This window comes from Balaenoptera musculus, chromosome 3 (genome assembly GCF_009873245.2).
Source record: "Balaenoptera musculus isolate JJ_BM4_2016_0621 chromosome 3, mBalMus1.pri.v3, whole genome shotgun sequence".
Classification (NCBI taxonomy): domain Eukaryota; kingdom Metazoa; phylum Chordata; class Mammalia; order Artiodactyla; family Balaenopteridae; genus Balaenoptera; species Balaenoptera musculus.
In genome coordinates this window covers 153,227,388-153,299,476 of record NC_045787.1, presented here as the reverse complement: position 1 = coordinate 153,299,476, position 72,089 = coordinate 153,227,388, and the positions used below count along the sequence as shown (strand labels likewise).

Below are 72,089 nucleotides of genomic sequence, written 5' to 3'. Positions count from 1 at the left end.
CTGAAGCCCGCATGCCTAGAGCCTGTGCTCCACAACAAGAGAAGCCACTTCAATGAGAAGCCAGCACACCACAACAAAGAGTAGCCCCCGCTCTCCACAACTAGAGAAAGCCCGCGCACAGCAACGAAGACCCAATGCAGCCAAAAAATAAATAAATTAATTAAAAAACAAAACAAAACAAAAACAACAACAACAGCAAAAAAAAACTAATGAAGATATTTTATTCTACTCGAAATGCTAGATTGTGTGTGATCCCCTTCATGGATGATATTTTCAAGCTTGTCTTCATAGTAAGCAGGTTATTTTATCATTTTTTCTTGAAAATGTGGTCTTTTTTTTCATGTGAATACTTCAAGGGAAGTCATCACTAGCTTTTGTTTAGTATAAAAAAGGAAAAAAGAAAGCTACAAAAAATAACCTTGGACTTTTAAAGGAAACCTAAGTCTGTCACTAGGAGCCTGCTTGAAGAATTCATATTTTTATAAAGGAAATAGAGTTCAGATTTCTCTACATAGCAGTTTTTAAAGAAGCAATGCTAGTGGAGGGGTTGAGGGGCTTATTTCCCAGGCTCAAAGTGATTTTGGGAAGGTGTAGCAGGTTATTTTTTAATTTGTGTCTGATAATTTCAGTATCTGGAGTCTTTGCTCCAGATAGTTTTCTGCTGGTTGTTTATCATGGTGCTTTATTTCCCTCTTTGATTGATTACTTTTTGAAGCTATGCTATTCCTTGTCTTTGAATAATTATATTGGAGGAATTCTGAAGCCTAGTTGAAGGTACATTCTTCCAGAGAAGATTTGCATTTGCCTGTGTGAAACACCTCATGATCTGGGATATTTTAGAACACTCAAGGGAGGTAATGGCTCTCTTCACTAATTTCTTGGATTGGATCCATTGTTTCTTGGATCCCATGTATCCTTCTCCCTTGGTTTACCCCATAGGTTTTGTTTGTTTGTTTGTTTTTTATACATTTATTTATTTATTTTTGGCTACGTTGGGTCTTTGTTGCCACGTGCGGACTTTCTCTAGTTGGGGTGAGCAGGGGCTACTCTTTGTTGCAGTGCACAGGCTTCTCATTGTGGTGGCTTCTCTTGTTGCAGAGCATGGGCTCTAGGTGCGAGGGCTTCAGTAGTTGTGGCATGTGGGCTCAGTAATTGTGTCTCACGGGCTCTAGAGTGCAGGCTCAGTAGTTGTGGTGCATGGGCTTAATTGCTCTGTGGCATGTGGGATCTTCCCGGATCAGGGCTCGAACCCGTGTCCCCTGCATTGGCAGGTGGATTTTTAACCACTGCACCACGAGGTAAGTAACTACTACGTAGTTTTTGTTGGAGGATATCCTCCAAAAGCATTCTAAGGAAGCATGAGAGATGAACATCATGTCCTTGCATGTCTGAATATGTCTTCATTCTGCCTTTGTTTCAGATTGGTAGTTGATTGATTATCGAATTCTAAGGGTGGGTGAGGGGCAGATGAATTTTTCTGTAATTAGGTTTGTAAATAATACCCTTGTTTCTAGTCCCATGCCTCACCCCTGTACCCTGCCATGCCCTGCCCCTGTATCTAAGACCTCAGTCTTTCCCAGTCAATGTCTCTAAGAAAAAAACTATCTTCTTCTCTCATCCCTGGTGGGTAGGTGTCTGTTGATGGCTCTCTGCATCTGGTGTGAGTGTAGAGGTGTATTGTGTCATAGATGGACTTTCAAAATAACTTCTTGTTTTCTCTGCCCCTGCCCAGGCACACTCCCCCTCTTTTCTTTACCTACTACTTCTAAGCATTCAGTCTTTATGGGAGACTCTTGTGCAAATTAGCCCTCTCTGCTTTCCATTTTCCATAGTACTGTTGCCTACTTTGTCCCTTTTTATACTCTCTTTGTTCATCTGAATTTATATAATTTTTATATTTGTCATTTGAGTGGGGCCTTAAGTAGGTGAGAAGATAGGTGTGTGTTTAATTGGCCACTTAAACCAAAAGGCTATATATCAGTTTATTGAGGTGAAGACAAAAGAAAAGTAGGCCTTTGGCATAGCTTGGTGTTATGCTATTTAGAACTGAAATTTGTTCTGTATGCACATATCCACTCTCATTCTTTTCATGACATTATATTAAAAGTTGAAATGGGCATTAATATCCAGGGATCAACATTGAAACCTAACAGTATAGCAAATCAGAAGCTTTCCATAGGTCAATACATTACATGGAAATTATCTTTTAGGCAAAGAATGTCTAAAGTTGGAGTAGAATAGTTGTAAGTAGAGTCTGGCTTTCATGTAAACAAGGATATTCAGTAACCTGTTTCTGGAAAATATGTGTTTCCAGAAAACTAAGGTACATCATTTGGGAGAAATTGTGTAATAAGTTTTGAACATAAGGTGAAGTTAAATTTCGATCAATTCTAACGGGGCCAACCTTGATTAGTTAATCATATTGCCTCTGATGTTACTGTATTATTATGAAGCATTTGTATGAAAGAAATTCTGAGACGAATAAATACTGAATGAAAATTACTGGGCCTTAGTGTCAGCAGAAGTAAGTCCTCCACCTTAATGTTATTGTTCACACAGTTCTGTTATTTGTCCTAATACTAAGTTTTACACACTTTGTTTTTTAGAGATGAGAATTGTTAAAAAATTAAGGGTTTAAATTTAATATATTTGCAAGTATTTTTCCCCTGAGATTTGATTATGAATGTTCAGAATCACGGGAGTTAAAAAAGATGAATGAGCCATGAACTATTAGAAGTCATTTGGTTTGATGGTCACAAGCAGCCACAATGCATGAGGTGCCATGAGGAGATAAGAACAAATTGTTGTTGGAATTCACAGAAATGACAGAAGTCTTGGCAAAGCCTTCATGAAACTTGGTTACATATAGTAAGATCTTTAAAACTGAAATCAAGTGGTAAGCAATGTGGAAGAAGCTATGCGTGGGTACTTTTGAAAGAGTCATGCTGTTTTTGTAGGGGTGATGCACTCAGAGACACAGACTTGCCTTTCATTTCTGGCATTTCCTAGGTGTGTTACTTGGGGCAAATCTTATATCTTCTAGTATTTAGTTTCTTTACTGATTAAAAAAAAGGAGCAGACCAGAGAATTTTAAATATCCTATCCACTTATATTATTTCTGCCATTCTTTGTCAATGAGGATGTAGTCTGAGAATGGATCTTAAAGGGCTTTTGTTACCAATGTTATGTGTTTGATCTTATTAAGTAGGCAGTGGGGATGGACTGGGATGATAAGAAAAGAGAAGGTCATGATTACACATTTTCATTAGGAAAGTGATTTGTTAGCAAGGATGGTTATCAGGATTACCTGTGGAGGTGTTAAAAAATGCAGCTATTTATATCTTTGGCCCTACTCCAACAGATTCTGTGGTAGGAAAATATTGTGGATACCTGAAGTTAGGGGGAGACTGGATCTTGAGAGTCCAGTTATGCAGCTGTTACAATAATTTGTGTGAGTTAAATGATAATATCAGTAAAGAAAGTGTCTATGGCTATTATTTGAGAAGTAAGTTGTGATCCTCATCTTCATCCTCATCTTTTAGGTTTTCTTTAAGCATCAACTTTTCTTACCCTTTCTAGTTGATTTTATTCATACCATCATAGAGTCATAGATATGTTCACATCATAGGTAATATTCACTAAGCACGTACTATCAGTCAGGCTCTGTACACTTTACCTACATTATGCCAAGAAATTTATACAAAACCCCCAGGTTTGTGGGGGCAGATGATTATCTATCAGCTAGATATGATTATCGTACTCACTTTATAGATGAGGCATCTGTGAGTTGTCCAAAGTCACAGTGTTAGAGTAACAGAAGTGTTTAAACGTGAAGTCTTTTTGAGTCTAGAAACCAAACCCTTAAACACTAAGCTGCACTGCCATGAATTGGAGACTTTGTCATTCTGGCTGCCAGAGTCCTCCACTCACCTCTTCTCTCTCTTCCTTTTTATACCCTTCCCAAAATATAAGGCGACATCAAAAGGTGTTTCTAAGAATGCTAGTGCGTACATGATTGAGAACAGTGTTATTTCAATGAAGGAATGTGTCCACCACACTAGTCTGCATGTAATATACTCTGAAAAGACACATGCACAGAAGATGTTTCTCTCTCTCTTTTTTAAAAAAATATCTTTATTGGAGTATAATTGCTTTACAATGGTGTGTTAGTTTCTGTTTTATAACAAAGTGAATCAGCTGTACATATACATATATCCCCATATCTCTTCCCTCTTGCATCTCCCTCCCTCTCATCCTCCCTATCCCACCCCTCTAGGTGGTCACAAAGCACCGAGCTGATCTCCCTGTGCTTTGCGGCTGCTTCCCACTGGCTATCGGTTTTACCTTTGGTAGTGTATACATGTCCATGCCACTCTCTCACTTTGTCCCAGCTTACCTTCTCCCTCCCCGTGTCCTCAAGTCCATTCTCTAGTAGGTCTGGGTCTTTATTCCCTTCCTGCCCCTACATCTTCATGACCTTTTTTTTTTTTTTTTTAGATTCCATATATATGTGTTAGCATACAGTGTTTTTTTTCTCTTTCTGACTTACTTCACTCTGTATGACAGTCTCTAGGTCCATCCACGTCTCAACAAATGACCCAATTTCGTTCCTTTTTATGGCTGAGTAATATTCCATTGTATATATGTACCACTTCTTCTTTATCCATTCATCTGTCGATGGGCATTTAGGTTGCTTCCATGACCTGGCTATTGTAAATAGTGCTGAAATGACATTGGGGTGCATGTGTCTTTTTTATTATGGTTTTCTCTGGGTATATGCCCAGTAGTGGGATTGCTGGATCAAATGGTAATTCTATTTTTCGTTTTTTAAGGAACCTCCATACTGTTCTCCATAGTGGCTGTATCAGTTTACATTCCCACCAACAGTGCAAGAGGGTTCCCTTTTCTCCACACCCTCCCCAGCATTTATTGTTTGTAGATTTTTTGATGATGGCCATTCTGATTGGTGTGAGATGATATCTCATTGTAGTTTTGATTTGCATTTCTCTAATGTTTAATGATGTTGAGCATTCTTTCATGTGTTTGTTGGCAAGCTGTATATCTTCTTTGGAGAAATGTCTCTTTAGGTCTTCTGCCCATTTTTGGATTGGGTTGTTTGTTTTTTTGATATTGAGCTGCATGAGCTGCATGACCTGCCTGTAAATTTTGGAGATTAGTCCTTTGTCAGTTGCTTCATTGGCAAATATTTTCTCCCATTCTGAGGGTTGTGTTTTCATCTTGTTTATGGTTTCCTTTGCTGTGCAAAAGCTTTGAAGTTTCATTGGGTCCCATTTGTTTATTTTTTATATTATTTCCATTTCTCTAGGAGGTGGGTCAAAAAGGATCTTGCTGTGATTTATGTCATAGAGCGTTCTGCCTATGTTTACCTCTAAGAGTCTTATAGTGCCTTGCCTTACATTTAGGTCTTTAATCCATTTTGCGTTTATTTTTGTGTATGGTGTTAGGGAGTGTTCTAATTTCATTCTTTTACATGTAGCTGTCCAGTTTTCCCAGTACCACTTATTGAACAGGCTGTCTTTTCTCCATTGTATATTCCTGCCACCTTTATCAAAAATAAGGTGACCATATGTGCATGGGTTTATCTCTGGGCTTTCTACCCTGTTCCATTGATCTATATTTCTGCTTTTCTGCCAGTACCATACTGTCTTGATTTCATAGCTTTGTAGTATAGTCTGAAGTCAGGGAGTCTGAGTCCCCCAGCTCCGGTTTTTTCCCTCAAGACTGCTTTGGTTATTCGGGGTCTTTTGTGTCTCCATACAAATTTTAAGATTTTTTTTGTTCTAGTTGCATAAAAAATGCCATTGGTAATTTGATAGGGATTGCATTGAATCTGTAGATTGCTTTGGGTAATATAGTCATTTTCACAATATTGATTCTTCCAATCCAAGAACGTGGTATATCTCTCCATCTGTTGGTAATCTTTAATTTCTTTCATCAGTGTCTTATAGTTTTCTGCATACAGGTCTTTTATCTCCCTAGGTAGGTTTATTCCTAGGTATTTTATTATTTTTGTTGCAATGGTAAATGAGAGTGTTTCCATAATTTCTCTTTCAGATTTTTCATCATTAGTGTGTAGGAATGCAAGAGATTTCTGTGCATTGATTTTATATCCTGAAACTTTACCAAATTCATTGATTAGCTCTAGTAGTTTTCTGGTGGCATCTTTAGGATTCTCTATGTATAGTATCATGTCATCTGCAAACAGTGACAGCTTTACTTCTTCTCTTCCAATTTGTATTCCTTTTATTTCTTTTTCTTCTCTGATTGCCGTGGCTAGGACTTCCAAAACTATGTTGAATAATAGTGGTGAGAGTGGACATCCTTGTCTTGTTCCTGATCTTAGAGGAAATGCTTTCAGTTTTTCACCATTGAGAACAATATTTGCTGTGCATTTGTCGTATATGACCTTCATTATGTTGAGGTAGGTTCCCTCTATGCCCACTTTCTGGAGAGTTTTTATCATAAATGGGTGTTGAATTTTGTCAAAAGCTTTTCCTGCATCTATTAAGATGATCATATGGTTTTCTTCTTCAATTTGTTAATATGGTGTATCACACTGATTGATTTGCGTATATTGAAGAATCCATGCATCCCTGGGATAAATCTCACTCGACTATGGTGTATGATCCTTTTAATGTGTTGTTGGATTCTGTTTGCTAGTATTTCGTTGAGGATTTTTGCATCTATATTCATCAGTGATATTGGTCTGTAAGTTTCTTTTTTTGTAGTATCTTAGTCTGGTTTTGGTATCAGGGTGATGGTGGCTTCATAAAATGAGTTTGGGAGTGTTCCTTCCTCTGCAATTTTTTGGAAGAGTTTGAGAAGGATGGGTGTTAGCTCGTCTCTAAATGTTTGATAGAATTCACCTGTGAAGCCATCTGGTCCTGGACTTTTGTTTGTTGGAAGATTTTTAATCACAGTTTCAATTTCATTACTTGTGATTGGTCTGTTCAAATTTTCTGTTTCTTCCTTGTTCAGTCTGGGAAGGTTATACCTTTCTAAGAATTTGTCCATTTCTTCCAGGTTGTCCATTTTATTGGCATAGAGTTGCTTGTAGTAGTCTCTTAGGATGCTTTGTATTTCTGCGGTGTCTGTTGTAACTTCTCCTTTTTCATTTCTAATTTTATTGATTTGAGTCCTCTCCCTCTTTTTCTTGATGAGTCTGGCTAATGGTTTATCAATTTTGTTTATCTTCTCAATGAACCAGCTTTTAGTTTTATTGATCCTTGCTATTGTTTTCTTTGTTTCTATTTCATTTGTTTCTGTTCTGATCTTTATGATTTCTTTCCTTCTGCTATCTTTGGGTTTCGTTTGTTCTTCTTTCTCTAGTTGCTTTAGGTGTAAGGTTAGATTGTTTATTTGAGATTTTTCTTGTTTCCTGAGGTAGGCTTGTATAGCTATAAACTTCCCTCTTAGAACTGCTTTTGCTGCATCCCATAGGTTATGGATCATGGTGTTTTCATTGTCATGTGTCTCTAGGTGTTTTTTGATTTCCTCTTTGATTTCATCAGTGATCTCTTGGTTATTTAGTAATGTATTGTTTAGCCTCCATATGTTTGTGTTTTTTACGGTTTATTCTCTGTAATTGATTTCTAATCTCATAGTGTTGTGGTCAGAAAAGATGCTTGATATGATTTCAATTTTCTTAAATTTACTGAAGCTTGATTTGTGACCCAAGATGTGATCAATCCTGGAGAATGTTCCATGTGCACTTGAGAAGAAAGTGTAATCTGCTGTTTTTGGATGGAATGTCCTATAAATATCAATTAAATCTATCTGGTCTATTGTGTAATTTAAAGCTTGTGTTTCCTTATTAATTTTCTGTTTGGATGATATGTCCATTGGTGTAAGTGAGGTGTTAATGTCCCCAACTATATTTGTGTTACTGTTGATTTCTCTTTTATAGCTGTTAGCAGTTGCCTTATGTATTGAGGTGCTCCTATGTTGGGTGCATATATATTTATAATTGTTATATCTTTCTTGGATTGATCCCTTGATCATTATGTAGTGTCCTCCTTTGTCTCTTGTAACATTCTTTATTTTAAAGTCTATTTTGTCTGATATGAGTATAGCTACTCCAGCTTTCTTTTGATTTCCATTTGCATGGAATATCTTTTTCCATCCCCTCACTTTCAGTCTGTATGTGTCCCTAGGTCTGAAGTGGGTCTCTTATAGACAGCATATATATGGGTCTTGTGTTTGTATCCATTCTGCAAGCCTGTGTCTTTTGGTTGGAGCATTTAATCCATTCACGTTTAAGGTAATTATCAATATGTATGTTCCTATTACCATTTTCTTAATTGTTATGGGTTTGTTTTTGTAGGTCCTTTTCTTCTCTTGTGTTTCCTGCTTAGAGAAGTTCCTTTAGCATTTGTTGTAGAGCTGGTTTGGTGGTGCTAAATTCTCTTAGCTTTTGCTTGTCTGTAAAGCTTTTGATTTCTCTGTCAAATCTGAATGAGATCCTTGCCAGGTAGAGTAATCTTGGTTGTAGGTTCTTCCCTTTCATCACTTTAAATATATCATACCACTCCCTTATGGCTTGCAGGGTTTCTGCTGAGAAATCAGCTGTTAACCTTATGGGAGTTCCCTTGTGTGTTATTTGTCATTTTTCCCTTGTTGCTTTCAATAATTTTTCTTTGTGTTTATTTTTTGCCAGTTTGATTACTATGTGTCTTGGCGTGTTTCTCTTGGGTTTATCCTGTATGGGACTCACTGTGCTTCCTGGACTTGGGTGGCTATTTCCTTTCCCATGTTAGGGACGTTTTTGACTATATTCTCTTCAAATATTTCCTCTGGTCCCATCTCTCTCTCTTCTCCTTCTGGGACCCCTATAATGTGAATGTTGTTGCGTTTAATGTTGTCCCAGAGGTCTCTTAGGCGGTCTTCATTTCTTTTCATTCTTTCTTCTTTATTCTGTTCCACAACAGTGAATTCCACCATTCTGTCTTCCAGGTCACTTATCCATTCTTCTGCCTCAGTTATTCTGCTATTGATTCCTTCTAGTGTAGTTTTCACTTCAGTTATTGTATTGCTCATCTCTGTTTGTTTGTTCTTTAATTCTTCTAGGTCTTTGTTAAACATTTCTTGCAGCTTCTCGATCTTTGCCTCCATTCTTTTTCTGAGGTCCTGGATCATCTTCACTATCATTATTTTGAATTCTTTTTCTGGAAGTTTGCCTATCTCCACTTCATTTAGTTGTTTTTCTGGGGTTTCATCTTGTTCCTTCATCTGGTACATAGCCATCTGCCTTTTCATCTTGTCTATCTTTCTGTGAATGTGGTTTTTGTTCCACAGGCTGCAGGATTGTAGTTCTTCTTGATTCTGCTGTCTGCCCTCTGGTGGATGAGGCTATCTAAGAGGCTTGTGAAAGTTTCCTGATGGGAGGGACTGGTGGTGGGTAGAGCTGGGTGTTGCTTTGATGAGCAGAGCTCAGTAAAACTTTAATCTGCTTGTCTGCTGATGTGTGGGGCTGGGTTCCCTCCCTGTTAGTTGTTTGGCCTGAGGTGACCCAACATTGGAGCCTACCCAGCTCTTTGGTGGGGCTAATGGCGGACTCTTGGAGGGCTCATGCCAAGGAGCACTTCCCAGAACTTCTGCCAGTCTCCTTGTCCTCATGATGAGCCACAGCGCAGCCCCCCCCCCCCCCCCGCCTCTGCAGGAGACCCTACAACAGTAGCAGTTAGGTCTGCTTCAGTCTCCTATGGAGTCACTGCTTCTTCCCCCTGGGTCCCAATGTGCACACTACTTTGTGTGTGCCCTCCAAGTGTGGAGTCTCTGTTTCCCCCAGTCCTGTCAAAATCCTGCAATCAAATCCTGCTAGCCTTCAAAGTCTGATTCTCTAGGAATTCCTCCTCCCGTTGCTGGACCCCCAGGTTGGGAAGCCTGTCGTGGGGCTCAGAACCTTCACTCCAGTGGGTGGACTTCTGTGGTATAAGTGTTCTCCAGTCTGTGAGTCACCCACCCAGCAGTTATGGGAATTGATTTTATTGTGATTGTGCCCCTCCTACCATCTCATTGTGGATTCTCCTTTGTCTTTGGATGTGGGGTATCTTTTTTGGTGAGTTCCAGTGTTTTTCTGTCGATGATTGTTCTGCAGTCATTTGTGATTCCAGTGCTCTCACAAGAGGGAGTAAGCACACATCCTTCTACTCCGCCATCTTGAACCAATCTGGGAGCCATTTCTTAAAATATATGTCTTGACATTATGCATACACACACACACACACACACACACACACACACACACACACATACCCATCCTATTGGGTATAAGTTAGACAGATAGATAGAAAGATGATAAGATATATAGATAGATAGATCTATCCATCTATTTGTTAGCCTTTCTATATCTATACATACTATATATTCTCTATATCTCTATCTCTTTATCTAATCTACCTATGAGCGTTCTCCAGAGAAACCAATATGTTCTATTGGTTCTGCTTCTCTGGAGAACTCTGACTGATATACCTCACCTACCTTTCTCACATTGTTTCCTCCACTCGCCCTGCTGCAATCACACCAGCCTCTTGACTGGGTCTTCAGACACACATGCATACCCTTGCCCTAGGGCTTCTGCACTGGCTGCTCCATCCACTAGACCCTTCTTACCCCAGATAATTCCATGGCTCACTCCCCACTTCCTTCAAGTTCCACCTTCTCAAGGAAGCTTACACTAACCACTTTATTTAAATTGCAGCCCATCCCCTCTAGTCTTTCCCTTTCTCCCTACCCTTCTATATTTCCTTTTTTCCACAGCACTTTACCACCTCCTAACATATTTCATAATTTATTTGTCTTATATATTGTTTATTGTTTGTCTCCACAACTAGGATGTAAGTTCCATGAAGGAGACAATCCTTGTCTATTTTATAGACTGATGTATCCCAGGTGCTTAGCATAGAGGAAACATCCAATGTTAATTGTTGGAGCAACAATGAATGAGCAGTCTGTCGAGATCAGTGAATCAGAGAGCCAGTGGGTCTGAGATGGGGTGTTGGGACTTGTCAGCTGAGGACTTCACTTAATGAATGGGGTCTGCATGGACAGTGATTGGTAGGACTAGGAGGGTCAGTAGTAGGTAAATGGGGTCAATGATTTGGGCATCTCTGTGGAGATCATTAAGGAGACTGGCTTTGGGAGAGGCTAATTATCTTGCCCAAAGTCACCCATCTAGTAAGTGGCAGAGCTGGAATTGATCGCAAGATGTCTTAACTTCAGTGCTGTACAAGTCAAGATGTGAAAGCTGACTGAAGGAAGTATACAGTGGCAGGGGCAAGACAAGGTCTGTGGATTCTGGAAATTTTCCATGTGTAGCAAATCAGAATGGGGAAAAAACTAGAAAGTTGATACTACAGGTAAATTCAGTACTCAAGAGCTCTGGTAGAATAACCTAATGATGCTTAATCTGTCAGATTATATCAGTGAACAGTGCATGAGACCATGATTCTCTAGACTAATGCACCCTTCCTGCGATTTCTGCCTCTGAGTCTGCAGGTAAATATGAGAATGAATCACAGCCTGATGCAGGTGTTGGGAGAGGGAAGAACCCACAGCAATGTTCCTATAAATGTGGGGAGCTGGTGCCCTGGCATGATGATTTTGATACTGGTGTGTAGGATGAAAAGGGGGAAAAAACAGAAAGCACAAAGACTAGTTAAAGTCTTGTGATAGTAATCCATGAATGAAGTGATGAGGCTAAAAACGTCCAAACCCAGTCCCATCACCATTAGTGCCTCTCTACACCTTTCTTTGCCTTTTCCATCCAATCCTCCCACTCAGTCTTCCCCTTTCAGACCTGCAGCCCATCTTGATTCCAACTTTTTGCTCCACAGATTAAAATGCCATCTCTGAAACTCCCAACCTACTTGTCATAGCTTTCAGTACTCTGCTGTTTCCACACTTGAGCAGATTTCCCCCCTCAAAGCCCAAGAGGTGGGAAATGTTTACGCTTAGGAATTTTTCATATTTAGCGGCAAAGACGTCAATATAACAGAGTATTCCTGAAGAGGTTTCCTTCTATAAAATGATGGTGAAAAGATTCACTTGGAATTATCATTTTATTCCATTTTAGAGGGAGTCCTGCAAATCAATAACTATATACAAAGGAACAGAAAACCCAAGTCAAACGTTTGGGAAAAGTTACATTTATTTACGGAGAGATTACTGAATAAAGTGAGAGACAATGAATGTAATGAATTTGGGAGAAATTTCCAAAGATCACAAAATGTAATAAATGTGACAAAGTTGTAATAAATGTTATAAATGTGTCCAAAAAAAACACACTAGTGAAAATGCATAAGAATATAAGTAATATAAAAAAATCCCTCCTGCACAAGTCTCAACACATTGAACATGGTGAATAAACGCTTATAACAAAATGTAATCTTACTCTGCTTTAGAGAACTCATACTGGAGAGAAATACTGTGATTGTAATGTGGAAAACCTCCAACCAGAACCCGGTTTTCACTGGAATATATAATCCATACTGATGAGAAATCATTCAAGGACAATGAATGTGAGAAAGCCTATAGGTATAGCCTGGCTCTTATTCAACAGAAAATGAAACACACAGGCAGAATGCCTTATAAATTCCACAAATTTGGGGGAAAAACTTTTTTCAGGGGTTCAAATTGATTGATTGGACATTGGAGAAGGCAAACTATGCATGCAAAGAGCATGGAAAAACCTTCAAGGATTTGTCAACCCCCACTGAACATCAAAGAAATGATCCAAGGTAGAGATCTTATGTACACACTGAATGTGGAAAAGCCCTCTTCCAGGAGTCAGAACTTTGTACACATTAGAGAATTCAGAAAGGAGAGAAATCTCACAAATGTACTAAATATGACAATGCCTTTAGCAATAGAGGATGCCCCCACTGCACACAAAATGGTGCATGCATTTTCTACAAGTGACCTGAATGTGAGAAGACCCAGAAGAAGATGACAGAACTCACTGTGCATCAAAGAATCCACATCAGAGAGACCAGTCTGAATGAATGTGTGAGTGTATGAAAGTCTTCAGCAGGAAGCCAGGGCTCTAAGTCTGAAACTTCACATGGGGAGAAAACCTCTAAATGTGGAAAAGCTTTTACTAAGAAATCATCCAAAATCTAAGTCACAGAGTTCAGAGTGGGGAAAACCACAAAATGTAAAAACTGTGGAAAAGTTTTCAACTAGAAGTCAAGACTCACTGTACATCAGAGAATTCATACTGAGAGAAACACCAAGAAAATAATAAATACAGGAAAACCTTCATTTGGAGATCAGAGCTCATTGCTCTCTAAGAGTTAATATAGGAGAAAAACCCTATCAAAGCACTAATGTGGAAAAGCCATCAGCAAGAAAACATACCTCATTGTACATCAGGAAACCCACACAGGAGAGAAGCTGTATGAAATAATGAATTTTGGTAAGCATCCAGCAATATATGAAACGTCATAATTCACACTGTGGCGATTTCCTAGGAATGCAACAAATGTGAGAAAGGAGAATCTGTACACCAAAAATGTTATTCTGAGGAGAAGCCCTATTAAAGAATGCAGAAACACCTAGTCCCAAGGTCAAAATTCTTATGCAGAGACTCTGTCTAGGGAAGAGTCTCCATGTTGTATGAAGTGTGGTTGATCTTCAAAATCAGTTCCAGACATTAGATACTACAGAATTCATACTGATAAATAAAAAGAGTCAATTTAACAAATTTAAATTCTACCTTAGGGAAATAAAATTCCATTAACTTAAACTGAACTTTTTGTTAAAAAAAGATTATTGAAAAATGCATTTGAAGTCCAAGCATCTTCCTTCCCATGCCTCATGCTTGACTTTCAAAGGGGACCTCCCCAGGAAATATTGGAAGAGAACAGTTTTGATGTTCATCCTAAGTTATCCACTTGGAATTAATCTTTGCCATGGACACAACTCTCTCTGTCACTGGTCCCAACCTACAACTTGTGAACACCATCCCTTACAGGCATCAGAGGAGGGCAAACGCCACCCTTGCTAGTTTATTCTCACACCCCTACCACCACACAAGTTTATCTGATTTTCTTAAAGTTCAGGGTTCATTTAAGGGAATACACATGGGAAAGGAAAAAAAAAGCAGTTCTCTAAGAGTGACATCCCCCAGATCCCAGGAGAAAAGATCTCGAGGAAAAGACCCTGCCACAAATAATCTCACGGGAGCATCCCAGTTCCCTCTGCTCATCCCCCTGTCCTGTGCAGGCCCATCTTCTCTCACAGGGCTCTCACCCAAGGCTCAATCCCTCTGTACCAGCAAAATATTTACCCAAGCCCAAGTACTCAGTCCAAAATACAGACCCACAGAGCTCTTGTGGAAACTGCTCCTCCCTGACTCCAACCCTGAATTTCATTCTGGGGTCTACATATTCTCACATGCTGCCCAATCTCCAAATTCTGGTGGTTGATCAAGGGGTGGAAATCCACTCACACTGGACCAAGCCCAGGGCTTCATCATGATCTCTGAACTTCAAACCAGTGAGTGTAAGTTTAGTCCCTCTCCAGAGTAGGATTCTCTCGGTGGCTGTTCCCACCAGGAGTAGAAATTCTGGTCTGCAGCGAGGAAGTATGAAGCCATCATGCACAGAAAAACAGAAAAATGTGTCATGTGGGTCCAGGCCAGCTCCATCCTGCTGGGCGTAGCCTTTGTGGACTCCCCACCCTGATTGCTCACTGCAGATCTGGCCTCTTCACAGCTTCCACCATGAAGCGAGGGAAAGAAAAGAACAGAGGACGGGGAGCAATTGTCCCATTCATCCCCTATTTGCTACTTGGGGGCCTCTGTGTCCTCGCCCTTGGGTGGGGCTGCCACTGTGGAGGTTGTCTTGAGGCTCCGTTTCCGCTTCTGCACGTTCTGCTCCGGGTGGAACAGGATGACGTAGGTTTTGGGTACATAGAGCATGCCGAGGGACACCGATGCACTCAGGCTTAAGGACACAGTCAGTGTGGTGGTTTGGATGTAGATCTAAGCCACGGAGGAAGGGACCAGGTGGGACTCAGCCCAGGTCTCTCCCGCCCTCCACCCCCACACAGCCTGGAGGTGAGTCTATTTCAGTCAAGTGACTGGGAATGAGCACTCAATAAAGGAGAGCAGTGTAAGCAAAGGCCTCGTGGCATGAAGAATTGGTAGTCACAGTGTGGCTCTGGTATAGGCAGGAAGAAGGGTAAACGACACAGCACTGAGTGGACATGTGACCAAGGGAAGTGAGAGGTTCATTCACAGAGCGACACCTGGGGAAATGGTCCATATGCCTAAAAAGTGCTAGAGCATGTTAATGAATGAATGAACATGTTTTCAAATGTACAAATGAATGGATGAACCAAACCTGAATAAAGGAGCAAGTAGGCAAACAAAGGGAGGACGGAGGTGAATAAACAAATGCTCCACTGTACACATGAATAAATGACTGTCAAACAAATAGACCGATAGATGAATGGATTGGCAGATATAAAGTATATGAAAAGATAATTGAATGAAAGAAAGTTAATTGATGGTTGGAAGAAGCATGGATGAAAAAAATGAATGAACAATGGAAAGGGGACTGAGAGAACAACCGGAGGGAGACTGGAAAGACAAATGAGTACACGAATGAATCAGCCAACCAAGCAATCATTCATATGGGTGGCCCAGCTCTTGGAATAATCGAGCCCTTCCGTGGACAGGCAGGAAACAAACGAGGTCATGAAACCGACTGGGGACCCAGATTACCTTTTCAGCTGACTGGGCAGTGCCAAAGAAGATAGGCACAAAAGCCAACCAGATGATGCAGGTGGTGTACATGGTGAAGCCAATGGGCTTGGCCTCATTGAAGGTCTCAGGCACGCCACGGGCCTTGATGGCGTACACCGTGCATGTGACCATGAGCAAGAGGCTGTAGCCCAGGCAGCCGACGAGGGACAGATCCGACATGTCGCACTTGAGCACCCCTTTGGCCTGCTCTGGTTCTACCGTCCGCTGCTCTTCGTAGTCAATCACACTGTGTGGGGGCTGGGCCCCCAGCCAGGCCATCACTCCCACCACCTGCAGGAGCCAACATGGTATCAAGGACACACTCAGCCTCACCCTCGCCTGAGATCTCTGGCAGGTTAAGGTTGCTTTTAGGCTCCTGGCCTATTGAGTGGGATGCTCAGGCCTGAGAGCCACTGTGGAGAGGGGAGGGTTGTCCAGGAGGGGACTGCCTGGGCAAAGGCCTGTGACACAGGCAGGTGGAGAGAAGGGGCTGCAGTGGAAGTATGTGCTGGGGACATCTGGGCTGATTGGGGAAGGGGCCCTGGATGTCCTCTTCCTGTATTTCAGCCATTACCAGCACCATTTACTGAGGCCAGCAAGGTGCAGTGACTGCAGGCAGAGGCTCTGGAACGGTGACCCTAATCACATCTCCTCTATCTACTGAATGGGAACCCTCATAATCTGTTGTGAGGACATGATGCCAGCTTGGGGGAAGAGTCAGTGCATGTCCCACTGATTAGGAACCAGGCCCAGCAGAGATGTTCCTCTTCACAACCCTCCAGGGAGGCAGTATCATGTATTCTGTAGGTGGGAAAACACTAGCTTGATCCAATCTAGCAATATGGCAAACCACGTTCCTGAGGAACCCCTTCCTTCTCCAAATCCAGAGAACTGTTGAACAAGATATAATGAAATTGCGTGTGAATGCATAGTGTGGCTCAAAATATAGAGGCACTGGATGGAGAGCAGTAAGAATGTGAACTGATGCCGGGTGGCCAGGGAGGTCAGAGTCAGACACAGGCCCTAACAAGGAGAAGATGGAGTATGAATTCCTTCACACTGAGGGGAGACATGACCTCCAGCCAAGGGAAGCTGGGGAGTAGGAACTAAGACACCTGCATAAAGGTGGGACCCTGGAAGGGCCGTCCCCTACATTTGTGCAGGTCGTTCACTGCACAAGATGCTTGACTTGGGAGGAGCGGGGCTGAAACCTAGCCAACACTTCAGTGCCATACTGTGCACCTGGAGTAGGGCTATGTGATCCTAGAGGAAAGGATGCTTTTTAAATAATTTGTACACCCAGAAGGAGCACATTTATGTGATTCTCCCAAAGGCAGCAGCTCCATGAACAAGGGACTAATAAAATAAAACTCCACCCACTGTCCAGGAAGGAAGCATGGAGGCTCTTCTTAGAACTCCTCTAGATGGGGGGAAAAGTTGCCCAAGAGAAACTAAAACCCAAGGCCTATGATACACGGGAGTAGCAACCAAAATGTGCCCCACTGAATTTGCAACCCACGTACTTGGTAAAAGAACTAGCATCCAGTACAGGTAATAAACACCTACAAAATAATAGAAAGTGAGCAAAGCACAGGAACAGGCACAGGCACATCACAGAAGAGGAAAGTACAAAGGCTAGCTGCACAAGTAAGTAGAGACAAATTAAAACAATAAGATACCATTTCACATCCATCATATTGCTGAGTAACCTTGTAAAGTTGAAGGTGTGCATCTTTGAAAAGATTTGGGATTTCTAGAAAGGGAGGTATAATGTGGGAAGTCCATAGGTGAGCCGGAGGGGGGCACTGAATGCAGTCTAAACATCTCTATCCTGAGGCAAGAGGTGCCACGGGGGTTTCAGGCAGGAAGCAGTGAGGTGCTTTCGAGGATGGGCTGCGCACTGAGATTCCGGCCCTGACAGAGGACGCTCAGACCCTGCTATGTACCAGAAAATGGCAGCACCTTCCAGTTGTGAAGAACTGGATGGACTGAGGCCTATGGGTGGGAATGACCATGTTATATGCAGAGCTGGGTAGGAAGAAGGGCTCTCCTGGGGTGGAGAGTGAGCCGTGTCCAAATGAGCTGAGCATGGGCCATCTACCTGGCCCTGAGAACTGGGCTGGCTCTGCAATGTCATACAATGTCACACACACTTGTCTCTTAGCACCGTTTACATAGAAAACATCCAGTGCTTTCCAGACCACAGGAGCTATTTCCAATGTTGTAATATTACCATCTCAGAGAAAACCCTAAAGGAACTCTGCTTTTGCTGCACATACAGCATGAAATTCTGGCCATCTATGGAATTGGATGCTTCACTCCACATAATATCATTAGACCCTGTGCCTCTTATCCAAGTTACCCAGTGACTGGGCAGTAGGAACTCCCTTTATGGAAACAGATTCTCTGCTTGGGGGAAATTCATCAGATTCTCTTTGCTCTGGGAGCCAAACTATGGAAGAGCATGCTCACTTTATGAAAATAATTTCACTGTTTCACAGAAAAATAACTGGATGCTTGCACTCCCCACCTTACTGATCCATTTTCCTCCAAGGATGAAGCAGGAGGAAACAGCTGCTCCTAAATGAGTTCTTCTAGTTACAGAAACAGTAGCGCCCTATCTCCTGGGACTTTTTTTTTTTTTTTTTAACATAGAGGCCAAAATAGAAGAGGGACTCTGATTTTTTAAGGTGGAGGTCAGTGCCCGTACCCCCAGCCCCGACCCCGTCTGCCCACCCCGTCACCCTGGGGGCCCCGAGGACCCACCTGCACTGAGGTGAAGCTGAAGGTGATGACGAGCTGCGAAGTGGGGCTGATGAAGGGCGGGGGTGTGACCGAGCGCTTCCCTTGCTCAAAGATGCGGTAGATGCGGTTGGTCTTGGTGAGCAAGGCAGAGTAGCTGAGGGTGGTTCCCAGGCCGAGGAAGAGCCTGCGGGCAGCGCAGACAGCCGCCCCGGGCTCGGCCACCATGAGGAAGGTGACCGTGTAGATGAGGAAGATGCCGGTGAGCAGGACGTAACTGAGCTCGCGGCCGGAGGCCCGGACGATGGGCGTGTTGTTGTGCCGCACGAAGGTGGCCACAACTGTGGTGGTGGCCATGATACCCAGCACGGCCAAGAGGAGGGGCGGGGCCGCCCAGGGCGAGGACCAGGACAGGCGGACCACTGGCGTGGGGCGGCAGCCCGTGTGGTTGCGCGTGGGCCTCATGTCCCGGGGGCAGGCCTCGCAAGTGAACTCGTCCACCTGGAAGCGGTACCCGTCGCAGGCCTCACAGTGCCAACAGCAGGGGACGCCCTTCACCATCTTTTTCCGCTCCCCCGGCCCACAGGGGAGGCTGCACTGAGACTCGGGCACCTCTCGGGGGTCTCCCGACCACTGCAGGGCTTCCACCTGGGACACAGGGAACACCGGGACCTGCGACTCCCGCCTCCAGGAAGGTGAGTCCGCCTCCCTGTGCCCAGAGCTCATCCTGTGCCACTCACATCCAGCCTGAGGGTCTCTGCCCACTGGCCCACAGCCTGGTAGCTGCCACTGCCCGCACTGCCATTGGTCACCTGGTACTGGAAGATGTCGTATCGCCCGGGTGCATCCCCGTTCTCATTGAACATCACAGGGGTTCCTGCGCTGCCTGGAAGGAGAGCCTGTCATCCTCAGCTGGTTCTCGAGCCCATCAAAGGCCCAGCCGGGACAAAGGAAGAGCTTAGCAAGCACGTGAAAAGGTGCTCAGCATCGCCTATCATCAGGGAAATTTGGATCAAAACCGCAGTGAGATACCACCTCACACCCATTTAGGATAGCCACTGTCAAAACAACAGAAAGTAAGTGTTGGCAAGTGTACGGAGACATTGAAACCCTATACTTCACTGGTGGGAATGCGAAATGATGCAGTCACTGTGGAAAACAATATGGTGGTTCCTCAAGAAATTAAACATAGAATTACCACACAATCCAGCAATTCCTTTTCTAGCTATATACCCAAAATAATGGAAAGCAGGGACTCAAAGAGATATTTGTACACTTATGTTCACAGCAGCATTATTCACAGTAGCTAAGACGTGGAATAAACGCAAGTGTCCATCAACGGATGAACGGGTAAGCAAATTGTGGTCTATACATACAATGGAATATTATTCAGCCTTAGAAAGGATGGAAATTCTGACACATTCTACAACATGGATGAACCTTGAGAACATTATGATAAGTGAAATAAGCCAGTCACAAAAGGACAAACACTGTGTGATTCCACTCATATGAGGTACTTAGAGCAGTCAAATTCATAGACAAAATGTAGAATGCTGGGGGAGGGGGAAATGGGGAGTTAGTGTTTAATGGGTACAGAGTTTCAGTTCTGTACAATAAAAAGAGTTCTAGAGATTGACTGCACAACAATGTACACCACTAAACTGTACACTTAAAAATGGTTAAGATAGTAAATATTATGCTATGTGCATGTTACCACAATTTAAAAAGAATAAGAAAGAGCTTAACTGTGCAGGCGAGAGGATGAGTTCAGACTTACAAAGGTACTGATTTGAACAAGCAGCTTTATTTATTTTAGAAGCTTGTTCTACCAGCTTGCAGAGCTGTTCTGGAGTGCTATTAAGTCATGCTCTTTATTTATTTATTTATAACTTTTTGGCCATTCGGCATGAGGGATCTTAGTTCCCTGACCAGGGATCGAACCTGTGTCCCCTGCGGTGGAAGCACAGAGTCTTAACCACTGGACTGCCAGGGAAATCCCTAAGTCATGCTCTTTAACAGAGAGCTTGGCAGAGAAAAGGTGCTAACATTTGGTGGAAGAAGAGAGTTCTTAATTTACTAAAGGATTGTAATTGAACACAATGTGAAGCACCCCCAGCAAACCATAACCACGGCTGAGTCCATCTGGGCCTTTTCAGAAACCCTTATTCTGAGCCCTGACCATGTGCCAGGCCCTCCACTCGTATTGGGGGGACACAGACTCATGCCTTGTGCTCAGGCAGCACAGGGCCTGGCTGGGGAGGCATTCGGAGGCCTGAGACTCGGAGTGGGCCACTGTGCAAGCAGTGCCTTTGCACAGTCTGCACTGTGCCCCATGCGTGCCCTCAGAGACCAGACGACTCCAAACTCTGTGCAATGGAGAGGAGAGTTGTGTGTGACCCTCTGAGGGATCCAGGCAGAAGGGGTCACAGAGAAGTTCCCCAACACCTGGAATTTGCAGCCTGGGGCAGGAGGTACTGAAGGCTGGAGAAGGAGGAGTGTTAAAAACTGTTCCCCAGAACTTGGCTTGAGCCTCCAGCTCTCAGGCCCAGATGCTCCCACTATACCCTTCTGCTCTCCCATTCCTTCCATCCTGAGTCGTCCCAGGTCCTGAGAACTCCATCCCAGCAGGTTTCCCCTCATTCACGTAGGGGCTCTGGCTCCCACTCACCATTGAAACGTACAGCTCGAATATACTGCAGCAGCGTCCGCCCGTCGGTGGGCTCCATTGCTGGGCACAGGCCTGTGTGCCCAGGGCAGAGAGCCTGGTGCATGCTGTGGAGGGCGTGGGCAATGGCGTACACAGCATCGATCACAAACTGCACCTTCCCTTCCTGCTCGTAGGCAGAGTCCCGGCCGATGCGTTCCTCACCTGTCCTAGGGATGCCCAGAGGAAGTGTGCCTGGCTCCCAGATGCCCAACCTGGCCTCCCACCTTCTCCCTCACCACCCTCGCCACCCTGGGCAGCTCTCACCTGTGCATTTGCGGGTGGAATCATCTGACTGGGTACCTGAGCTGGTCAGTTTGCAGTTAAAATTCTCTTCCCAGAACTCAGCAAACCAGATGTTCCGGCGGTTGTTCTCCAGGGAGCGAGTCATGAAGTACTGGTCAAATCCTGAGAGACAGGGAAGGAGGGAGGGGGTTGGCAACAGTCTGAGCCAGCCACAGCTCACTACTTGTGTCCCCTCACCGCTTGCTTACTTTGCAGCTGGGGATACCCATGTGACCAATTTCTGGCCTGGCCAATGAGTTCAAAGCCATCTAGGGATTCCACGGTAAATTTGTAACCTGATACAAGCTCAGAGCCTCACCACATGAGAGAATTTTTTGCTGCCTTTTCTTTCCTGGTTAGGATGCTGCTATGAAGATGTAATGGGTGGAGCTTCAGCAGCCACTTTGTGAATAAAACACCACAATCAAGAAGGCACATGGGACTTCCCTGGTGGTGCAGTGGTTAAGAATCTGCCTGCCAGTGCAGGGAACACGAGTTCGAGCCCTGGTCCAGGAAGATCCCACATGCCATGGGGCAACTAAGCCCGTGTGCCACAAATACTGAGCCTAAGCTCTACAGCCTGCAAGCCACAACTACTGAGCCCACGTGCCACAGCTACTGAAGCCCACACGCCTAGAGCCTGTGCTCCGCAACAAGAGAAGCCACCGCAATGGGAGGCCCGTGCACCACAACGAAGAGTAGCCCCCGCTCACCACAACTAGAGAAAGCCCGCACGCAGTAACAAAGACCAACCGCAGCCAAAAATAAATAAATAAATAAATTCATTAAAAAAAACAAAAACAAAAACAGGTTGACTTTAAAAAAAAAGAAGGCATATGGCAACTACAGAGGATGGTGGAACAGAAGGGGAGACAGAGCTCAGGGCTCTGAGAACATCATTGACTCACTGCCCCAAACATGAAGTTGCCCCTACTTTGAAACCTCTTGTCTTGTAATGAAACGCCTTTATTGCTAAAACCACTCTCAGTCTAGTCTGTTGCTTGCAGCTGAATGCATTCTATGGGAAAGAAAGAGTGTAAGGGTGGGTGTACCCCTCCAAAAGGCTGGGAGCCCCTGGGAGTCAGGGCTCAGCATTTACAAGGGTCTGTGCTTCACAAAATAGCCCCGAAGTGCCTCATCAAAGCATCTTCAGTTTAGCCTTTGGGGAAATGAGCAATCCTAGTGTAAAATGGCCATCTTTTCTGCATTCTTCCAGATATTCACAGGCGGGATGGTGGAGGAGGGGTGGAGAGGAAGGCCTCATTAATTGATCAACAGGACAGTATGACCCACATCCTTGGTTTCTATCCCTCCCACAGTCACCCTCAAATTAGAGTGCCTTTGGCAGAACCAGGAATACAGGCATTGAATTAACACAAAACTAAACAAACAAACAAAACCTAACAATTCTTCACCCTGTAGAGTGGGATGTGCATTTCCTCATTTGCCAATTCATTCAAACACTGCTTGGAGGGATGTATTCACAGAATCTCAGAATTCTAGAATCTGGGAATCCTAGAAGGGACCCTGGATCACGGTACAATTTTATAGAAGGGGAAAATGAGCACCCCCCAAGAGGGGATCGTGGGGAAGGACAAATATGGGTGGGAGATGCAGTGGGGAAGGGCGTGCCCCCACTCACCATCAATAGAGGCCCTTTTGGGCAGGATGGTGATGGCTCCCACAGCCACGTCCTCCAGGTTCAGGATGGGTGAGATCTTGGCTCCCCAGCTGTCTGAGCCAACCCACAGGAAGTAGCTGGTCAGGTTGGCCTGGCGTGCAGCCTCCAGGACCCTCCTGGTAAGGATAGGGTAGGGGTGAGTGAGGGCCGGAGAGCCTCCTCCAACTTAACTCTGGTCACTTTCCATTCTTCTCTCTCCATCTATCCCATTCTGCATCACTCATCAGACCCTTTGTTTATCAGGAAAAGTAGGATGTAGGGAGTTTAGGACACTTGCCCTGGGTTTCTCAGGTAGTAAAGGGTCCAGCCAGGCTCTGACCCCAGGCCTGCCCTCTTGTTCTATGCACCATAGTCCACTGCATGCTGCCTTTAAGAAGGGCCTACCTTCTCTTGCTGGGGCTCAGGCCGGGGTCCATGGCCTTCTGCTGATACCCTCCTACCCCTGGGAGTCCTTCCCTGACAGCTCATTTTCTGCACTTACATGTGCCCACCAGTCTCTCCCCCACTGTTAATTATAGAAGCAGACATATATTCTTGTGTTTCCCTGGCAAGGTTTGGAGCATCTTCACCCAGACCAGGCCTGGTTCATTTCTGGGGGCACCAGACAGAGAGGTGGCAGTAGAAAAGGTATGTGGGGGCAGGAAGGTAAGGGAAGGCGAGAAAGAGGGAAAGGAGGATGTACGTGGCTGGGATATGTGAGAAGAGGTGGCAGGGTCTTCAAGGAGAGCCTCTGAAGAACACAGTGATTGAACATGCCATCTGTCCCACCTGATGTCATCCTCGTTGGCAAAGATGATGATGCCCCGGGCATTTGGTGTCTCCATCAGTCTCCTGATCACCTTATTGAATTCTCCTGGCTTTGGTTCCCTGGGAATCTTGATGGACTGGGCAATACAGACGCCCCCTGGGTGTCGAAGATGCCAAAGTCAGCTGCGGTCCCACCCATTCACCCACCAGGGCCACCACCACTCATGACTGTGGCAGGGGCTAAGTCTTTCAAAGGACCCCCACAGGGGGCACCATCCAGGCTCCCCATCATGAACCCAGTGCCCCACCTCACTGCTTATGCCCTGTCCAACGGACCCTCTATAGGCTCCTTCATGCCTCAGACCCCCCTGCCCCAAGCTCACCAGCCTCTCGGGAGATCTGCACAAAGGCGTCAACCCCACTCTCGCCATAGTTGCCCTCGGAGGCCAGCGTGGACACGTAGTTCCATCCCAATGCCCGCACGATGTCCACCATGGCCTGGGCCTGGTAGGAGTCAGGTGGCACCACGCGGGAGAAGAAGTCATAGCGTGTGGAGTCGCTGAGCTCAGGGGCCGTGGAAGCGTAGCTTATCTGGGGGATCTGGAGTGGGGAAGGACACCTGGGCTGTGGATGGAGGGTCAGTGACCCTAGGGAGGGAGGGCAATGAGGACCCAGGACATGGACATTTGGGGTTAGAGTGCTGGGGGCAAGCTGGAACAGCCACATAGAGAGGCCAGGAGGGGCAGAGCAGGCAGGAGAGCTGGGGAGGGGTTATTTGATTGAAGGCTGTGTCTGGCCTAATGGAGGGGCCTGTTTGGAACTGGGTTTATCTGTGTGCATTAGAGTGATTAACAGCGGGGATTACAGCTGAGCTGATCCAGGAGAAGGAGTGGGGGCAGTAAGTGTGAAAGCAGAGTGGAGAATGGTGGCTGGGGAGGCTGGGAAGAGGGCGGCTAGCAGAGAAGAGGGTGTATCCGTCATGTTAAAGAAAGACTCATGAGCAAAAAAAAAAAAAAAAAAAAAAGAAAGGAAAAGAAAACAAAAAACACACATAAAAGGGAGCAGGTGGGAGCTGGTATGAAGGTCAGCAGAGAGGGGGAGGTTCTGGAAGAAGCGGGCTGGAGCTGGTCTAGGGAAGACAGAGATGTTTGAAGCTAAAACAGAAAGGAAGGGTGGAGTGTGAAGACGTTATGGAAAGGAGAGGAGAAGAGAGAGAAGGAAAGATGGAAGGAGGAAGGGGGAAGAGAGAGACAGGGAGATGGAAAGAGAAAATCAAGAAGAAAGACAAAGAAAGAGGGAAAATGAGAGAAAACGAGGCAGAGAAACACTCATGGGCTACGGTGCAATTAATGGACGCCGTAGTTACCTCGGGCACTCTAGACGCTTTAATGTTCCGAACAACCTTCCCAGACTGGCTTGCCTCTGGCCCAGGGGACAAGGTTTCTTTGCGAACTAGAGTGATTCTCGCAAGGAGACCAGACCTCAGCCACGCCCAGGGAAAGGACGAGGGAGAGACGCTGCAACCCGGGAGCTCCCCCGGGCCCTCACCGCAAACAGGCGCAGCACGTTGGCGACCATGATGGAGACGGAGCTGGCCGAGGCGCCCACGACAGCCACCACGCGCTCAGGGGGCGCGGCGCGCATTGGGGGGACGCCGCCTGGGCAGCGCACGGCCGCCTCGTCGCCGTCGCTGCGGCCGCGGATCAGCGCCTGCACGAAGCTCAGCGCCTGCTCCAGCGCGTACGTGTCCCGCGAGCAGGTGTCGAGCAGCCGCGCGCCCAGGCGCACCCCGGGCAGCAGCTCGGGGTCGGCGTTCACGCGGTCCAGCGCGTACAGCATGGCCTCGAGCCGGTGCACGCCCTGCTCCTTCTTCAGCGGCCCGCACGCTCTGCCCGCCGCGCCCCGCGCGTGCACCGGGAACAGGCCGCCCAGCGTGAGGCCGCCCGCCAGGCGCACCGAGCCCGCGGCGCCCGCCACGCCCGCCTGCGCCAGCGCCAGCAGCAGCGGCAGCAGCGCCAGGACCCCGGCCATCGGCTCGGGGGCTGCGGGAGGAAGACGGGGTGGGGACGGGAACAGAACGGGAGAACGCTCTGAGCGCCCGGCAGAGGAAGGACCCGGGTTGGCGGAAAGGCGAGGGAGCCCCAAGCCTTGGGGAGAGGGGAGGCGCGCAGTACATAAATATTGGCCGAGCCAGCTGGAGAAGATATGAAGCATCAACTCGGCCAGCTTTCCCGGGCCACCTGGCTCTCACACCCTCTGAACCTCATCACCTGGGTCCCCCCTGCCCGACCACTGTCTCCACCGCTCCAGTCCTACCCCTGCCCTCCCCGACAGCCCTGGGCCGCTCTTTCTGGGAGTCCATCCCCAGCGCACACCCAGGCCCCCTCTGTAGCCACACTCACCTGCGCCAGCCGCTGTCGGTTCAGGACGGGACAGTGACAGATGCCGAGGGCCCTGAGGAAGAGAGGATTTAAGGATTCTGGGGAAGGGATGAAAGGCCGCCCTGAGGGCGGAGACCCGTCCTGAGCAAGGCGTGTGCGCAGGACTGGCTCTCTCCACATCTCCTTTCCCTCCCTCTCCTACTCCCTGGGTCTGTTTCTTTCCGTCTTTGGATATGTGTCTGACACACACACTCTGTCCTTTTCTGTCTTCTGGTCTCTCTATTTCTCATCTCTGTCTCCGGCTTTCTCTACCCACCCCTCTCCCTTCTCTCTTTCTTCTCTTTCTGCCTCAGTCTCATTCTGTCTCTCTCTGTCAGTGTCCCTTTCTCTCACTGTCTCTCTCTGTCTCTTACCCGTTTTCTGTTACTCTTCCTCTCTCTTCTGGCCTCCAGTGTCTTGGCTCAGGCTGCTTAAGGCACTTCCCAGCTTTCTCCTTGCAAATCCCTGCAATAAACCCGTGAGTGGAGTGAGAAAGGAACACGGGCTGAGCAAACAGGATTGCACCTGAACAGGAGGAGGGAGAACAGGGCTGAGTTGGAAGAAGGCAGGAGCAAGCAGACCTTTAATGGTAGCAAGGGCTCTGCTTATCACACACACACAACCCTACAAAGAAGAGACTTCTACCATCAGACCCATTTTGCAGTTGGGGAAGTAGAGACCTCAAGGAGTTAAGTGACTCGCCCAAGGTCACACAGTGGACATGTGTCAGCATCAGGATTTGTACTCAGGTTGGTGTGAAACGAGCAGCCCTCACTGCCTTTGATGGAGGGAGGGAACAGGGCAGGCTTGCCCTGCAGTTCCCACCCCTGCCTCTTGCATCTGATGATGGAACCCTAAGGAGTTGCTCTTCTGGTGGTTCATAAAGCCTTCCTGGCTCTGGGGTCTGAAGCAGTGACACACTGTGTGAGGCTCTTGGTACCTGAGTTTCCTTATCTCAGGTTTTGGGCCAAGGTGATGGACACTTTTACCACCATCCCCATCTGAGGCCCTGGATTTGCCTTTCTGACACTGAGAGCAAAGTGCATCCTGGAGACAGGTGGTGAGCTCTGAGCCCCAGGGATTAGCAAGTTCGTGCTAAGGGGGGCTGAGCTGGCTTGGGCTCCATTAGAGAGGGTGGATTAGGGTGGTCACAGGGATTTGGGCAAAGCTGGCAGAGGGAGCAAGCAAAAGCTGTGTCACCCTTCTCCCTTCCCTCACCACATCCAAGGGCCCTGATTGTCTCCGTTTTCAGAGCTGTCCAGACACCTGTCCTTGGCAGAGTTGGGAGGTCCAGCTTGGCCTTCACCCATTTTACAGGTTGGGAAGGATGGGGCACTTAGCTGGTGCTAGGCCCCAAGCTTGACGTTGCAGAAGTCTGTACAAACTGGGCATTTGAGGTAGTAGGTTCCTGCCGCTGGGCTCACACAGCCCCCCGCAGCCCTCCCCTGCTCAGGACAGGTTAGACAGGGCCACAGCTGACTTCACAAAACAGGTTCCTGACTCACAGGATGAGAGCATCTCGCTGGTTCCCTGAGTATAGGATGGACCACCAGGGAGCTGGGGCAATAGCCCTCACTGTGGTGCAGGAGGGAGGTGAGTGTCTGACCAGAGTGCGGGAGGTGGAAGGGGAGAGAAGTAGGTGAGTTCCAGGCAAGGGGAAGAACCAGCTCTGAGGATGAAGAGGGAGGCATCATGGCTGGGGCACCTGGGAGGAGGAAGTAGCCACCCTTGAGCATGTGAGGACCAGGACCAGGGCAGAGCAGGTCAGAGGAGGGCAGAAACCAAGACTTTGGTTTTGGACACAGGAAAGCCAAGAATTTCATTTGAGATTGAGAGGATAGGTCAAGCTCCTGGTTAGATTCAGTAAAGGGGGAAATTTAATACAGCAGATTCCACAGTTTAAAAATTTCAGTTCAATGTTTTGAGTACCAATGTCTAGACTCCATAATGTTCTCTTCTGGGGCTTATAGGAAGTGTTGAGAGTAGTAATTAAGTAATTACAATGGGTGTTAAAAGCTTACACTTACTGTGTGAAATATATATATAAATCTCCTTAATTCTCACAACACTCTCTGTGAAGTCGGTGTCAGTATCATCCCCATATTACAGATGAGAAAACTGAGGTACTGAGGAGCACAGAGAGGTAAGGAACTAATTTACCCAGGATTGCACAAACATTAAGTAACGAGTGGGATAGTGAAGCCAAGTCAGGCTGACTCTGAACTAGGCTATTACTCACTGGGCTATACAGATGACATCAGTGCATATACATCTTTCTAACTATACATTTCTCTTTGCACCTCCCACCACGCCCCTGCTTGTTGTAGATGTAATCTTGACAGAAAGGGAAGAGAGTGTTACAGAAATTACAATTTGTTTATTTTGAACGTGTGGTTTTTTGGTTCCTGGGGAATTCCAACTCTGGAATTCCTTTGGAAGCAAGAGTCTCTCACCACATATATTAAGTTGATAGAGCTGCCATAACAGAGTACCACACACACAACAGATGTTTATTGTCTTATGGTTCTGGAACCTGGAAATCTGAAGTCAAGGTGTCAGCAGGGTTGGTTCCTTCTGGAGGCTGTGAGGGAAGAATCTGTTCCAGGCCTCTCTTCTTGGCTTGTCTTCTCCCTGTGTCTCCACATTGTTTCCCTCTGTACATCCAAATCCACTTCTTATAAAGACACCAATCATATGGGAACAGGGCCCACCCTAAAGAACTCATTTCACCTTGGTTACCTCTGTAACAACTCTATCTCCAAATAAGGTCACATTCTGAGGTACCGGAGGTTAGGACTTCAACATACGAATTTGGGTGCGGAGGGGCAGGGGGTGACACACACAGATCAGCCCATAACACCTCGAAAAACTTTGCAAATGAGCTTTCTTCGTAGTCTGCCAGTCCTTTGCTTTGGGACAATAATAACTGATAACATGAGTTGTGAGGTGAGTAGGGGCAGCTTGAGTCAAGGATTTGACACTGTGGACTCAGTGATATTACTCAGGTGTGAAATATACTTGAGAAACTGTTCATTTTAAGGGAACTATTTGCTAAATAGCAGGGTATTCATTGGGAAATACTGCCTAATTGTTGTTGTTGTTGTTTATGATGGCAAACCTTTAACCAGAGTATACATTTTCTTCAAAATTAGAGAAATCAAAGTGAGGAAAGCCAAAGAATGAATCTCAGAGAAGTTACCCCTGATATAGTGTAGAACAGCAGTCAGAAAAAAATTTTTTTAATTAATGGAACTTAGATTTAATGGAATTTTCTCCCTAATACACAGTGTCAAGGTATGATGATCACAGCAAAACACTTTTTTTAAAAGGGCCATATGGTAGGCCGAATAATGCATCCCCCCCCACCTCAATCTGTCCAAGTCCTAATCCCCAGGACCTGTGAATGTTACCTTATATGGCAAAGGGGATTTTGCAGATGTGATTTAATTAAGGATTTGTGATGGAGAGATGATCCTCGATTATCCTGGTGGGCCCCATGTATTCGTAAGGGTCCTTATAAGAGAGAAGGTGATGTGAAGATGGAAGCAGAGAGAGATTTGAAGATGCTAAATGCTGGCTTTGAAGATGCAGAAAGGAGCCACAAGCTGAGGAATACAGCCCTAAAACCTGGAACAGACGAAGAAATGGTTTGTCCCCTAGAATCTCCTGAGGGAGCACAGTTCTGCTGGCACCTTGATTTTGACCCAGTGATATTGATTTTACAGCTTTGTAGGAGGATAAATTTGTGTTGTTTTAAATAACTAAGTTTGTGGCAATTTGTTACAGCAGCAATAGAAAACTAGTGCAGGCCAGGTAGTAAATATTTTAGGCTTTGCAGACCATACAGTTTCTGTTATAAGTATTCAACTCTGCTGATGTGGTGTGAAAACAGTCACAGACAGTTCCCAGAGTCAGCCTCAGGGTCATGGCCAGGAACGCAAACAAGGCACTAGCTGGTTGTGTGAATGGGATTCCTCTTCTCTGTATGAACTTGGGTCAGGAACCCCAACTAGTAGGCCTGATTTGGGTTCTGGAGGGCCAGCCAGAGGCTGAGAGAAAGAGGGAGAAAGAGAGACAGAGAGTGAGGAAAGTGGCACTGCAGAGATTTGGATAAAAGACAATCTTTTCAGTAAATAATGTGGAAAAATCATGTGTCCATATGAAAATAAATGGAACCTGAACCGTACCTCATTCCAGATGCCAAAATCAATTCCAGATGCATTATTGACCTAAATAGGAAATGGAAACTGATAAAGCAGGTAAAAGATTATATATGAGCATGTTTCATGACCTTAGGGAAAGATAACATAAAATGAACATGAAAAGTACTAACCATAATAACTATAACTATAACTCGACAACTTTAAAATTAAGAACTCTATCAAAAGATATAAGGATAAAATGTTGATAATTATAGAAGATAAGTGATAGGTTTATGAGAGTTTATTACACTATTTTCTCTATAAAACGAAACAAGAGAAAAAGACAACAAAACGAGAGTGAAAAGGAAAGCCACAGAGTGGGAGAATATATTTAAAACTCATATAACAAACAAATAACTGTATCCAGAAGGTAATAAAAAGACAAATTACACATGAGAAAGATGGGCAAAAGATTTGAGCGGTCACTTCACAAAAGAAGATATCAAAATATGAAAAACCAAATGAAAAGATATCCAACCTCATTAAAAATTAGGAAAATTTAACTTAAAATTACAATAAGCAGGGCAGGCCAACTAGCAACTGAAAACTCCATGTGTTAATGCAGATGGGGAGTAATAGGAATTCTTAGACACTGCTAGTAGGAAGATAAATTGATATAATCCTAAGGAACACAGTTTTGCATTATAACTAAAGTTGAAGATATACATGCCCTATTTCTTAGCAATTTTACTGCTAGGTATATTCCCTGGAGAAATGAATGCATAGATGCATACAAAAGAATATTCAAAGTATTATTAGTCATTAGAGAAAAAAATAAAAATAAATCAAAATTGCATTAACAGTAAAGTGAATAAATAACCTGTGGTATATTCATGCAATGGACTGGAATATTACATAGAAAAATGAGTGAGCCAAAACTATGCATAACAACACATCTTACATATTGTTGAATACATACACTGTGATTCCATTTTACATAGTATACATAAGTAGGCAAAGTAAATCATAGTGTGTAGAGATACATACTTCAGTGGTAAAACCACAAATAAATGCAAGGAAGAATTGTAATAGGGAATGTAACTTTAAAATTGCATTTTAAAAATTTATGTGTTATTTTTCACAATTAAAAGATATTAAAACATGGAAAATGTAGGACAATTAGATAGGAAAAGTAAGATGTGAGAACTAAATTGAAATATATCAGTAATTAGAATAAGTGTAATTGGACTAAGTGCTTCCTTTAAAAGAAAAAATTTTGAGGTTGGGTAAAACAAAATCCAGTTTGGGTTGCTTTTAAGGGACACACCTAAAACATAAGAGTACAAAGTTGTGTTCCCAAAGTTGTGTACCTGTCTGACCTATCTGATGGTTCCCTGGAAGACCCTAGTTGAAAGACTTGTCTTTATTTTACCTGATTTGGTGCTCAACCAGTGCTAAAAGTCTTTCCCTAGGGAACACTTGTGAAAAAAATTTGCAAGCAAATGTCATAATATTGTGGCTAAGGTGATGGATAACAGTTGGAGCAAAAATAGACAAGCCAAATAAGGATTTTTCTAAAAACTGACAAATGAGATGACTACTGGAGCTTTGAAAGGCTCTGACATATTCCTGGGAATCTAGAAGTCCACACACATGTGTAGCCTGTGCACATAACTGAGGAAAGACATGAGAAAGCCCTAAGCCCTCAACTCTGGCTGACCTTGAGGCTCTGCAGAAGCAGGAAGCAAAGGTAAGGCAGAGTTGTCAACTGCCTGAGTGATGAAGGCGTGTGCCAACACGTACCCAGAGCCTCTTGGCAAGGACTGGGAGATTATTTGTTCCAGGTGTTTGAAGAAATCTCCATCCAGTCATTAACTGATCACTAAGCTCACCAACAGGCAACAAAGAATACAGACTTTACAGAACTAGTTCAAAATAGTCACTAAACAAGAACAACAAACAAATGAAAACAACAAATCCTGGGGAAGGGGAAACTCTGATTCTAAGAGCTATCACATTTTAATATTTTAATATCCAGTTTTCAACAACAAAAAAAATAGGCATGCAAAGACAAGAAAGTATGGCCCATTCATGGGGGAAAGAAAAATAAATCAACTGAAACTGTTTCTGAGGAAGAACAGATATTGACATTTCTAGACAAAGCCTTTAAATCATCTATTTTAAAAATGTTCAAAGAGCTAAAACAAACCACATCTAAAGAACTAAAAGAAAGCATGAGAACAATGCCTCACCAAATAGAAGATATCAATATTGAGATAGAAATTATAAAAAGGAAACAAATAGAAAATCTAAAGCTGAAAAGTATAATACCTAAAATGAAAAAGTCACTAGAAAAGCTCAGTAACAGATTTGAGAGAGCAGAAGAAAGAATCAGTGAACTTGCAGATAGGACAATTGAGATTATCCAGTGTAAGGAAGAAGGTGCAGAAAAGGAATGAAGAATAATGAACAGAGCCCCAGAGGTCTGTGGGATACCACCAAGGATACCAACATGAGAGAGAAATAAAAATGAAAACACAACATAACCAAACTTATGGAATGCAGCATAAACAGAGCTCAGGGGGAGATTTATCATTGTAAATGCCTACATTAAAAAGAAGACAATCTCAATTAATAACCTAATTTTACATACTAAAGAACTAGAAAAAAGAATAGCAAACTAAATTGAAAGAAGAAAGAAAATAATAAAGATTAGAGCAGGCATCATTGAATGGAAAAATAGGAAAAAAATGATAAAAATCAGTAAAAACCACAAGTGGTTCTTGGAAAAGATCAATAAAATTCAAAAACCTTTAGCTAGACTAAGAAAAAAAGGGAGAAGATTGCAACAATTAAGATGAATAGGTGCGTGCACACATGCATGCACGTGTTTGTTCCATTTCTCTGGAAAACCTTGATTAATACAAGCAGTACTGGAGGAAGTTTTTGGGAAAATGCAACATCTGAAAAATTTATGAGACATGAGCAGGATTTATATGCAAGGGGAAATATTAGGTTAAAAACTGTTCTCCCGAAGTATGGGGAGATTCAAGATGGTGGAGGAGTAGGTGGATGTGGAGTTCATCTCTTTCCATGGATGCATCAGGGATACATCTATAGATGCAACAATTCTCACAGAACACTGGCTGAAAACTAGCAGAAGACCTTGGACACCGGAAAGGACTAAAAAGATCCCTGCATAACTGGATAGGATGGAAAAAAGGGAGAAGAGGAGGAGAGGAAGCGGAATGGGACCTGCACCCCCGGACAGGGTTGCTGAAGCAGAGGAGAGATTCTCGAATTCGCGGAAACCCCCTCTCTGACAGGGAAACCTCCTCTCCGATGATGGGAAATGGATTGGGACAGAAGGGAAGCATTTGAGGCTGTCGTAAGTGGGTGAATCGGCTGATCTGTAGCAGACGGGACAGATTGAGAATACACAGACGGTCGTACCTCAGCCCTATGTGCACGGACTGGGACATGTGTTCACAAGTGTTCAAGGGGGCTGGGAGCTGGTGTGTGGGGATTGGAGAACAGGCGCCGAGCGAGAACTGCTGTTGGCGGTGGCGAGACGGACTGATGGGATGGGAGGGAGGAAATCTGCAGCAGGGAATGCCTATGGAGGAAGACTGGACTGCCATGGAAGCAGGGCACTACTGCTGAGTCACACGCAGGGGGAGGAACCACTATTGTAACCTCTCTCTCCCCACATGCCGTTGCCTGCCGATGATAATAAAAGAAGCCTGCTCAGGGCTGGCTCTTGTGCGCTGGCTGCTGAGCAATAAAAATAGCCCCCTCAGAGCTGGCACATGAGGGCCATAATCCCTCACCCTTTTATTGCAGGGCAATAAAAAAAAAAAGAGCCTCTCAGGTCTGGCCCTTGCATGTCTGCTGCTGGGTGCCAGAAAAACCCCCCGGCTTGGGTTGGCCCTCATGTGCCTTACACCAGGCACCAGAAAAGTCTCTCACTAGGGCCATATCTCTTGTGGCCTGTGGCCGCTGGCTTTCCTGTGCATTTGGTGCCACTGGGGCTCCTGCGATCCAAGCAGTCATACCACCTCTGTGTCTGGGTCCTCACAGGGGCAGACCCAAGAGCTACAAGGCAGCCTCAGGACCAGACTCCTGTGGGTGGACCACATGGAAAGGTGGGGATAAAACCAAAGCTGAACCCCGGGACAGGGTTACTAAGGAAGAAGATCGAAAATCTTTCCATCAGCTGTACAAGCTGCAGATTAACTGCTGTGATCAGCTAGGTAGACCCTGTGTCTATGGAATATCTGAGTAGACAATGAGTGTTCCCACAAGTGAAACGGTCTAGCTCTGGCAGCTGTGGACTTTGGGGTCAAGCACACACAGGAACTGGGCCCGATCAGAGTCTGAATGGTGCCACAGGGCCCACAGCAGGTCCAGAGACCAGCCCAGAGGCAGAGGAGAGCCTCTAGGGGAGATGGAGGTGGGCTGTGGCTTGTGTGTGTGCAAGGACACTTACAGCAGAGACCCAGGGAAGCATAATTATTACTATTAATTTTTGTATGTTTTGATTCATTCTCTTGTTTGTTCTAGCTTTTTTTGTTTGTTTGTTTCTTTTCTTTCTTTTTTGTTTGTTGTTGTTTAGTGGGGTTTTTTTTTGTTTTTTTTTTTTACTCTTTTCGGATCTCTGTGTTTTATAACATATTATAATTTTTTTCAAACATTTCTATTTTTACTTTCCTCTTCTGTTGTTCTGTGTTTTTTCCTTTATTGTTTTCTTCCTCTTTTTCTTTCATATATATATATCTATATTTCTACTTTGCTTTTCTGTTGTCCTGTGTTTTTCCCTTTTTATTTTATTATTTTTTTTTTAAATCATTTTTATCTGTTTGTTCTGTTTCCTTGCTTTATTCTTCAGTTGGCACACTGCTTTGGTTTTGTTCTTAAGTTATGTGTTTTTGTTAGTTTTAGTTCAGTAAATTCAGTAAAGTTTCAGGATACAAAATTAATACACAGAAATCTGTTGTATTTCTATACACTAACAACAAAAGAACAGAAAGAGAAATTAAGGAAACAATCTCATTTACCATCACATCAAAAAGAATAAAGTACCTAGGAATAAACCTACCTAAGGAGGCAAAAGACCTATACTCCAAGAACTACAAGACACTGATGAAAGAAACCAGATGACACAAACAGATGGAAAGATATACCATGTTCTTGGACTGGAAGAGTCAATATTGTCAAAATGATTATACTCCCCCAAGGTAATCTACGATTCAATGCAATCCCTATCAAATTACCATGGCATTTTTCACAGAACTAGTACAAAAAAAATTTTAAATTTGTATGGAAACACAAAGACCCCAAATAGCCAAAGCATCCTAAGAAAGAAAAACGGAGCTGGAAGAATCAGTCATCTGGTGACTTTGAGTTGAAGCCAGAGCTTATTTACTATTCCCAAAATCCTAGGGCCCTTAAAAATTACACTAAATCTACTCTCTTATGCTCTATAAATGGGACAACAAGCCTGGATGGCAACACATCTATTTACCCCACGGTTTACTGAATATTTTAAGCCCATGTTTTGAAACCTACCACTCAGAAAGAAAAGATTCTTCTCAAAATATTATTGCTCATTGACAATGCATCTGGTCACCCTGAGCTCTGATGGAGATGTACAATGAGATTAATGTTGTTTTCATCCCTTTAAACACAACATCCCATTCTGCAGCCCATGGAACAAGGAGTAATTTCAACTTTCAAGTCTTATTATTAATAAGTACGCCTTGCAAGTCTATAGTTGCCATAAATAGTGATTCCTCTGATGGATTTGGGCAAAGTAAGTTGAAAACCTTCTGAAAAGTATTCACCATTCTGGGATGCTATTAAGAATATTTGTGATTCATGGGAAGATGTCCAAAATATCAACATTAACAATAGTTTGGAAGAAGTGGATTCCAACCCTATGGATGACTTGGAGAGGTTCAAGAACTTTAGTGGAGGAAGTCACTGCAGATGTGCAGAAATAGGAGAGAACTAAAATTGGAAGTGAGGCTGAATATGTGATTGAATTGCTGCAATCTCATGGTAAAACTTTAATGGAGGAAGAGTTGTTTCATATAGATGAGCAAGGAAAGTGGTTTCTTGAGATGAAATCTATTCCTGGTACAAGATGCTGTGAAGATTGTTTGAAATGACAACAGAGGATTAAGAATATTACATATTACATAAACTTAGTTGATAAGGCAGTGTCAGGGTTTGAGAGGATTGACTCCAATTTTTAAAGAATTTCTACTCCAAGTAAAATGCTATCATTGCATTATCATTGCATGCTTACAGATAAATCATTTATGAAAGGAAGTCAATGAATATGGCAAACTTCATCATTGCCTTATTTTAAGAATTACCACAGCCATCCCCAACCTTCGGCAAACACCACCCTGATTGGTCAGCAGCCATCAACATCAAGGCAAGAGCCTCCACCAGCAAAACGATTATGACTTGCTGAAGGCTGATGATGTTTAGCATTTTTTAGCAATAAGGTCTTTTTTAATGAAGGTATGTACATTGTCTTGACATAATGCTATTGCACACAATAGATTACAGTATGGTGTGAACAAAATTTATATGTACTGGGAAACCAAAAAACTTGTGTGACTTGCTTTCCTGCAATATTCACTTTACTGAAGTGGTCTGGAACCAACTTGTGATATCTCTGAGGTATGCCTCAGAGGTGTGGCAGAGGTCCAACTTCAGTTTTTTGCAAGTGGATATCCAGCTTGATATGTAGATCTCTATGGCAGGTGATACTTGGGCAGAGACTGAATGAAAAGTGTGAGAAAGCAATGTTGATATCTACCAGGCAGAGGAGACAGCAATTGGAGACTCCAGGTACAGACAGGTGGCACAAATTAATCAAGGAATGACTATAGGTGCTTCTGCTGGAGTACAGTATATATATCTCTGAAAAATCTTCTGTTGAGTAAAATGCAGACAAAAAAATAACTGGAGTTATGGGAAGAATAGGATTTGAACAGAACACTCAAACCTTAGCAGGTTTGGAACAATCCTAATAAAAAATAACAGCATAATTTAAAAGACATGATTAGTTATTAGATACCTATATATGCACACGCATGAGAAAGAGAGAGAAAGTGAGAGAGAGAGAGAGAGAACTTCTCCTATTAAGAAAGGTGAAAGTGGGAGTTCCCTGGTGGTCTAGTGGTTAGGATTCAGCACTTTCACTGCTGTGGCCGGGGTTCAATTCCTGGTCATGGAACTGAGATCCTGCAAGCCACGTGGTGCGACCAAAAAAAAAAAAAAAAGGGTGATGAAAGTACGTTGGATAAAGAGAATTGATGAAGGGTTTGATGCCACTGAGTCATGAAGACTCAGAAGTGTTTCTGAGAGAGAAAGCAGGTGGCCACACTGAGTTAGGAGAGAGATTGTGAGAGTTAAAGGCGTATCAGGACAGTCCTATTTTCTCCATTGTACTGCTCTCTGCTGTGCTGGTTTACCTGCACTCAGAATCCTCTTAGTTGAATACTAACATATTAATGTGCTAGAGGAAAAAAATCTCCTATGAACCACGAAAACCTTCCACATCACACTAAACTGATCCATAATACAGAAGCACCTGTTGCAGCAGAACATATTCTTCACAAAAAATTCATAATAGACAAAAGAAAACATCTTACAATATATTTTATGTGACTAATACTTAACTAGGACAAGAAATAAAATTTACAGCCAAACCAAGGAGCACAAATACAAAAATCCTTGTCAAACATTTACAAGCTGAAGAACATAAAAACATCATAATCAAGTCTGGTTTGTCCCAGAAATGCACTTTAGCAGATTAACGACTTAGGAAATTATTAATGTAATTCACGGCATCAACAGATTAAAGGAAAAAACATTATCTAAATGGATGTGAAAAAACATTTGAGATCATCCAATATTCACTCATAATTTTAAAAACTTAGTAATCTAGGGATCTTCTTTAACCTGATAAAATTATCTACCAACATCCTCCAGAAAATATTGTATTCAGTGATGAGTCATTTCAAGTATTTATTTCCTTTAAAACCAGAAGAAGACAATACAGTTGATCCTTAACAATACAGGGTTTAGGGATGCTGACCCCCTTCACATGTATAACTTTATGTTTAACCACTGATCTGCATCCACAGATCGAACCAACCACAGACTGTGTAGTTCTGTAGTATGAATTCACTGAAAAAAAAAAAATCTGTGTATAAGTGGACCCATGATTTCAAACCTGTGTTGTTCAAGGGTCAACTGTAATTCCAATTATCACCCCCTCTAGGGGGCACTAGTCAGTGCAAGAAAAATAAGCATAATAATCGAATTAAAAAATATACAACTCTTGGGGAGCATCCGGGCACTTCCGCAGCCGAGTGGTGATCCTGGTGGTGGCAGCAGTTGTGGCGGCAGCAGTCAAGGAGCTCCCATGTCTGGGACAGGCCGGGGAAGGCAAAACGGGGCGAGGCCTTAAGCCCGAGCCACAGCGGGGTGGGTCCTGAGGAGGGCAGAGCGGGAAGCACCCTTGTGGGCAGAACCCACAAGCGGGGCTCGTTGAGTCTCTAGTGCATTCGCCTGGCCGGCCGGGGCTCCAGAGATGCATCTGCATCAGGTCCTCACCGGAGGTGTCATCCCTGGAGACAACTGCTATTCCATGGGCAGTGTCGAGGATGTCCCCTTCACGGAGAGAGGAGCCTGAACCAAGATGGTGGAGTAGAAGCACGTGCTCTCACTCCCTCTTGTGAGAACACCAGAATCACAAATAGCTGCTGGACAATCATAGACAAGAAGACACTGGAACCTCACCAAAAAAGATACCCCACATTCAAAGACAAAGGAGAAGCCACAGTGAGACGGTAGGAGGGGCGCAATCACAGTAAAATCAAATCCCATAACTGCTGGGTGGTGACTCACAGACTGGAGAACACTTATACCACAGAAGTCCACCCACTGGAGTGAAGGTTCTGAGCCCCACTTCAGGCTGCCCAACCTGGGGGTCCGGCAACGGGAGGAGGAATTCCTAGAGAATCAGACATTGAAGGCTACTGGGATTTGATTGCAGGACTCTGACAGGACTGGGGGAAACAGATACTCCACTCTTGCAGGGCCACACACAAAGCAGTGTGTGCATCGGGACCCAGGAGAAGGAGCAGTGACCCCAGAGGAGACTGAACCAGACCTACCTGCTAGTGTTGGAGGGTCTCCTGCATAGGCGGGGAGTGGCTGTGGCTCACCGTGGGGACAAGGACACTGGCAGCAGAAGTTCTGGGAAGTACTCCTTGGCATGAGCCCTCCCAGAGTCTACCATTAGCCCCACCAAAGAGCCCAGGTAGTCTCCAGTGTTGGGTTGCCTCAGGCCAGACAACCAACAGGGAGGGAACCCAGCCCCATCCATCAGCAGTCAAGCAGATTAAACTTTTACTGAGCTCTGCCCACCAGAGCAACAGTCAGCTCTGCCCACCAGAGCAACAGTCAGCTCTACCCACCGCCAGTCCCTCCAATCAGGAAACTGGCACAAGCCTCTTAGATAGCCTCATCCACCAGAGGGCAGACAGCAGAATCAAGAAAACTACAATCCTGCAGCCTGTGGAACAAAAACCACATTCACAGAAAGATAGACAAGATGAAAGGCAGAGGGCTATGTACCAGATGAAGGAACAAGATAAAACCCCAGAAAAACAACTAAATGAAGTGGAGATAGGCAACCTTCCAGAAAAAGAACTCAGAATAATGATAGTGAAGATGATCTAGGATTTTGGAAAAAGAATGGAGGCAAGATGGAGAAGCTGCAAGAAATGGTTAACAAAGACCTAGAAGCATTAAAGAACAAACAACAGAGATGAACAATACAATAACTGAAATGAAAACTACACTAGAAGGAATCAATAGCAGAATAACTGAGGCAGAAGAACGGATAAGTGACCTGGAAGACAGAATGCTGGAATTCACTGTTGTGGAATAGAATAAAGAAAAAGAATGAAAGAAAGGAAGACCGCCTAAGAGACCTCTGGGACAATATTAAATGCAACAACATTCACATTATAGGGGTCCCAGAAGGAGAAGAGAGAGAGAAAGGGCCAGAGAAAATACTTGAAGAGAATATAGTCAAAAACTTCCCTAAATAGGAAAGGAAATAGCCACCCAAGTCCAGGAAATGCAGCAAGTCCCATACAAGATAAACCCAAGGAGAAACACGCCGAGACACATAGTAATCAAATTGGCAAAAATTAAACACAAAGAAAAATTATTGAAAGCAGCAAGGGAAAAATGACAAATAACATACAAGGGAACTCCCATAAGGTTAACAGCTGATTTCTCAGCAGAAACTCTACAAGCCAGAAGGGAGTGGCATGATATACTTAAAGTGATGAAGGGGAAGAAACCTACAACCAAGATTACTCTACCCAGCAAGAGTCTCATTCAGGTTCGATGGAGAAATCAAAAGCTTTACAGACAAGCAAAAGCTAAGAGAATTCAGCACCACCAAACCAGCTCTACAACAAATGCTAAAGGAACTTCTCTAAGCAGGAAACACAAGAGAAGACAAGGACCTACAAAAACAAACCCAAAACCAATTAAGAAAATGGTCATAGGAACATACATGTTGATAATTACCTTAAACGTTGAGTGGATATTAAATGCTCCAACCAAAGACACAGGCTGCTGAATGGATACAAAAACAAGACCCATATATATGCTGTCTACAAGAGACCCACTTTAGACCTAGGGACACATACAGACTGAAAGTGAGGGGATGGAAAAAGATATTCCATGCAAATGGAAATCAAAAGAAAGCTGGAGTAGCTATACTCATATCAGATAAAATAGACTTTAAAATAAAGAATGTTACAAGAGACAAGGAAGGACACTACATAATGATCAAGGGATCCATGCAAGAAGAAGATACAACAATTATAAATATATATGCACCCAACATAGGAGCACCTCAATACATAAGACAACTTCTAATAGCTATAAAAAAGGAAATCAACAGTAACACAATAATAGTGGGGGACTTAACACCTCACTTACACCAATGGACAGATCATCCAAAGTGAAAATAAATAAGGAAACAGAAGCTTTAAATGACACAATAGACCAGACAGATTTAATTGATATTTATAGGACATTCCATCCAAAAACAGCAGATTACACTTTCTTCTGAAGTGCACACAGAACATTCTCCAGGATAGATCATATCGTGGGTCACAAATCAAGCCTCAGTAAATTTGAGAAAATTGAAATCATAGCAAGCATCTTTTCTGACCACAACACTATGAGATTAGAAATCAATTACAGGGAATAAACCGTAAAAAACACAAACACATGGAGGCTAAACAATACGTTACAAAATGACCAAGAGATCACTGAAGAAATCAAGGAGGAAATCCAAAAATACCTAGAGACACATGACAATGAAAACACCATGATCCATAACCTATGGGATGCAGCAAAAGCAGTTCTAAGAGGGAAGTTTATAGCTATACAAGCCTACCTCAAGAAACAAGAAAATCGCAAATACACAATCTAACCTCACACCTAAAGGAAGTAGAGAAAGAGGAACAAACAAAACCCAAAGTTAGTAGAAGGAAAGAAATCATAAAGATCAGGGCAAAAAATAAATGAATAGAAGCAAAGAAAACAATAGCAAAGACCAATAAAACTAAAAGCTGGTTCGTTGAGAAGATAAACAAAATTGATAAACCATTAGCCAGACTCATCAACAAAAAGAGGGAGAGGACTCAAATCAATAAAATTAGAAATGAAAAAGGAGAAGTTACAACAGACACCGCAGAAATACACAGCATCCTAAGAGACTACTACAAGCAACCCTATGCCAATAAAATGGACAACCTGGAAGAAATGGACAAATTCTTAGAAAGGTATAACCTTCCCAGACTGAACAAGGAAGAAACAGAAAATATGAACAGACCAATCACAAGTAATGAAATTGAAACTGTGATTAAAAATCTCCCAACAAACAAAAGTCCAGGACCAGATGGCTTCACAGGTGAATTCTATCAAACATTTAGAGACGAGCTAACACCCATCCTTCTCAAACTCTTCCAAAAAATTGCAGAGGAAGGAACACTCCCAAACTCATTCTATGAAGCCACCATCACCCTGATACCAAAACCAGACTAAGATACTACAAAAAAAGAAAATTACAGACCAATATCACTGATGAATATAGATGCAAAAATCCTCAACGAAATACTAGCAAACAGAATCCAACAACACATTAAAAGGATCATACACCATAGTCAAGTGAGATTTATCCCAGGGATGCATGGATTCTTCAATATACGCAAATCAATCAGTGTGATACACCATAGTAACAAATTGAAGAAGAAAACCATATGATCATCTTAATAGATGCAGGAAAAGCTTTTGACAAAATTCAACACCCATTTATGATAAAAACTCTCCAGAAAGTGGGCATATAGGGAACCTACCTCAACATAATGAAGGTCATATACGACAAATGCGCAGCAAATATTGTTCTCAATGGTGAAAAACTGAAAGCATTTCCTCTAAGATCAGGAACAAGACAAGGATGTCCACTCTCACCACTATTATTCAACATAGTTTTGGAAGTCCTAGCCACGGCAATCAGAGAAGAAAAAGAAATAAAAGGAATACAAATTGGAAGAGAAGAAGTAAAGCTGTCACTGTTTGCAGATGACATGATAGTATACCTAGAGAATCCTAAAGATGCCACCAGAAAACTACTAGAGCTAATCAATGAATTTGGTAAAGTTGCAGGATACAAAATTAATGCACAGAAATCTCTTGCATTCCTACACACTAATGATGAACAATCTGAAAGAGAAATTAAGGAAACACTCCCATTTACCATTGCAACAAAAAGAATAAAATACCTAGGAATAAACCTACCTAGGGAGACAAAAGACCTGTATGCAGAAAACTATAAGACACTGATGAAAGAAATTAAAGATGATACCAACAGATGGAGAGACATACCATGTTCTTGGATTGGAAGAATCAATACTGTGAAAATGACTATACTACCCAAAGCAATCTACAGATTCAATGCAATCCCTATCAAATTACCAATGGCATTTTTTACAGAACTAGAACAAAAATCTTAAAATTTGTATGGAGACACAAAAGACCCTGAATAGCCAAAGCAGTCTTGAGGAAAAAAAAACAGAGCTGGAGGAATCAGACTCCCTGATTTCAGACTATACTGCAAAGCTACAGTAATGAAGAGAATATGGTACTGGTACAAAAACAGAAACATAGATCAATGGAACAAGATAGAAAGCCCAGAGATAAACCCACGCACCTATGGTCAACTAATCTATGACAAAGGAGGCAAGGATAGACAATGGAGAAAAGATAGTCTCTTCAATAAGTAGTGCTGGGAAAACTGGACAGCTACATGTAAAAGAATGAAATTAGAACACTCCCTAACACCATACACAAAAATAAACTCAAAATGGATTAGAGACCTAAATGTAAGACTGGACACTATAAAACTCTTAGAGGAAAACATAGGAAGAACACTCTTTGACATAAATCACAGCAAGATCTTTTTTGATACACCTCCTAGAGTAAGCGAAATAAAAACAAAAATAAACAAATGGGACCTAATGAAACTTCAAAGCTTTTGCACAGCAAAGGAAACCACAAACAAGACGAAAAGACAACTCTCAGAATGGGAGAAAATATTTGCAAATGAATCAACGGACAAAGGATTAATCTCCAAAATATATAAACAGCTCATGCAGCTCAATATTAAGAAAACAAAAAACCCAATCCAAAAACGGGCAGAAGACCTAAATAGACATTTCTCCAAAGAAGACATACAGATGGCCAAGAAACACATGAAAACCTGCTCAACATCACTAATTATTAGAGAAATGCAAATCAAAACTACAATGAGGTATCACCTCACCCCAGTTAGAATGGGCATCATCACATACCCTACAAACAACAAATGTTGGAGAGGGTGTGGAGAAAAGGGAACCCTCTTCTTGCACTGTTGGTGGGAATGTAAATTGATACAGCCACTATGGAGAACAGTATAGTGGTTCCTTAAAAAACTAAAAATAGAATTACCATATGATCCAGCAATCCCACTACTGGGCATATACCCAGAGAAAACCATAATTCAAAAAGACACATGAAAAAAAAAAAAAAAGGCACATGCACTCCAATGTTCATTGCAGCACTATTTACAATAGCCAGGTCATGGAAGCAACCTAAATGCCTATCGACAGATGAATGGATAAAGAAGAAGTGGTACATATATACAATGGAATATTACTCAGCCATAAAAAGGAACGAAATTGGGTCATTTGTTGAGACGTGGATGGACCTAGAGACTGTCATACAGAGTGAAGTAAGTCAGAAAGAGAAAAACAAATATCGTATATTAATGCATGTATGTGGAACCTAGAAAAATGGTAAGGTGAACCGGTTTGCAGGGCAGAAATTGAGACACAGATGTAGAGAACAGACGTTTGGACACCAAGGGGGGAAAGCCGCGGTGGGGTGGGGGTGGGGGTGTGCTGAATTGGGCGATTGGGATTGACATGTATACACTGATGTTTATAAAACTGATGAGTAATAAGAACCTGCTATACAAAAAAATTAATTAAATAAAATTCAAAAATTAAAAAAAAATACAACTCTCATCATTTATAGATATGATTGTCTACTGTATTATTCGGGGTACTCCAGAGAAACAGAACATGACTATATTAGGAGGAATTGGCTCATGTGATTATGGAGGCTGAGAAGTCTCAAGCTCTACAATTGACAAGCTGGAGGACCGGGAGAGATGATGGTGTAGTTTCAGTTCGATTCCAAAGTTTTGAGAACTAGGAGAGCCCATGGTAAAAATTCCAGAACAAAAACCAGGGGCCTCAAGATCCAAAAAGAGCCAATGTTTCAGTCTGAATCTGACGGCAGGGAAAGACCAATGTTCCATCTTAAGATAGTCAGGCAGAAGTTCCTTGTTCATCATGGGAGAATCAGCCTTTTTCTTCTATTCTGGCCTCCAATTGATTGGATGAGGCCCACTTACATAATGCAGGGTAATCTGCTTTACTCAGTCTGCCAATTCAAATGTTCATCTCATCTAGAAACACCTTCACAGACACACCCAGAATAATGTTTGACCAAATATCAGGGTGTTCTATGGCCTATTCAAACTGAAACAATAAATTAACCACACTTTGTCAACTTGGCCTCCATATGCATCTCTTTAAACCATACTCAATCTCTAAATAAAGATAGTAACAAGGTCATACTTCTACCCAAAATGATACAAGTATCCTGTCTACAATCAAAAACTCACTAAGCCCTTCCACAAAAGAGTAGGTAATGTCCTTGAGGAATGTTTACTCTTCCTGATATCTTGTAACTTAAATACTATGATATAAAATCAATACATCTTATGTTACATGATAAGAGCATAAGATAAGGAAGAAAACATATTCATAACCAAAAAATGAACTCATAATATTACAGTCCTCATTTCTGTAACTCTTCACTTGGTCGTAGTTGGTATTTATAACAATCTTCTACTACCCATTTTGTATTCCCTTTGCTTTCAACAAGGACCTCAGCTGGTATCAGTTTCTGACGTGGTTGGGTGACCTAAACCTTCATTCCTAAAGGGTCTGGGCCATTCGTAATCCCGCCTGGATTTGCTTGTTGTAGTTTTCCACCGACCTTAATTGCAGGACATGGTAATACTAAAGACATCCTAAGGGAGCTCCTGTATTCCAGACATACTCTTCTTTATGTCTATTGGGAATAAATGTTTAATTTCCCCTTGGTAGTCAGGATCAATCACCCAGCCAACATCATAACTCTTCTTTGCCTGATGATACAGAGGCATGAGGAGCTCAAAGTGGCCATCTTAACTTCCAGTTCAATGGAATCATTGTTGTGTCTCCCGGTGGAAGTTTTCCTCCCTCTGGAACAAAGACCTCTAGTCCAGTAGAATGTAAGTTTGCAGGAACAGGAAGCAAAAATTTTGCTAGTGGGTTACTAGGGGTAATAGTGGGGGGTGCCACTATTTCCCATTTCCTCCCCTTGATTCCTGGACCTGTGAATTTTGGCTATGGGAAAAACCGAACTGTATATTGGATGCTGATTCAGAGTATATACAGACTTAGGGAGAAACTTGCCTCAGCCCTGCTAGGTATTCACCTAGTTGGCAATGTAACTAGATCTTCAAAAGGCCATTCTATCAATCTGGCTACTTCAGGATTGTGAGAAATATGGTAAGACCAACAAATTCCATGAGCATGGGCCCATAGCCACACTTCATTTGCTGTGAAGTGAGTTCTTTGATCACAAACAATGCTGTGTGGAATACTATAATTGTGGATAAGGCATCAAACTGCCTGATCACCATGGGAATGGTGCTATATCAAGGACTCAGTGTTGGCCTGTACTGCTGACAGATTGGGCGTTCAACAATGGCCATAGCCAGGTCGGCCTTGGTGAGTGGAAGTCCATGCTGCTGAGCCCACATGTAACCCCCATCTTTGTTACCATGACAACTTTGTTCATGAGCCCATTGGTTGATGACAGAGGTGGCTAGAGAAAGATACTGACTGGTTTCCACAGAACAGGTTATCTTATCCACTTGATTAGTGAAATTCTCCTCTGCTGAGGTCACCCTTTGGTGAGCATTCACATGGACACAAATGTGAACTCCCTATGAAGCCATGGGTTCAGGCTGTGAGAGAAAAGGCAGTGTAGTAGGAGTGGGGACCATAGGACAACTGACAGAATAATGGATAAATAAATTGTAGTAAAGTCACACAATGGCATCCCAAAGAACAATGAAAATTAAGAACTTCAGTCACATGTATTAAGATAGATGAAGCTTTCAAACAAGGTGATGAGCAAAACATCTAACTACAGGAGACCAGGCAGATATTTTAGGGATATGTATTTGTAATATTTGTTTTTAAAAAGCAATGGAATAATAAAAATGAATCCAGGAGAATGGTATCACTGGTGTGGGGGAAGGGGAGGAGGAGTGTTGAGGGTTGGATTGAGAATGGAGATTAAAAAAGTAATGACAATAATAGTATAATAATGTCTAATACTTGTATAGTGTTTACAGTTTGCCAGTGTTCTAAGTGCTTTTTATTCTTTAGCTCTTTTAATCCTCACAAGTCCATAGGTAGTTACTAGTACTTTCTGCATTCTTCAAAGAAGGAGACCAAGTTATGCTTCCTAACCATTGTACCAAATATTTCCTAAATTAAAAACAAATAAACATGTTGGTGGGAATGTAAATTGATACAGCCACTATGGAGAACAGTATGGAGGTTCCTTAAAAAACTACAAATAGAACTACCATATGACCCAGCAATCCCACTACTGGGTATATACCCTGAGAAAACCATAGGTCAAAAAGTGTCATGTACCACAATGTTCATTGCAGCTCTATTTACAATAGCCAGGACCTGGAAGCAACCTAAATGTCCATCGACAGATGAATGGATAAAGAAGATGTGGCACATATATACAATGGAATATTACTCAGCCATAAAAAGAAATGAAATGGAGGTATTTGTAATAAGGTGGATGGAGTTAGAGTCTGTCATACAGAGTGAAGTAAGTCAGAAAGAGAAAAACAAATACAGTATGCTAACACATATATACGGAATCTAAGGGAAAAAAAAAAGGCCATGAAGAACCTAGTGGCAAGACGGGAATAAAGACACAGACCTACTAGAGAATGGACTTGAGGATATGGGGAGGGGGTGGGGTGAGATGGGACAGGGTAAGAGAGTGTCATGGACATATATACACTACCAAATGTAAAATAGATAGCTAGTGGGAAGCAGCCGCATAGCACAGGGAGATCAGCTCGGTGCTTTGTGACCACCTAGAGGGGTGGGGTGGGGAGGGTGGGAGGGAGGGAGATGCAAGAGGGAAGAGTAATGGGAACCTATTGTATATGTATAACTGATTCACTTTGTTATAAAGCAGAAGCTAACACACTATTGTAAGGCAATTATACTTTAATAAAGATGTTTAAAGAAACAAAAAAAAACAAAAAAAAAAACAAATAAACAAATGAAACCTTGGATAAAACATTGTCAATATCTAATATCTTAAAGTAGAAAAATAGCAGCATAAATTTGCTTTTGCTTTTGTTTCATTTAATTTGGAAATGTAAAGGTAAATTCCAGGAGAAACAAGGGAACTTGAAAGAGGTTTCCTCTAGATGTGGTACTCCATTTTAGGGAGGAGTTGTATAGGGCCCTGCCTTTTGATGATAAAACTTGCCCCTCCCATTTGGCATATATACTATATGCATGCATTTTTTTGATAGAAAGAATTTACTGAAAAATATAATTAGAATAAAAATATGTGAGATCTAGCTGGTCTCTGAATGGTAAAGGTTTTTTAATGTTTTCCTCAATGGAATAAATGACACAGAAAATATTGTGATCCTTGAGTTACAAAAGTATTTTAAATTTCTGAATATCATGAAAAATTATAAGAAAAGTTAAAAGCCTAATAAAATATTTGAATGATTCAAAAAATGAAAGAAACACAAAGGCCTTGTTAAGGAATAAAGAAAACAGGTAAGACCATGGCTCTCATAGAAATATAAAATGAATGCATGCCAAGGATTTTATTTAACTTATTAGCTAATGAGGGAACAAGTAAGATTTTAAAATCAACTCACAGGAAAATTCAAAGGACCACACATATATAAGCAAATCCAGAATGCGGAAATCTGGATCTACAAATAGATGCACAAAGTTTCTATTCATAGGAATGCAGAATCAATTGCATTCCCCAGACACAATTTATTTGCATTTCTGTAAATAAGAACAGCTTGCATTATTAACAATTTTTTACAACTTTCAGAACTGTGAAATGGCTGAAAGACAATGAAAGGCTTAAATAACCCAGAAGGACGTTCAGTAAACTTTTTGGTCCATTTCAAAGTCTGTCTCATTTTTTTCCTATAGCTTACAGAGGTAAGCAGGAAAAGAAAGGAGTAATTTTTTTTTTTTTTACAAAAAGGAAATATAAATGAAAATAAGAATATGAGAAAATGTTTTATAAATCAAAGAACTCCTAACTGTTCTATGAAAATATTTAAACACATATAATGCTCTTCTGCTTAAAATTAAAGCTAACTCCTTATATTGGGCCAAGCCTCATTTTTAAAATAAACTTCTATTTTAGAATAGTTTAGATTTATAGAAAAGTTGCAAAAATAGTACAGTTGCCATACAACTCAACTCAATAGTATGAACATCTTGCATTTCACACAATTAATGAACCAATATTGATAAATTATTTTTAACTAAAGTTCATACTTTATTCAGAATAATTTCTTAAGTTTTTGCTTTTTTCCATTCCAGGATCCCATCCATGACACATTACACTTAGTTGTCATGTCCTCCTTAGGCTCCTTTTGGCTGTGACACTCTCAGACTTTCCGTATTTTTGATGACCTTGATAGTTTTGAGGAATACTGGTCAGGCATTTTGTAGAATCTCCCTTTATTGTAAATTTTTTGATGTTTTTCTCATTACTAGGCTGGGGTTATGGGGTTTTGGGAGGAAGACCACAGAGGTAAAGTGCTGTTTTCATCACATTGTTTCAAGGGTACATACTATCAACATAATTTACAACTATTGATGTTGACCTGAATCACCTGGCTGACATGTGTTGCCATGTTTCTCCACTGTCAAGTTATTCTTTTTTTTTTTTTAAACCTTCCTGTACTGTCCTCTTTGGAAGGAAGTTATGTTCCACTTCCTTGAAGACAGAGTTTCTATATTAACTGCATGAGTCATTTATCTATTCTCACCCATTTACTTATTTATTCAAACATTTTTTTGTGTCTCTGGGGGTGAGGCCAAGAAATGTGTTTCAATTAGTCCTCCAGATGATTCCTATGTGAGCTAAAGTTTGAGAACAACTGAGATATTGGGGTTGTTAACTATAGCATAACTTTATCTAAACAGACTGATGCAGGATCCAGTTTCATCTTTTTCTTTTCCATATGGTATCCAACTATCCAAATTCCATTCATTGACTAGTTCATGCTTTCCTCAGTGATCTGCCATGCTAAAACTGTCATATATTAAGTGGCCAATTACACATAGGTATGTGTTTGGGCTCTTCAATTCATTTCACTCATCTGTTTATCTAATCTTGCAACAACACATGTCATAACTATTCTATCTTTATCATAAGGCTTGGTATCTTAGAGAGCAATTCCTCTCATATACTTCTATTTCATTATTGTCCTCGCTATTCTTGACCCTACGCACACTGATACAAATTTTAGTATCAACCTGTTAACTTCAGCAAACAACCTGTTGGGATTGCACTGAACTGGTAAATCTTTTGGGGGTAATTGAACATACTTACAATTTTTAGGTTTCTAATATGTGAACATGGTCTCTCTCTCCATTTGTTTAAATTTTTTAAACATCTGCCGATAAAGTATTATAATTTTCTTCATCGAGGCCTTGAACATCTTTGTTAGATTTATTCTTAAGGACTGCATATTTTTGATGCTATTGTAAATGGTGTCTCTTTAATTTCACTTTTTGATAGTTTGTGGCTGATATATAGGAAAACAAATTATTTTATATCAGTTTTATAGCTATCAATTTCACTAACTCATTAATTCTAATAATTATCAGTAGAATATGCTGGATTGTGTATCTACAGAAGCATATCACCTACAAATAATGTGATTCCTTTCATTAAATCCTTATGCCTTTAAATTATTTTTTTAACCACTCTTGATTGTTTATGATCTCTTAAAAAACTCAAATAGAAGGGATGATACCAGAACCATTGTCCTATTCATGATCTCAAAAGGAAAATTTTTTTCACTATTTCATCATTTGGAATGGTGGTGAGCTGGAGGTATTTGATAGAACTCCAGTATCAGATTGAGTTCCCTTCTATCCTAATTTGCTGCAAATTTTTATTATGAATGGATGTTGAATTTCATGAAACTTCTGCATCTATTTAGATGACCATGTGATTTTTCTCCTTTCATTTTTTTAAAAGTGTGGGGCCCCTTAGGTAAGACTGGGCCCCCCTTAATTTTTTAAAAAAATACTTATTAATTTATTTGGCTGCACTGGGTCCTAGTCGTGGCATGTGGTATCCCCGTTGCAGCATGCAGGATCTTTTAGTTGTGGCATGTGAGATCTAGTTCCCTGACCAGGGATCAAACCCGGGCCCCCTGCACTGGGAGCGCAGAGTTTTAACCACTGGACCACCAGGGAAGTCCCTTTCTCCTTTCATTTTTTAATATGAGTGATTATATTAATTGCTTTTTTTCAAGGATGTACTCATTTTTAAAATTCAGGTTTATTGAAGCATAATTTACTTACAGTAGAATACACCCGTTTTCAATGTAGTTTGTTGAATCTTGGCCTACAGTCATGTAACTGCCAGAAAAATTGAGATGGAGAACGTATACATCACCACAAAAAGTTCCTTTGTGCCCCTTGGCAGTCAATCCCTTCTTCCTCCATCTACTCCCTGCACCAGGGAACCACTGATTTGATTTCTGTCCATATAGTTTTGCATTTTCTTGTTTGTTGTATAAAGGGAATTATTTACTATGTATCCTTTTTCTGTCTTGCTTATTTCACTTAGCATAATGCTTTTGAGATTCATCTACATTATTGCATGTAACGGTAGTGATTTTTTTTAAGAAAAATGTGTATCAAAGTTTGTTTATTCATTTATCAGTGGCTGGACATTTGTGTTTCCAATTACGGGTTATTATGAATAAAGCTGCTGTAAAATTTTCATACAGATTTTTGTATGGACATATATTTTCATTTCTATTGAGTAACCTAGAAGTGAGATTTCTGAGTCATATGATAACTGTATGTTCAACTTTATAAGAAACTGACAAACTGCTTTCCAAAGTATGAGAGTTCTAGTTGCCTCACATTTCACCAGCATTTTGTATTATCTTTTTAAAAATTATTTAAATAATTGTAATAGGTGTATTGCTGTTGAAATTCAGAGGCTTAAAAAAAAATAAATTTGTTCTCCTATAGTTGTGGAGGCCAGAAGTCCAAAAAATTTGTTTCACTGAGCCGAACACGCTGACTCTAGATTATAATCCATTTCCTTGCCTTTTCCGAATTATAGTGGCTGACTGCAACCTAGTGGTATACTGCAATCTTGCTAAGCTTACTTTCTAGTTCTAGTAACCTTTTTGTAGATTCCATCAGATTTTCCTATAAAGAATATGTGCTGGTTGCAAATAAAGGTAGTTTTACTTTTTCCTTACCAATCTTGATGCCTTTTCTCTCTTTTTCTTGCCCTATTGCACTGACTAGAACCTCCACTAAAATGATGAATAGAAGTGATGAGAGTGACATCCCTGTGTTGTTCCTGATTGTAGAGCATTTTGTCTTTTATCATCAAGCATGATGTTAGCTGTAAAACCTACTGTTAACATTGCAGATGAGGAAGCTCCTTTCTATTTCCAGTTTGGTGAGTGTTTTTAATCAGAAATGGATTTTGGGTTTTGCAAATGCTTTTATTGTGCCTTGACCTGAAAACTCTGTCAAAGAAGTAAGCTTGGACAGTTTTGTAGGGCTCTTCTCCTTTGTTTCTTGTCTCTCAGGAACCAATGTCCTTTGTCACCTGATGTCTTGTGTCTAGAAAATATTATTTCATATATTTCATCTGTGTTTGTTGCTATTGCTGTTGTTTAAGGTGGGAAGATAACTCTAGTTCCTTTTACCCTGTCTTAGCCAGAAGCACAAGTAAACAGATTTTTCTGGCATCAGATGCATTTCAATCCATTGCAGTTAATATTCTTTTTTGATGCCCAAATTGTTCCATCTTTGTCCAACAGAAACCCTTCAAGTTGGTTCCTCTGTCCTTTTTTTTTTTTTTAAAGATTTATTTATTTTATTGATTGATTGATTGATTGCTATGTTGGGTCTTCGTTTCTGTGCTAGGGCTTTCTCTAGTTGCGGCAAGCGGGGGCCACTCTTCATCGCGGTGCGCGGACCTCTCACTATCGTGGCCTCTCTTGTTGCGGAGCACAGGCTCCAGACGCGCAAGCTCAGTAGTTGTGGCTAACGGGCTTAGTCGCTCCGCGGCATGTGGGATCCTCCCAGACCAAGGCTCGAACCCATGTTCCCTGCATTAGCAGGCAGATTCTCAACCACTGCGCCACCAGGGAAGCCCCCTATGTCCTTTTGACATGACCCAGTAGTCATGGATAGCTTTCCAGCTTTCAAGCATCGGACTTATTTTGTGAACTCCCTATCTTGGATTTGTAATCAGCCATTTCTCTATGGAAACTTTTTTTATTAAATGCTACTTAGAGACCATAATTTGTTATTGCTATTGGATTGTCATTCTTTCTAGGCCTTTATAGTAGATAGAGACAGGAAAAACCTTTTTTTTGAGAACCAAACTTTGATTTCTGATATTTCCCAGTTCACATGTTAGACAAAAGCCTTTTCCACTTAAGTTCTTTGAAGTAACATTTAAAAAAATCTCAATAAGATAATTGAGAGCCGGCCCTGGAGGTCTCCACCTTCCCCACAAGTCTTGCCTGGGCCCTGAGCCTCTGCACAGAATCCAGGTGGGGGTGTGGCACCAGGGCTGCCTAGCTGCTCCAGGTGGGGAGAAGAGCTGGGCTTTAGGGAGCCCCAGTTCTGAGTGCCCACCCACTGCCCTGGGACATCCCAGCCCACCCAAGGTTTCTGCGTTTGGAGGCATGGACCTGAGACCTTGGGAGGTAATGCTGACTAGGCTTTGAGTGGGCTTGGGGAGAGTGAGGCAACACCCTAAAGGAGAACTTTTCTACCAGGACCCAAGGCACCAGTGGCTTGGACCACAGGCCTCTGCCGAGAAACCTCAGCCAAGGAACAAATTAACACTTCAGTGGTTGGCAGCTTAACATCCTTATTGATTCTAGCTCATCAGTGCTTTTTTTTCCCCTCAACTACCTCCAAAATCCTGGAATGTATTTTTTGCTGTCTGCATCTCGTGGAGTAGTATTACTGATACCAGCCTGGGTTGTTGAACTCTTTAATCAACAGAAATGTATAAGGCCAGATGAGAAATTCAGGCAAGGCTTTATTGGGACTGGTGGGACATGAGGGAGCAAAAACAAGTAACAGATTCCCTTGCTCACCCCCCAAGGGGTAGCAGGAGCAAGCTGGTTCCTTAAATGGAGTGAGGGTGGGGCAGACCAGTGGGTCCAGCCAGAGGGGTGGCTTAGGTGGTCTGCCCACCCATTTGGTGGTGCTGTGTGCGGGGATCATGCACAGTATCCTGCTTTTGCTCAGGGAACCTCAGAAGTGGCTGTTAGTTTGTGCCCTTTATATAGTTTATTGTTCATAATTGCCCCAATTGCACATGAGTGTTGTTATTTTTAGTCCCATTTAGTTTCTTTGTATTTTGTTGCTGGAGGAGACCTTTGTCGAGGTGCAAGTGCAAGCACTCTGGTAAAGGGTCCCAGGTCCAAGTCTATCTTATTACGGCCTGCATACGTACATACTAGTATCAACAAGGAGACTTAGAACTGAAATTTAGAGTGCTAACTTAGTGTATTCTATTTTCTATCACCACGTGTACGTCAGAACCTGTACTTCCATATGTGGGAAAGTGAGGTTGGCAAGGTACGTACCAGGTATAGGACTATGAATATGCTGGATAAGGTATGCTGAAGAATCTCCCACTGAAGTCTGATACAAGATTTTCATGTTAATTGTAAATCTAAATACTCTCTTGCAGGGGAGACATAGATCACTTTTCTTTTTCTTTAAGGAGCTGATGTTGTACTTAACATTCCAACCCTTAAAGCTCAAACAGCACAAGTAATTGTCACTTTGAAATTGAACATTTTTGTACTGTAATTGCAAGGCCAAAGGCTATGTAACAAACAATCTTGCATTTTCAGACACGAATTCTTTTATTTCTGTTAAACTGAATATACAATTATTGTTTCTAGGCAACCAAATTTGCTTATAACTACCATTTAATTTCATGTTAGCAGAACATAGTGATAAGACAACTTTGATTGTAAAGATATAATTACTATAATAAATAAAGTAATTTATATTAAAAAAGAATGTTGAATATAGTTTAAGATTACTCAGAGGAGTCAAGATGGTGGAGGAGTAGGAGGATGGGGAGTTCACCTCTCCTCACATATGCATCAAGAATACATCCACAGGGACTTCTCTGGTGGCTCAGTGCATAAGAATCCACCTGCCAATGCAGGGGACACAGGTTCAATCCCTGGTCTGGGAAGATCCCACATGCCGCAGAGCAACTAAGCCCGTGCGCTACAACTACTGAGCCTGAGCTCTAGAGCCCGTGTGCCACAACTAATGAGCCCTCGTGCTGCAACTACTGAAGCGTGCGCGCCTAGAGCCCATGCTTCGCAACAAGAGAAGCCACCGTAATGAGAAGCCTGAGCACCGCAACAAAGGGTAGCCCCCACTTGCCATACTAGAGAAAGTCTGCACGCAGCAACAAAGACCCAACGCAGCCAAAAAAATAAAAATAAAATTAAATCTTTAAAAAAAAAAAGAATACAAGTGGAAAAATACAGAGCACCTGCTGAATACTAGCAGAGGAACTTAGACACCTAAAAGGACAAGAAAGATCCCCGTGTAACTGGGTAGGATGAAAAAAATAAGAAGGGAAAAGGAAGAAGAGAGGAAGCAGGATGGAGCCTCAACCCCTGGGAAGGAGCTGAAGGAGAGGAGAGGTTCCTGCATCTGGGGAAACCCCCTCAGCAGCAGGGAGATCAGCTAGAACAGAAGAGGGGCTCCCGGGGCTCAGAGGAGAGCACAGCAAGCAATCTGTGGCAGGCAGGACAGAGTGAGACCTACACAGATGGTCTGTGCCACAGCCATGTGTGCCCCAGCCTGAGACATGTGTCTGCTGGTGTGGACGGGGTCTGGGTGATGGAACACAGGGATTGGAGAGCAGACCCAGGGAGAGGGCTGCTGTTGGCTGTACAGAGATAGATTGAGGGGACAGGAGTGAGGAGCTCTGCAACCAGGAATGCTCGTGGAGGAAGTCCAGACTGCCATAGAAGCGAAGTGCCATTGCTGAATGATGTGCAAAGGGCAGGGCTGCCATTGCAGCCTCTATCTCCATGCACTGGCCCCTGCCTCCCTGGGCACTAGAAAGGGCTCCCACCAGGGCAGGCTCTCATGGCCCTGGCTGCCGCCTCCTCCTCCGCACTCCATCCCCCCTAGGGTGGGCTTTTGTGCTCCAGGGAATCCTTGGGAGTAGATGCCTGTGGGTGGCCCACATGCAGAGGTGGGGCTGAAACCACAGCTGAACCTCAGGGGCCATGCAACTAAGGAAGAAGAGCTGAAATCTCTCACGGCTGTGCAAATTGCAGATTTACACCCCTGCTACCGACTTTGTAAACTCAGCACCTGCAGAACATCTGAACAGACAATGAGTGCTCCCACAGCCAAGACAGGTCTAGCTTTAGCAGCTACGGACTTTGTGGGCACGTACATGCAGGGGTTGGGCCAGGCTAGAGTCTGAGTTGCCCCCACTCACCCAGAGCAGGTCTAGATCCATGATTACTGCAATCCAGGGACCTGACTTCAGTGGGTCTCTACTGGTGGTCTGCTGAAAACAACACCTGAGAGACACCAGGACCAATTGCTGGCATACTCACAGCTAAGATGGGGCCGAGAGCAGTGCTAACAACAGTGTAATCAGAGTTCACACAGCAGGTGAAAGGTGACACAACAGAGCACACCCACAGGTGAACATCTCCAGAGGAGGAATACTCAGTATCTTCTCTCCCAGTGGGAGTGCTTCAATCCCACCTACCTCACACTGCTGATCAGAAACACAGCTATGAAACAGATCTGGGGGCCTCTACTCCAACAACTAGGGAGCAGACCCAGCCCCTGACAGGGCAGTGACAACCACAGAGCAAAAGGGAGGCCCTGCTCAATATCCAGTGCAGGCTCTGGTCACCACAGCATCAGTCACACCTTCTATCAAGGGGATAATGGCAGCATAAACTGAGGAAAGAAGTAGCAGACTTCTATACTAAAAACAGCCCTTGCACGAAAAACTATTAAACCCACACAGGCTACACAGGGACATTCTCACATAAAAATAGCCCTCCGAGAGTGTCTGATGGTATGGCATTGGGGGGAAGAGCCCCCAGAGCATTTAGCCTTGATGGTCAGTGGGGCTTTAGTGTAGGAGCCCCACAGGGCTGGGGGAAACAAAGACTCCACTCTTGCAGGGCACACACAAGGTCTCATGTGCACTGGCACCCAGCACAAAGCTGTACCTCCATAAGAACCTGGGCTAGACCTACCTAGGGGTTTTGGAGGGTCGCCCAGGGAGGCAAGGGTCAGCTGTAGCTCACTGTGGGGGCAAGTACACTGGTAGTAGAGGCCCCCGGGAATATTGATCAGCCTGAGCTCTCCTGGAGTCCCCAATTCAGCACCAAGACCTGGCCCCACCCTACAACCTGCAGACTCCAAGTGCTGGAAAGCCTCAGGCCATACAGCCAATAAGATAGGAACACAGCCCCACCCAGCAACAGACAGGCTGCCTAAAGTCGTGCCGAGCTCATAGCCACCTCAAAACACACTCCTTGACATGGTCCCACTCACCAGAGGGGAAAGACCCAGCTCCACCCACCAGAGGGCAGGCACCAGTACCTCCCACCAGGATGCCTAAACAAGCCTCTGGACCAACCTCACCCACCAGGGGGAAGACACAAGAAGCAAGAAGAACTACAATCCTGCAGCCTGTGGAAAGGAAACCACAAACACAGAAAGTTAGACAAAATGAGACAATGGAGAGGTATGTTGCAGACAGTGGAACAAGAAAAAAACCACAAGAACAACTAAATGAAGAGGAGATAGGCAATCTACCTGAAAAAGAATTCAGAGTAATGATAGTAAAGACAATTCAAAATCTCAGATAAAGAATGGAGGCACAGACCAAGAAGATACAAGAAATGCTTAACAAATACATAGAAGATTTAAAGAAAAAACAAACAGAGATGAACAGCAGAATAACTGAAATGAAGAATGCACTAGAAGGAATCAATAGCAGAATAACTGAGACAGAACATATAAGTGACATGGAAGAAAGAGCGGTGGAAACCACTGCCACAGAACAGAATAAAGAAAAAAGAATGAAAAGAAATGAGGACAGTCTCAGGGACTTCTGGGACAACGTTAAACACACCAACATGAATCCAGGAGAATGGTTACCACTGGTGGTGGGTGGGGTGGGGTGGAGGGAGTGTTGAGGATTGGATTGAGAATGGAGATAAAAAAATAATGACAATAATAGTATAATAATGTCTAATACTTGTATAGTGGTTATATTTGTCACTGCTCTAAGTGCTTTTTGTACTTTAGCTCATTTAATCCTCACAAGTCAATAGGTAGTTACTAGTACTTTCTGCATTCTACAAAGAAGGAGACCAAGTTATACTTCCTAACCATTGTACCAAATATTTCCTAAATTAAAAAAAAAATAAACAAATGAAACCATGGATAAAACATTGTCAATATTTAATATCTTAAAGTAGAAAAATAGCAACATGTTTGCTTTTGCTTTTGTTTTATTTAATTTGGAAATGTAGAGGTAAATTCCAGGAGAAACAAGGGAACTTGAACTTATAGGGGTCCCAGGAGAAGAAGAGAAAGGAAAAGAGCCTGAGAAAATATTTGAAGAGATTATAGCCAAAAAATTCCCTAACATGGGAGAGGAAATGGTCACCCAAGTCCAGGAAGCACAGAGAGTCTCATACAGGATAAACCCAAGGAGGAACACACTGAGACACATATTAATCAAACTCACAAAAATTAAATACAAAGAAAAATTATTAAAAGCAACAAAGGAAAAGCAACATACAAGGGAATCCCCATAAAGTTATTGGCTGATTTTTCAGCAGAAACTACAGGCCAGAAGGGAGTGGCATGATATATTTAAAGTGATGAAAGGGAAAAACCTACAACCAAGAATACTCTACCCAGCAAGGTTCTCATTCAGATTTGAAAGAGAAATCAAAAGCTTTACAAACAAGCAAAAGCTAAGAGAATTCAGCACCACCAAATCAGCCTTACAACAAATGCTAAAGGAACTTCTCTAAGCAAGAGGGAAAAAAAAGAGGCCACAACTAGAAAAAAGAAAATCACAAATGGGAAAGCTCATGAGTAAAGGCAAACATAAAGTAATAGTAGGGGATTATCATATACATATATGATATCAAAACAAGCAACCATGTAAAGAGGAGAGTACAAATGCAGGAAATGGGAAATGCATTTGAAATTAAGAGACCAGCAACTCAAAACAGCCTTGTACATATACAGACTGCTATATCAAAACTTCATGGGAACTGCAAACCAAAAAACAACAATAGATACCCACACAAAAAGAAAAAGCAACCCAAACACAACACTAAACATGGTCATCAAATCACAAGAGAAGAGAACAAAAGAAGACCAACAAAAAAAAATCCAAAACAATTGAGAAAATGGCAATAGGAACATACATACTGATAATTACCTTAAATATAAATGGATTAAATGCTCTAACCAAAAGACATAGATTGGCTGAATGGATACAAAAACAAGACCCATATATATGCTATCTACAAGAGACCCACTTCAGACATAGGAACACATACAGACTGAAAGTCAGGGGATAGAAAAAGATATTCCTTGCAAGTGAAAATCAAAAGAAAGCTGGAGTAGCAATACTCATATCAGAAAAAATAGACTTTAAAATAGAGACTGTTACAAGAGACAAGGAAGGACACTACATAAAGATCATTGGATCAATCCAAGAAGAAAATATAACAATTGTAAATATATTTGCACCCAACATAGGAGTACCTCAATATATAAGGCAAATGCTAACAGCCATAAACGGGGAAATGGACAGCAACACAATAATAGCAGGGAACTTTAACACCCCACTTACACCAATGGACAGATCATCCAGACAGAAAATCAGTAAGGAAACACAAGCCTTAAATAACACATTAGACCAGATGGACTTAATTGCTATTTATAGAGCATTCCATCTGAAAGCAGCAGAATACACATTCTTCTCAAGTGCACATGGAATATTCTCCAGGATAGTTCACATCTTGGGCCACAAAGCAAGCCTCAGTAAATTTAAGAAAATTGAAATCATATAAGGCATCTTTTCCAACCAAAATGCTATGAGATGAGACATAAACTATAAGAAAAAACTGTAAAAAACACAAACATATGGAGGCTAAACAATATGCTACTAAACAATCAATGGATCACTGAAGAAATCAAAGAGGAAATCAAAAAATACCTAGAGGCAATTGAAAATGAAAACACGACAATCCAAAACCTATGGGGCACAGCAAAAGCAGTTCTAAGATGGGCGTTTATAGAAATACAATCTTACCTCAGGAAACAAGAAAAATCCCAAATAAACAGCCTAACCTTATACCTAACGTAACTAGAGAAAGAAGAACAAACAAAACCTAAAGTTAGTAGAAGGAAAGAAATCATAAAGGTCAAAGCATAAATAGATGAAATAGAGATGGAGAAAACAATAGAAAAGATCAATGAAACTACAAGCTGGTTCTTTGAAAAGATAAACAAAATTGATAAACGTTTAGCTAGACTCATAAGGAAATAAAGGGAGAGAGCTCAAATCAATAAAATTAGAAATGAAAAAGGAGAAGTTACAACTGATACCATAGAAATACAAGGATTATAAGAGACTACTACAAGCAACTATACACCAATAAAATGGACAACCTAGACGAAATGGACAAATTCTTAGAAAGGTACAAGCTTCCAAGATTGAACCAAAAAGAAATAGAAAATATGAACTGACAAATCACATGTACTAAAATCAAAACTGTGACTTTAAAACGTCCAACAAACAAAAGTCCAGGACCAGATTGCTTCACAGGCGAATTCCCTCAAACATTTAGAGAAGAATTAATACCTATCCTCCTGATACTCCAAAAAATTTCAGAGGAAGGAACACTCCCAAGCTCATTCTATGAGCTTCAGAAACCACCCAGATACCAAAACCAGACAAAGATACCACAAAAGAAGAAAATTACAGGCCAACATCACTGATGAACATAAATGCAAAAATCCTCAAAAAAATACAGGCAACCTGAATCCAACAACAAATTAAAAGGATCATGTACCATGATCAAGTGGGATTTATCTCAGGGATGCAAGTATTCTTCAATATAGGCAAATCAAACAATGAGATACACCACATTAACAAAGAATAAAAACCATATGATCATCTCAATAGGTGCAGAAAAAGCTTTTGACAAAATTCAAAACCCATTTATGATAAAAACTATCCAGAAAGCTGGCACAGAGGGAATATACCTCAACCTAATAAAGGCCACATACAACAAACTCACAGCTCACATCATTCTCAGTGGTGAAAACTGAAACCATTTCCTCTAAGATCAGGAATAAGACAAAGATGTCCACTCTCACCACTTTTATTCAACATAGTTTTAGATGTTCTAGCCACAGCAATCAGAAAAGAAAAAGAAATAAAAGGAGCCCAAACTGGAAAAGAAGAGGTAAAACTATCACTGTTTGCAGATGACATGATACTATACATAGAAAAGCCTACAGACACTACCAGAAAACTACTAGAGCTCATCAATGAATTTGGTAAAGTTGCAGGATACAAAATTAATACACAGAAATCTGCTGCATTTCTATACACTAACAACAAAAGATCAGAAATAGAAATTAAGGAAACAATCCCATTTACCATTGCATCAAAAAGAATAAAATAGCTAGGAATAAACCTACCTAAGGAGGCAAAAAACCTGTATTCTGAAAGCTCTGAGACACTGATAAAACAAATGAAAGATGACACAAATAGATGGAGAGATACACCATGTTCTTGGATGGGAAGAATCAATATTGTCAAAATAACTATCTTATCCAAAGCACTCTACAGATTCAATGCAATCTCTATCAAATTACCAATGACTTTTTTCACAGAATTAGAACAAAAATTTTACAATCTGTATGGAAACACAAAAGACCCCGAATAGCCCATGCAAACTTGAGAAAGAAAAACGGAGCTGAAGGAATCAGGCTCCCTGACTTCAGACTATACTACAAATCTATAGTAATCAAAACAGTTTGTTACTGGCACAGAAACAGAAATATAGATTAATGGAACACTATAGAAACTCCAGAGATAAACCCATGCACCTATGGTCAACTAATCTATGACAAAGGAGGCAAGAATATACAATGGAGAAAAGACAGCCTCTTTAATAAGTAGTGCTGGGAAAACTGAACAGCTACATGTAAAAGAATGAAATTAGAACACTCCCTAACACCATACACAAAAATAAACTCAAAATGTATTAAAGACCTAAATGTAAGGCCAGATACTATAAAACTCTTAGGGGAAAACATAGGCAGAACATTCTCTGACATAAATTGCAGGAATATCTTTTTTGATCCACCTCCTACAGTATAGAAAATAAAAACAAAAATAAACAAATGGGACCTAATGAAACTTAAAAGCTTTTGCACAGCAAAGGAACCCATAAACAAAAAGAAAAGACAACCCATAGAATGGGAGAAAACATTTGCTAATGAAGTGACAGACAAGGGATTAATCTCCAAAATATACAAAGCACCTCATGCAGCTCAATATATATAAAAAAAAAAGACCCAATCAAAAAATGGGCAGACAATCTAGATGGACATTTCTCCAAAGAAGACATACAGATGGCCAAAAAGCACATGAAAAGATGCTCAACATCACTAATCATTCGAGATATTCAAATCAAAACTACAAAGAGGTATCACCTCACACCGGTGAGAATAGCCATCATCAAAAAATCTACAAACAGTAAGTGCTGAAGAGGGTGTGGAGAAAAGGGAACCCTCCTACACTGTTGGTTGTAATGTAAATTGGTACAAACATTATGGAGAACAGTATGGAGGTTCCTTAATAACTAAAGATAGAGCTAATATATGATCCAGCAATCCCACTCCTGGGCATATATCTGGAGAATATACTTGAAAAGTACACATGCTACTTTGAAAAGATACATGCTAAAGCAACTCTACTCCAACAAAAATTAATTTTAAAAATATAAAATAAGATACATGCACCCCAATGTTCATTGCAGTACTATTTATGATAGCCAAGACATGGAAGCAACCTAAATGTCCATCGACAGATGAATGGATAAAGAAAATGCGATATATAACTAAGCCATAAAAAAATAAAAAGAATGAAATAATGCCATTTGCTGCAACATGGATGGACCTAGAGATTGTCATATTGAGTGAAGTAAGTCAGACAGACAAAGACAAATATCATATGATATTGCCTATATGTGGAATCTAAAAAAAAATGGTACAAATGAACTTATTTACAAACAGAAATAGAGTCACAGATGTAGAAAACAAACTTATGGGCTGAGGTGGCGGCGGCTGAGATGACCCCGGTGGCGGCGGCGACGGTGGCTCTGGAGGTCGCAGTCCCGGTCCTGGTTTCGGCCCCAGCCCCAACATGGTGACGCTCGCTGAGCTGCTGGTGCTCCTGGCCGCCATCCTGGCCATGGCCTCGGACTACTTCGTCAGCACTGACATGCATGCAGAGGAGTGCTTCTTCAAGCGGGTCACCTCGGGCACCAAGATGGGCCTCATCTTCGAGGTGGCTGAGGGCGTCTTCCTGGACATCGACGTGGAGAGTACAGGGCCTGATAATAAAGGAATTTATAAAGGAGACTGGGAGTCCAGTGGGAAATACACATTTGCTGCTCACATGGATGGAACATGTGTTTTAGCAAAAAACATTTGTTTTAGCAAAAGGATGTCCAACATGACTCCAAAAATAGTGATGTTCACCATTGATATTGAGGAGGCCCCCAAAGGACAAGACATGGAAACAGAAGCTCACCAGAACAAGCTAGAAGAAATGATTAATGAGCTCACAGTGGCGATGACAGCTGTAAAGCATGAACAGGAATACATGGAAGTTCGGGAGAGAATACACAGAGCAATCAATGACAGCACAAACAGCAGAGTGGTCCTTTGATCCTTCTTTGAAGCTCTTGTTCTAGTTGCCATGACATTGGGACAGATCTACTACCTGAAGAGATTGTGTGTGTGTGTGTGTGTGTGTGTTTTCTTCTTTAATCTGTTAATGTGGTGAATCACATTATTTTTAGAGTTAAAATAATCTGTATTCTGGAAAAGCCCAACATGGTTATCATATATTATTACCATTTTTATGTATTGCTAGTTTGTGTGTCCTAATATATTTTTTTAATTTTTGAATTTAATTTAATTTATTTTTTTATACAGCAGGTTCTTATTAGTCATCAATTTTATACACATCAGTGTATACATGTCAATCCCAATCGCCCAATTCAGCACACCACCATCCCCACCCCACCGCGGCTTTCCCCCCTTAGTGTCCATACGTTTGTTCTCTACATCTGTGTCTCAATTTCTGCCCTGCAAACCAGTTCATCTGTACCATTTTTCTAGGTTCCACATACATGTGTTTATATACGATATTTGTTTTTCTCTTTCTGACTTACTTCACTCTGTATGACAGACTCTAGATCCATCCACATCTCAACAAATGACCCAATTTTGTTCCTTTTTATGGCTGAGTAATATTCCATTGTATATATGTACCACATCTTCTTTATCCATTCATCTGTCAATGGGCATTTAGGTTGTTTCCATGACCTGGCTATTGTAAATAGTGCTGCAATGAACATTGGGGTGCATGTGTCTTTTTGAATTATGGTTTTCTCTGGGTATATGCCCAGTAGTGGGATTGCTGGATCATACGGTAATTCTATTTTTAGTTTTTTAAGGAACTTCCATACTGTTCTCCATAGTGGCTGTATCAATTTACATTCCCACCAACAGTGCAAGAGGGTTCCCTTTTCTCCACCCTCTCCAACATTTGCTGTTTGTAGATTTTCTGATGATGCCCATTCTAACTGGTGTGAGGTGATACCTCATTGTAGTTTTGATTTGCATTTCTCTAATAATTAGTGATGTTGAGCAGCTTTTCATGTGCTTCTTGGCTATCTGTATGTCTTCTTTCGAGAAATGTCTATTTAGGTCTTCTGCCCATTTTTGGATTGGGTTGTTTGTTTTCTTAATATTGAGCTGCATGAGCTGTTTATATATTTTGGAGATTAATCCTTGTCCATTGATTCATTTGCAAATATTTTCTCCCATTCTGAGGGTTGTCTTTTCATCTTGTTTATGGTTTCCTTTGCTGTGCAAAAGCTTTGAAGTTTCATTAGGTCCCATTTGTTTATTTTTGTGTTTATTTCCATTACTCTAGGAGGTGGATCAAAAAAGATGTTGCTGTGATTTATGTCAAAGAGTGTTCTTCCTATGTTTTCCTCTAAGAGTTTTATAGTGTCCGGTCTTACATTTAGGTCTCTAATCCATTTTGAGTTTATTTCTGTGTATGGTGTTAGGGAGTGTTCTAATTTCATGCTTTTACATGTAGCTGTCCAGTTTTCCCAGCACTACTTATTGAAGAGACTGTCTTTTCTCCATTGTATATCCTTGCCTCCTTTGTCATAGATTAGTTGACCATAGGTGCGTGGGTTTATCTCTGGGCTTTCTATCTTGTTCCATTGATCTATGTTTCTGTTTTTGTGCCAGTACCATATTCTCTTGATTACTGTAGCTTTGTAGCATAGTCTGAAGTCAGGGAGTCTGATTCTTCCAGCTCCGTTTATTTCCCTCAAGACTGCTTTTGCTATTCGGGGTCTTCTGTGTCTCCATACAACTTTTAAGATTTTTTGTTCTAGTTCTGTAAAAAATGCCATTGGTAATTTGATAGGGATTGCATTGAATCTGTAGATTACTTTGGGTAGTATACTCATTTTCACAATACTGATTCTTCCAATCCAAGAACGTGGTATATCTCTCCATCTGTTGGTATCATCTTTAATTTCTTTCATCAGTGTCTTATAGTTTTCTGCATACAGGTCTTTTGTCTCCCTAGGTAGGTTTATTCCTAGGTATTTTATTCTTTTTGTTGCAATGGTAAATGGGAGTGTTTCCTTAATTTCTCTTTCAGATTTTTCATCATTAGTGTATAGGAATGCAACAGATTTCTGTGCATTAATTTTGTATCCTGAAACTTTACCAAATTCATTGATTAGCTCTAGTAGTTTTCTGGTGGCATCTTTAGGATTCTCTATGTATAGTATCATGTCATTTGCAAACAGTGACAGTTTTAGTTCTTCTTTTCCAATTTGTAATCCTTTTATTTCTTTTTCTTCTCTGACTGCCATGGCTAGGACTTCCAAAACTATGTGGAATAATAGTGGTGAGAGTGGACATCCTTGTCTTGTTCCTGATCTTAGAGGAAATTCTTTCAGTTTTTCACCACTGAGAATGATGTTTGCTGTGGGTTTGTCATATATGGCCTTTATTATGTTGAGGTAGGTTCCCTCTCTGCCCACTTTCTGGAGAGTTTTTATCATAAATGAGTGTTGACTTTGGTCAAAAGCTTTTCCTGAATCTATTGAGATGATCATATGGTGTTTCTTCTTCTATTTATTAAAATGGTGTATCACATTGATTGATTTGCATATATTGAAGAATCCTTGCATCCCTGGGATAAATCCCACTTGACCATGGTATATGATCCTTTTAATGTGTTGTTGGATTCTGTTTGCTAGTATTTCGTTGAGGATTTTTGCATCTATATTCATCAGTGATATTGGTCTGTAATTTTCTATTCTTGTAGTATCTTTGTCTGGTTTTGGTATCAGGGTGATGGTGGCCTCATAGAATGAGTTTGGGAGTGTTCCTTCCTCTTTAATTTTTTGGAAGAGTTTGAGAAGAATGGGTGTTAGCTCTTCTCTAAATGTTTGATAGAATTCACCTGTGAGGCCATCTGGTCCTGGACTTTTGTTTGTTGGAAGATTTTTAATCACAGTTTCAATTTCATTACTTGTGATTGGTCTGTTTATATCTTCTATTTCTTCCTGGTTCAGTGTGGGAAGGTTATACCTTTCTAAGAATTTGTCCATTTCTTCCAGGTTGTCCATTTTATTGGCATAGAGTTGCTTGTAGTAGTCTCTTAGGATGCTTTGTATTTCTGTGGTGTCTGTTGTAACTTCTCCATTTTCATTTCTAATTTTATTGATTTGAGTCCTCACCCTCTTTTTGTTGATGAGTCTGGCTAATGGTTTATCAATTTTGTTTATCTTCTCAACGAACCAGCTTTTAGTTTTATTGATCTTTGCTGTTGTTTTCTTTGTTTCTATTTCATTTATTTCTGCTCAGATCTTTATGATTTCTTTCCTTCTACTAACTTTGGGTTTTGTTTGTTCCTCTTTCTCTACTTCCTTTAGGTGTAAGGTTAGATTGTTTATTTGCGATTTTTCTTGTTTCTTGAGGTAGGCTTGTATAGCTATAAACTTCCCTCTTAGAACTGTTTTTGCTGCATCCTATAGGTTTTGGATCATTGTGTTTTCATTGTCATTTGTCTCTAGGTATTTTTTGATTTCCTCTTTGATTTCTTCAGTGATCTCTTGGTTATTTAGTAACGTATAGTTTAGCCTCCATGTGTTGGTGTTTTTTACGTTTTTCTCCCTGTAATTCATTTCTAGTCTCATAGCGTTGTGGAGTCCCTGCCTCCCCCAGTCCCGTCCAAGTCCTGCAATCAAATCCCAGCAGCCTTCAAAGTCTGATTCTCTAGGAATTCCTCCTCCCATTGCTGGACCCCCAGGTTGGGAAGCCTGATGTGGCACTCAGAACCTTCACTCCAGTGGGTGGACTTCTGTGGTACAGGTGTTCTCCAGTCTGTGAGTCACCCACCCAGCAGTTATGGGACTCGACCCTACTGTGATTGCGCTCCTCCCACCATCCCACTGCGGCCTCTCCTCTGTCTTTAGATGTGGGGCATCTTCCCTGGTGAGCTCCAGTGTCCGCCTGTCGATGATCGTCCAGCAGCCAGTTGTGATTCTGGTGCTCTCACAAGAGGGAGTGAGAGCAAGTCCTTCCACTCCTGAAGAGATTTTTTTTGAAGTCAGGAGGGTTGTTTAAAAAGGCTTTTCCTGATGATCCCAAACTCGTAATTCACTGTTTACCAAACATCTTGGTCATAATAATGTCATTAGTTTCTGTGTTTTTATTTTCTAAACTGTACATTCACAGCTTATGTTTCTTTGTGATTAATAGATATTGGGGAGAAACATTTTTTAGGAAAGTTACAGTGAAATTTGACACGTGATTAGCATGATTTCATATTTGAATTCTTCCTCCATTATACAGGTCCTTCCAGAACTCAAGCACTGTAAGTGGAATATAGGTGCATAGTCCTTATTATATCTTCTTTCCTTTGTTTTTATAATCAAATGCAGTTTTTTCAGGATTGTACTTTACTGATAGTACTTTACTAAAAATGACTGCATTCTTGGGATCCCTTATCCTGCAGTTCAAGTCATTAAAGATTCATTTTGTTGAGTCCTTATCAGAAACAACAATCTGAATCTTGACATTTTCTATCCAGCCTAATGGCAGAGCTCTGTGACTAGAGTATGCTACCAGGTTGGTACTTTTATACTTTGTCTATCTTTTTTTTTTTTTTTTAACATCTTTATTGAAGTATAATTGCCTTACAATAGTGTGTTAGCTTCTGCTTTATAACAAAGTGAATCAGTTATACATTACTTTGTCTATCTTGTTTTTGCTTTAAGGTAAGACTTAAACCAACAACCTTTTTCCCCTTTAAAGTTTTACTTTGAACCTTAGAACTCAATCACCTCCACTTAAAATTGCTGACACAAGCAGCTAATAACCAGTTTTGGGTTTCTGCCTAACCTTGTAAGAAGTGCCTATTAAACCCAGTTCTCTGGGTGTTGCAGTGAACGATAGTTCTTTTTCTTTCTGTGTGGCACATCCACTTTCTCTACTCTTAGCACGGAGGAGGTATGCGTTCACATAATTGGAAAAATCTGGACTTCTGATGCCAAAGGGTTAAAAGCCTCTTGGATTTCTTTGCAGTGATATACAGCCACTATTTTATTTTTGATCAGTGGCATTTTGGCCACTGTTTAATTAGCATACTGAACATTACTGTCAGTACTAGGGTGTTTGTTTTTGTTTTTCTTGGGTCTTTCTTTTTTGGCACATGTGAATTTTGTTTCGTATAAAACAAAATGATTTTCTCTTGGCCTCTGATGATGGGTTAAAATTAAAGGAGCATCTAGTTTTGGTGTGGGGATGATCCAGGATTATGTTGTGACTGATGTATATTAGTTACTTGTACATTTTCTTTGGATTTTTGCAAGGGGAAAACTACAGGTAATGAGTTTAATATAATTAATTTAAATTTGTTACAGGTTTTCATGTTCAGGATAAACAATTTTTCAACCTTGGGTGAAAATACTTGCAACAGTTTGAGGTGACTGCGTTTTACCTTAGGACAACTGTTGCATGCCAATTTGTGTGTGTGTGTGTGTGTGTGTGAAAACACTTCAAAATTGAGTTAAAAGATGTAAATTTAAAATTGGTTGTGTATCTAATGTGTCCCAGGTCCAGTAAATAAACAATTCTTTTAAAAAACAAAACAAAAACTTATGGTTACCGGGGGGAAGGGGAGGATGGATAAATTGGGAGATTGGGATTGACATATACACACTACTATTTATAAAATAGATAACTAATAAAGACCTATTGTATAGCACAGGTAACACTAATCAGTACTCTGTAATGACCTATATGGGAAAAGAATCTAAAAAAGAGTGGATATATGTATGTGTATAGCTGATTCACTTTGTTGTACACCTGAAACAACACAACATTGTAAATCAACTATACTCCAATAAAAATTATAAAAATAAATAAATAAGTAAGATTTGAACCTCCAAAAAAAAAAAGATTACGTAGTGGTTGGTTAGATATTCATATATTGATTTGCCTAGTGGGTTCTATTGAATATTTAACATACACATTTAAAGATTTTAAAAACTTATTTCTGAAATTATGTCATTCTCCTGAATAATCAAGAACACTAACCTGCTACCATATTCTCTTTGCCACTCTCTTTTGTAATCATTTTGGTTTTTAATCTCATGATTAATTACCCTCACAATATGCCTCAACACTAATTTTGACTCAGATGTTTTACTGATTAATTTACTTACTTCATTTTCTTGTAATCCATACAAATTTTACTTTCTTTGATTTTGTAATGAATTATAGTCATAATTAATTCCATCAGAGCTATTCTAGGAACTATAATCTGTGTAAATACTTTCGTTACCCAACACAAGTTTGTGTGCCAAACAAACGGAAAAGTCGGAGTTTGGAGCAGAAAAAGGTTTATTGCAGGGTCATGCAAGGAGACATATGGCTCTGTTAGATGGCCTTTGGCTCTCAGGGCACATATCTGCTGCATGCCTTCCAAGATTATCAATTTCTGGTGTTCTGGTGGTATTTTTCTAGAGCTGTATGGTTTTTATTACTTTTCAAATTATACATGTGTTTTTGTTATTTTAAAGAATATGAAGAGGAAAAAAGGAGGTAATTATGTGTATTCAGTCTGCCACCTTGTTTTTACTTTGTAAATCTCAATGCTGTCTTGCCAATAATGGTTCATAATTATTATTTTTTTTATATTATTATTTTATTGTGGTAAAATACATATAACATAAAATTTACCATTTTAATCATTTTTAAGTCTATAGCTTAATAGCATTAAGCATATTTACATTGCTGTGCAATCATCACCACTAGTCACCTCCAGAAAATTTTCATTATCCCAAAATGAAACTCTGTCCCCATTAAACAATAAATCCTCATTTCCCTCTTCCTTCAACCATTGGTAACCACTATTCTACTTTCCTTCTATGAATCTGACTCTTCTAGACACCTCATATAGGTGGAATCATACAATTTTTGTCCTTTTTGTCCTTTTTATTTTACTTTGCATGTCTTCAAGATTCATCCATGTTGTAGCATGTATTGGATTTTCCTTCACTTTATGGCTGAATAATACTTCATTGTATGGATAGACCACATTTTGTTTATCCATTCATCCATTCATTGACGCTTCAGTTGTTTCTACCTTCTGACTATTGTGAATAATGTTGCCGTGAACATTAGTGTACAAATACCTGCTTGAGTCCTTGCTTTCAATTCTTTGGGGAATATACCTAGAAGTGGAATTGCTGGATTATATGGTAATTCTATTTTTAATTTTTTGAGGAACCGCCTGTCAACTACAAATTGGCACTTGCCATTGGCACTTGCCATCTACCTCTACAAGGTAGATGTGCTGCTGCAGCTGCTGACTTTCAACACCCCCTGAAAGGAATTCAGGGTGGAGAGCAGAAATGAGGTACTCTGTGCTCTGGGAAAAACTGGCAGAACAGGTCTTCAGATAGTCAGATATTTTCAGGAGACAATTTTATGAGTCCAATTCTTGCATCTCCTCATATCTAGAAAAGCACTAAGCACCTTCATGGTGATGACTGCTCCTCCGGACTAGCAGAAACCTTCTGCAAAAAAATATGTGCTTG

At 41.6% G+C, this 72,089-nt stretch overlaps 2 protein-coding genes across 2 annotated transcripts; one reads left to right on the top strand and one right to left on the bottom strand.

The window, feature by feature from the left end:
- Positions 1–14,806: 14,806 nt before the first annotated feature.
- GRM6 (glutamate metabotropic receptor 6) lies at positions 14,807–64,080 on the bottom strand. Its single transcript, XM_036847316.1, has 11 exons — positions 63,978–64,080; positions 25,477–25,970; positions 24,312–24,528; positions 23,950–24,085; positions 23,143–23,297; positions 21,483–21,623; positions 21,180–21,380; positions 19,252–19,397; positions 18,536–19,159; positions 15,749–16,060; positions 14,807–15,004 (listed from the first exon to the last, which is right to left on the bottom strand). The coding sequence occupies exons 1-11, from the start codon at positions 64,078–64,080 to the stop codon at positions 14,807–14,809; spliced, it is 2,727 nt and encodes a 908-aa protein (XP_036703211.1).
- On the top strand, positions 64,079–68,630 carry LOC118893463 (transmembrane emp24 domain-containing protein 2-like). Its single transcript, XM_036849055.1, has 2 exons — positions 64,079–64,669; positions 68,583–68,630. Exon 1 carries the CDS (start codon positions 64,079–64,081, stop codon positions 64,604–64,606), a length of 528 nt encoding a protein of 175 aa, XP_036704950.1. The 3' UTR covers positions 64,607–64,669; positions 68,583–68,630.
- The last annotated feature ends 3,459 nt before the right edge of the window (positions 68,631–72,089 follow it).

What these genes read in the sequence shown, in the direction of transcription:
- GRM6 (XM_036847316.1), bottom strand. Translation starts at nt 64,080, where the DNA reads ATGTTGGGGCTGGGGCCGAAACCAGGACCGGGACTGCGACCTCCAGAG. An exon ending in TTCCACCCGCAAATGCACAG is followed by an intron (nt 21,381 to 21,482) that starts GTGAGAGCTGCC and finishes TCCCTAGGACAG; the next exon opens with GTGAGGAACGCATCGGCCGG. An exon ending in TCGAGCTGTACGTTTCAATG is followed by an intron (nt 19,398 to 21,179) that starts GTGAGTGGGAGC and finishes CTCTCCTTCCAG; the next exon opens with GCAGCGCAGGAACCCCTGTG.
- LOC118893463 (XM_036849055.1), top strand. Translation starts at nt 64,079, where the DNA reads ATGGTGACGCTCGCTGAGCTGCTGGTGCTCCTGGCCGCCATCCTGGCC.